This window comes from Sminthopsis crassicaudata, chromosome 3 (genome assembly GCF_048593235.1).
Source record: "Sminthopsis crassicaudata isolate SCR6 chromosome 3, ASM4859323v1, whole genome shotgun sequence".
NCBI lineage: Eukaryota > Metazoa > Chordata > Mammalia > Dasyuromorphia > Dasyuridae > Sminthopsis > Sminthopsis crassicaudata.
The window spans coordinates 353,856,228-353,928,316 of NC_133619.1; the positions used below are offsets into that span (position 1 = coordinate 353,856,228).

Consider the following 72,089-nt stretch of genomic DNA (forward strand, 5'->3'; position numbering starts at 1 on the left):
ATATAACAGAGCTTTTGAAATACTAATGTATATGATTCACCCAAGTTAAACAAGTCAAAAAGGTAAATTTGTCTTTTAAACTCTTAAAGCAGTTCCTCTCTCAATTTCATACTTTTGGTTGATGGCGCCACCATTTTCCTACTCATCTAAACTGGAAAATTTGGAGTCATTTCTGGCTCTTCCCTCTTCCTCATCTCCCACAGAAATGGATGGGTTGCCAAGGCACATTTAGTCTGCTTCCATATTCATGTGTCCTCTTTTCTTCTTTCATTAATATTACCATCATCCTAGTTCAGACTTTGATGTTTTCTTCTTGGACTATTGCCACAGTCACTTAACTAGTATCCCTTCCTTTAATCTCTCCTTCCTCCTCATCTGTTCTTTACTCAATTGTCACATTAATTTTTATAAGGTTCAGTGCCTGACATAATGTAGATTGATTGATAAAGCACAGTTCTGCTTGCAAACCTTTAGCTTCTTCCTATTGCATGCCTAGTGCAGTTGAGACAGTTCTGGACCTAGAGTCAGGAGCCTGCCTCTGCAATTTACTTGTATGATCTAGAATAAGTCACTTATTAACCTTTTCAGGTCTCAAGTTGTTCATTTGTAATATTAAGAGAGAGGATTTAAGGTTCTGTTGTGGCTCTAGGCCTTTGATTATATGATCTTACAGCTATCTTGAACAATTAGGTCCTTGAAAATAGTCATTGAATTGAATTTACCAAATAGTTTTTCCAAAACAATATAATTTTATTCTTTATGCATATGACTTCATTAATAATAATAATAATAAATCCATCTTAAGAACTACAATGTGCACATAAGTAGTTATGAAATGGCAGTAAAAGAACACATAAACTGAATAGCTTATTTTTAATTAATAAGAATTTTTTAAAACAGCTTTGTTCTTCTCACTACTCCTTAATCCCCATCAAGCAAAATTTTAAAAAGCAACTCCCTAAAATAAAACTATCAATTCATAGCTTCAGAATCTGGGGGGAAAATCATATATTAGCCATATCTGAAAATAAAAGTCTCTTTTTTTAATCTTAAGTTCATTGTTGTTTTGTTAGGAGGTAAGGGGGAATGTTTTATTTTCATTATTTTGGATTTGTTGTTTAACATGCTGTTGTTCAGCATTTTAAAGTCTTTTAAAGTTGTTTTTCTTTAAAACTTTATCATTATATAAATTGTTCTATTTTTGTTTATTTTGCATCTATTCATAGAAGTCTTCCAGGTTTCCTCTGAAATTGCCCATTTAATAATTTCTTATGGAACAATAACATTCCATTATGTTCATAAACCACAATTTATTTAGGTATTCACAGTTTCTATTTTTTTTTTTTGACTACCATAAAAAGAGCTGCTACAAATATATTTTTGCAACTATAGATCCTTTCATTTTTTATTTCTTTGGGGTTATAGGCCTAGGAATGTTATAACTAGATTAAAGGTGGTAGAGTGGATACAACACTGGGTTCAGCCAGAAAGAAGGAAGGAAGGAAGGAAGGAAGGAAGGAAGGAAGGAAGGAAGGAAGGAAGGAAGGAAGGAAGGAAGGAAGGAAGGAAGGAAGGAAGGAAGGAAGGAAGGAAGGAAGGAAGGAAGGAAGGAAGGAAGGAAGGAAGGAAGGAAGGAAGGAAGGAAGGAAGGAAGGAAGGGAAGGAAGGAAGATAGGGAAAGAGGGAGACAGAGAAGGAGGGAGGAAGAAAGTATGAAAGAAAGAAAAATGAAATAATGTATTGTTAACAAAAAACAATAATTTGCACTTGTATAATTATATCCTTGTATAATTTATATCCACTTTTACATATATCTTCTTTGATGCATAGTGTATTTTGATGTTCTTTCCCCAGGGCAGCTAGATGAAGCAGTGGATAGATACCAACCCTGGAGTCAGAAAGACTCATCTTTGAGAGTTCATATCTGATCTCAAACACTTACTAGAGTGACCTTGGACAAGTCACTTAACTGCCTCAATTTCCTCCTCTGGAAAAGGAAATAGTAAAGTGCTCCACTATCTTTGCTAAGAAAACCCCAAATGGGGTCATGAAGAGTTGGAATGGCTTAATAACAAAAACCTCTTATTTTCTATAAATTTCAAATAATATGAGGATTTTAAATATGTATATATGTTACCATGTTAATTTCCACCACAAAATCAAAATTTTCTTAAGAACAATAGTTTGTGCTTATAATTTTTGAAAAATTACCCAGATGCATGAATACAATTTGCATCTTCACTATTCTTTTCAGGCTTCAAAAGAACAGACTTTCTTATGTATCTAGCTTTTCCTTCTCTGAAAATAACGACACTTGCTGCCAATATTAACTCTCTTTGTGGGAGATCTCCTTCCAACTGGGCACTGGCATCTGAACCCAGTGTGGTCAAAACACACCCTCAGTGAGAACTCTGCACGTCTTTAACTGTTGTGCAACAATGTTTCAATACTTTTAAGATGCTTGAGAGTTAAAGCCAACTGTTCAGGGAAGCCAACTATCTTCTACCTTCATCTCACTGACCCAAATTAGCTAAAACATGTAGGAATTCAGGATCAATCAAGGGTTCATCAGAGCACCTAGGCTGTATTTTAAGTGCATGAGTTGTTTCTACCGAAAACCTAATCTCTTGTTTTGAAAAAAAGGTTAAACCCAAAAAATTTAACTAGATTATACCATAATCAACGCTAATTTTAATGAAGTAAATAATTGCTATTTTTAAATTGTGTGCGTGTATATGCCAAGGCAGGGGTGTGTGTAGCATGGACAAAAGTTTGTGGTTAGAGAAATTGCATAATTGGTAAATTGATCTGTTCTGAATAAAAATAATAATAGATACATTCTATTCTGGTCTCATCACAGACCACCCCCCCTTTTCCAGCCTTAGGGGAGGGAGCCTTTAATAATGGTCTGTGTAAACTGATGCCCATGCAGTAAGAGTTTGAAGAAGAGCTGCTTGTACAAGTTAAAACCGAGGAAACCGCAACCTAAAAGAGAACAGCCCCTGAAACAAAACAAAACAACAAAAACTTTTAAAAAGTGGAAATTCTAGAAATGGCTCTCTTTACCACGATCCTGAAAGCCCTTTACAAGCCGGCGTTAGTGTCTGAATGCGGTGGGATTTTTGTCGGCAGGTTTCACCAGCTGCCCAAACTTTCTGGCAGCCAGAACTTGGAGGTACAGAGTAATGCGGCAGCCACCGGAGCCGAGGACAAAGAAGAGGAGATGGTGGCGGCGGGGCTGGGGGAGGTCCCGACGGCCACCCCGCAGCAGCAGCAGCATCTAAAGGTGAAGACCCTGGAGGAAATGCCAGGGCCCAAAACCCTGGCCAACCTGGTGGAATTTTTCTGGAAGGATGGCTTTAGCCGCATCCACGAAATCCAGGTAGCTATATTTTTCTATTCACCCAACCCCCCCGTTGCTTTTGCTTGCTTTGCGTTGTAAACTAGCCTAGAAGTGAATTGTTCTGTGACACCGGCCTGGGCTGGATGTCACTGCTGGTACCCTAGCTGGGTCTGCCCGGAGTACATTTGCTCCCGAAATCTTGTTTCTAGACTAGAGAGTTCGAAGGGCTGGAAGTGGGGAGGGGACCCCGCAACTCCTCAGCATCCGCACGAATAGCGGGGTCCCTGCTTACGTAAGGCGGGAAAGGAGAAGTGTTGCGGTTTGTGGTTTTTTGTTTTGAGTCGGGGGAAGTAGTGGGATTCCGCGGGGGCTCTTTTTGCCACATGATTCGTGAGTCCGAGCAAACCAAACCGGAGGGAGCGAGGACTTGTGCCCACCTACTGGCTTTAAGCAAAACGCAAAACTGCCGAGAGGAAAGGAGAGGGGGAATTTGGGTTCGAAAAAGCGGGATTTGGAGATGAGGGAGGATATGTGGGGTGTAAGGAAGGATGCATGGGTAACGATTCTAGAACCGCAACTGCGGTCTGGCCGAAGTGGGTGGCTCTTTGCCCAAGGCGACGACATGGATCGTCTGTCGCGACAGCGACTTGCAAGGTCCTGGGCGGTGAAAAGGGCCGAGAATCATGTTTTCGTGATGAAGAGACTGGTTTCTCTATGATAGCTACCTCATGGGCGAGTAAAGAGACGGGGTGGAGGGAATGGGCTGATGGGGGTGAGAGCAGAGACGAGGCAGATTATCATTAGTAGAAGGACGGAAAATAACGTCGATGGAAGGAATTCTCAGCACTGGTTTCTCCTGCCTTCCTTTTTTTAAATCGGCGGGACCACAGAAAGCAAGAGAAAATGAGAGAAGGGAGAGACTGCGCTGTGCGGTGCAAACTCGCGCTCCTCACCGAGGGCGGTTTTAAAACGCCAAACGTCACCCTCCCTCCTAGCTTCCACCCCCTCCGTCCCCCTCCCAGCACACAACGGCGCGCGCTTCGGTCTCGAGCCCTTCCTTCCAACGCCTCCAAGATAAGGGGCGGGGTTCACGGGCTTTGATCCCGCCACCACGCGCTCCCAGACACAGACCTCCGAGCTCTCGTCGGCTAGGCGCATGCGCAAAGAGAGACTCATTTGGTCCTGTAGGGTCCGGAGAGTTGGGGAGGGTTCAAGATTCAGTTAGGGCACGGTGAATCTGCTAGGATGTGTCAAGAGAGTCTTGTACTGAGAGAAAAGGAAAAGCTTTCTAGCCCCTAATCCAATGACGCGTCTTTTCTTACCCAGCTCTCCCCTGTTTGGAAGTTCTCGATATCCTAAAATCTCTTTATTGAAATTCCTTCCCCCCCCAGTCTAAAATAAGCAAGCCCAAGCCAATGGTTGCTTAGGAGACCCGGGGGGGGGGCCACGTGGAACTCGGGGGAGAACAGGGAGGAGCGCGAGCAGAGCGAGAGTGCTTTTCGGATTGGTGAAATGGCATGTAGTGGGCGGGGAAAGGTCCTGACAGATTTCTGGGAGCAGTCCTTATGCAACTGCCCTAGTTCTGGCGGAGGCGGGGCCGCCTCGGTTCTAGCGGTCCTTTCTGTCAGCCTCGGGAGCTGGGTCCAAGTGTGATTGTTCCTGCTATTAGGAATGCCAGGATGACAAATGGAACCCTCTTTCATGAGGTTGTTAGTCCAACGTGGTTTTAGCGTTGTGTTCTGAGCGCTCCAAATGCCCACACCCCTTAGAAATCAAGGGGAATTCGACGTTCTCTGAGGATCAAGAAATCAAGGGGAACGTGATCTGATTTACCGTACAGAAATAGGTTTTAAAGACATCGCCAGAAACCTATTTTGCAAATCATAAAATTCTAGTGACCTCCCGACGTGTTCTGTGATAATTCCTTAGTGCTTTGATGTCACTATCCTTTCATTAGATTATTAAAATTTTTCTAGTATGTGTGTGTTTTTAAAAAAAAAAATTATACCGGATGTCCATTAGTGTACCTCTAATGAAATAAAGTAGCGAAAGGCCTTCGCGATTATTCAATAGAAAAATTCTCATTGAGCAGCTATTTTATACATAGTACTGTATTTGCAGCTACAAAAATCACTTGAAGAAAACTCAAGAAAGTTAACAATCTAATTGGTCAGATAAGATAGGCATGAACAATCAAATAACGGTGCAAGGCATTATAGAAGCACAGAAATGACCTACCTATCAGTAGGCCTTCATAAGTCAAGTACAAGGTGCCCAGTCGAGAAACAAATCATAGGACAGGGATGGTCAAGAAGTGGAGTTTGAGCTGTGCTCTATCTATCCTCTTGCTTCTCCACCAGTTTTCATTCTATTAAATTTTTTAAAAATTTCTTTAGCACCTAGTTCAATCTTTCTTGCTGTCTCATCCCCTATCATTATTCTTTTAAACTTCAACATTCACATTACCAACAGTTACCATCCTAATCACACAAGCCTACTCTTTTCTTATCTCAGAGGAAGAGTCAATCCTATCCTATATGATTCCTTTACCCATGTTCTTCTCCTATCTTCTTTGCTCTGACTCTTCTCCTTTGTTACTCTTAAATCTCTTCATTTTCATTTATTCCTTCCCATCTGTTCTAAAAATCTGACCTCTTTCATCTTCCCGAGAAAAACTTCTCTTGTTACTTCTTACCTGTCAAGCCTTTATCATTCCTTTCTCCTCCCATTCATAGACATACCACTTGAAAGGAGTTTCTATATTATATACCTTTATTTTCTCACCACCATTTCATTTCTCTAGCCCTCCCTATCTCAGATCACTTCTCACTCTTTCTTCACTTTTCTACTCTATAAAGGTTATCAATGATCTATTTACCAAATCCATTGCCTTCTATTCATATTTATCTTAACCTTTCTTCAAAACTTGATTGTGAAACATCCCTTCCATTTGGATACTCTTTTTTTTTTTCATTTCAAGATGCTACACTGTTCCAATCAGCACCCCCTCAAATAAACTAAATTGCTTTCTGGCAAAGGTCATGTGGTATTGTTCATAAACAACAACAACAAAAAAAAAACCAAAACACTTCTATGCTTACAATAAACTGGTGGGTCTGGAGATTACACTTACTTCCAAATACATGCTAATCAATTTCACAATTATGTCATTTTACCAATTTCTCATAGTTTATTGCTTGTCTTAGTGCATGTCCTTTCTGGATCCAAGGCCAATAGAGAAGGGGAAAAGAAAATCAAACCATCATGATCATAATGAAAGTCTAATCTCTGTAGAGCTCTGAAGTCACTAGGTTCTCCTTACAAGCTTTAGGTGACCTGGGATTGACTGGAAATTATTCCTTCACATTTTGTGTGAGAAACTGAACTGGGTCCCTGAATTGCATAGGATACATGAAATTTCTCTAGAGACCCTTTAAACACATATGTCAATTCAGTTGAAAGTTGAGACAAGAAAAAATAATCTGGAACCTTGCCGTTTGTAAAGGTTCCCAAAATTTTTACAGTGGACCTATGAAATTCATAGGGCAGTCTAAATAGAAGTATAAAGTCATTTCTCACTAATAAGCAGACTAACATAAAAAGAAAATTAAATCAAACATACTTAGAAATGCCAAAGAGATATGTGGCCTTCCCTAAAAGGAATTAAGCACTTGAAATTCCCAAGACATAAGAAAACCTTAGTCTATGAACCTATAGTCCATAAGAATTTCATACAAAATGCCTGAATTCAAGTCACAAAAATGTAAGCAATCCAAATATGCTTAAGTTTAAAAAAAAAAAAAAGAAAAAAGATATAAGCTCCCATGATATGTGTTGAGTTAAATTGCTAATCAGTAGTATTTTAGGGATGCAAACTCTGGACTGCTCATATTGGATATAATATACTCACAAATGGATATAACAACAGATAACAAAATATAAGTGTTTGCCCAAGCAAAACCTATATCAAAAGACCTAAAAAAATACAGGATACAAAACTGACTTCTAAAAAGAAGAAAATGATAATTTTCTTTATTGTATCTCCTCTGGGGCATCCAATAAGGAGAGTACCAGTGGAAAATTATTTTGGCTCCTTCAAATGTGTAGGACACCCATATAATCTAGTTGAAGCTCTCACAGTGATACACTTCCTTCAATATACTTCCCTCAATCTGCACAAGCAGCTTTGCTCATCTGAGGATAGATTCTAAGGATAAAACTTTTAAGTAGCTTTTCCTAATAAAACTACTTTATTAGAGCTCATGGATTTGTATTGTTAGGCTTTCCATCAATAGTCATCCAGTATCATTTAAGTCAAAGCAAAGAAACTAAGATGATAATCACAAAATAAAACTACAAACCAGTCTCTCCATACAATCAGGTGTACTCACGAACAAATACTTGGGAAGACAGAAATCAAACAAATATAATAGACTCCTAGTCTTTCTTCTCATCATTCTCTCTCTCTCTCTCTCTCTCTCTCTCTCTCTCTCTCTCTCTCTCTCTCTCTCTCTCTCTCTCTCTCTCTCTCTTTTCCTTCTTCCCTCCTTCCTTCCCTCTCTCCTCCCCTCCCTCTTTTTCTCTTTCCCTTTCTTCCTCTCCCCACTTTAACTACTTATAGAGATCTCCTGAAACTCCCTTTTGCGAGAAGATTTCTCAATTGGGCTTCAATTCTCTTCTTTGCTTCCACAGTCCCTAATTCTCAAAACTGCTTCTGCCTTCAAGAGACTGTCTTTTCTGTATTTATAGTTATCTGAAGTGTGTATGTTAATCTGCCTATTCATTTGTGTTTTCAGCTCTCTTAAACTGATGGATTCTAGAACTCAGGGACTGAATGCCTTCTGCTTTGCTATTAAACAACATGGCCAATCATGGGGAAAGGAGAAGAAAGAGAAAAGAAGAGAGAACTCTCTTCCGCTTTGCAAGAATCTTAACTATAGAGAGCTGTCTTAGAATTCTCTATACTTTGGAACTTGTGTGGGGGGGGGTTAGCTGTTTAAAGCTCATAGAAGTATAGTTAATTTGTTTGCTCAGCTAATCCCATTGCTCTCTTCTAGACTCAGAAACGTTTTTTTAATTTGATTTTTTAAAAATTTAGTATAGCTTTTTATTTGCAAGATATATGCATGTATAATTTTTCAGCATTGACAGTTGCAAAACCTTTTGTTCCAACTTTTCCCCTCCTTCTCCCTCCCCTCCTCCCCCAGATGGCAGGTAGACCAATACATGTTAAATATGTTAAAGTATATATTAAATACAATATATGTATACATGTCCATACAGTTATTTTGCTGCACAAGAAGAATTGGACTTTGAAATAGTGTGCAATTAACCTGTGAAAGAAATAAAAAATGCAGGCAGACAAAAATAGAGGAAATGGGAATTCTATGTAGTGGTTCACACTAATTTCCCTGAATTCTTTCGCTGGGTGTAGCTGGTTCAGTTCATTATTGTTCTATTGGAACTGATTTGGTTGAAGAGAGCTACGTCCATCAGAATTGATCATCATATAGTTTTGTTGTTGAAGTATATAATGATCTCCTGGTCCTATACATTTCACTCAGCATCGGTTCATGTAAGTCTCTCCAGGTCTTTCTGAAATCCTCCTGCTGGTCATTTCTTACAGAAAAATAATATTCCATAACATTCATATACCACAATTTACCCAACCATTCTCCAATTTAGCAAGGGCATCCACTGAGTTTCCAGTTTTGACTCAGAAACTCTTATAAAGGGATGTTTCAAAGTAACAAGATGCAAGATGCTAATTAAAAAAAATTGGGGTAAAAGTACTTGCCCAGAATTACACAGCTAGTTTAATATTAAGTGTCTGAGGCTAGATTTGAACTCAGGCCCTTCTGATTCCAGGATCTATGCTCTATCCACTGCACCATTTAGCTGTTATAAGATGCTACTTTTCAAAAAAAATCATTATTAAAATTTAATATTGGGTGACTATCTCTGTGACTATCCACTGAGCCAGGAAGGGTGAAAAGGATTATATTTCCCATTCTTTTATTGTGTATTTGTTTTCCCAAAAAAGTATTTAGACTCCTTGAGTACAGGAACTAATTTTTTGTGTGTTGGCAGTGCCTATCACATAGTAGGTATTTAATAAATGTTTGCTTATTTATTTGAGAGCCTTGATTTGGCACCTTTTTGTTGGTGCTCCTCCTTATCCCTGGTATATTTTCCCTCCCCTTTCCTTTAAAGCTCAACTTAAATTCTAACTCTACCATGAAGTCTTCCTTGTTGCCTCTACTTGATAATTACTTTTAAATCCTTAGACATTAAACCTAATACAGAACTTTGTTTGCAACTTTTTATGCATTTAACAATTTTTTATTATAGCTCATTTTGTGTAACCATTCCCTTTCTAGATAATAATGCCCTAAGGCAGAGACTATGTCTTATTTCAATTTTAAATCACAGAGTCTATCATAGTGCTCTGCACAATTTTGGGGGTGGGCCTATAACTGTGTTTTATGGATGTAGGAAATCTTAGTGTGGAGGCTTCCCTCTACCAATCCAGATCAATAATTCTATTATTTATAGACAATTAAAGAGTAGCCTCAGAATAATCCTGAAGTAGATAGTGATAGAAGTGTTAAGTCTCACAATATCAATAAGGAAATAAAGATTCAAAAAGTTTAAGTTAGCATTTAAGCAGTAGAACCAAGACTTGAATCATGATTTTCAGATTCCAAATCCAGTGTAATTTTCAGTATACCATTCTATAAAATAGACTTTAATTTGTGACATATATTTTGCCAAAGTCAGGAAAAAATTCTTTTGTAAAAGTGTATCTGTGTAGAATATTTTCCTTAATATGTATTTTTTTATCTTTTCTGATTTCTCCATGATATTGCAGCAAAAACACACACTGGAATATGGGAAAATCTTCAAGTCTCACTTTGGTCCTCAATTTGTAGTATCTATTGCAGACAGAGACATGGTGGCTCAGGTTCTCCGGGCTGAGGGAACCACTCCCCAGAGAGCCAATATGGAGTCCTGGCAGGAATATAGGGACTTACGAGGGAGATCTACTGGGCTTATTTCTGCGTAAGTACGTACATGTGTTTAGACTGTGTCAGTAATTAATGAATTTCATACATAACTTTGTTTAACTGCTCAGGTTTACCCCATTCTTAAAAAATCCTTCCTTTGGATCTTCCAGCTCATCCATTTCCTGTTCTACACCTTAAGTTTCTATCTCACATCAATCCGTTTCAATCATGCTTTTCCCATCATGAATTCATTGAAAATGATCTTTCTAAAATTATTACTGACCTCCAATTTGCTAACTTCAATGACTTTTCAGCTTTTCTTCAACATTAATACTTCTGATCTACTAGATAGTCTTTTCTTCCCTTGACTTAAAAAATGCCACATTCTTCTAGCTCTTCATCTAACTATAGCCTCCTTTGGCTTCTTCATGGGTTTCTCATTTTCTTTCTAGCCTCTTAGGATTTTTCTCCAAGGTATTCATTTGTAGCTTCAAATAGTACATTGCAATTTTCAATATTCATATGTAGCCATTGATAATTACTATAATTTTTAAAAAGGCTATTACCTTGATCCTTTTCTTTATTCTATAATCTTTCTCATGGTACTCATACATATTTTCACAGCTTCAACTTCTGTGTCTATCATCTGTAACTACAGCTCTAAGCTCTTCACTAATCTCAGCTTTAGATCCACATTTTCACCTGTCTTAGGTTTCCACCTGAATATCCCACTGGCACTATTAAACTCTGCTCCAAAATGAGATCATGTTCATATCTCATAAAGTTATTTTCTTTATAGATTATGAATTCTATTTGTAGTCTATTTATTTATGTGGTCCAACATATTAGTAACCTTTAACTTTTCCTTCATCCTCATCCTCACCTCAAATTTATATATATATATATATATATATATATATATATATATATATATATATATATATATATATATATATATATATATATATATGTATATATATATGTATATATATACATATACACATATATATATATATGTATATATATACATATATATATATGTTCTTTATTGATCCTGCTACTCTAGTATAGCCTCTTTAACATCCACCCATAAGAATGCAGCAGCTTCCCTATAGGTTTTTGCACCTCTAATCTCTTCTTCATATTTCTCTCAGAATAATCTTCCTTATTCATAGATTCCTCTGCTCAGAAATCTATAGGTGGCTTCCTGTTGTCTACAAAATCATATTCAAATTCTTTTGCCTGGTATTCTAAATCCTCCACAACCTGGCACAAACGAGACAACAAAATGCCACTGTCCTCACCCAAGCATATATTGCATTTTCTGTGCTTCTGGGAGTTCACATTGCACCTTATGCCTGAAATGTCTTCTTGCCCTCTTTTCATCTATTGAATTCCTACTCATTCTTCAAAGTTCAATTTAGATTTTACCAACTTATCTCCTTAAACATTTCTTCCCTCAAGATTCACACAACACTTTATTTTGTATCTGTAATGTGATTTTCTTTGCATATTGCATATAACTGTTAATCCAATTAGAATGAATGTGTAAGCTCTTTGAAGGTGCTGTGGCTTTTGTAGATTTTTTATTTATCTCAGTGCTTAGCACAGGGATCTTCAAAAAATCTCCTTAAAAATACACACAAACACACATACATATATTTGTTCTATTGTATTTTATCTTTATTTTAAAAACTATAGTAAAGGGTTATTATTCAAAATAGTTTCAAAATTTTTTTTATTTGTGTATTATCTTAACTGCAATAAAGAGAAGCTAAAAATACAATCTCAGGAAGGTGAATTGTGTGCATTGTGTGCTACAGTAGATCAGTAGCATTAATTCATGTGGAAGTTCTTTGCCAACCAGATCTCAGTTATCCATCTTTCTACAAAAAGGAGATATTTCTTTAAAAGCATGTTGCAATTTTAGGTATTCACATATCCAATGAAAACCATCATAATTTTTAAAAATCTTCAAACAGCAGACATGGAAGGTCTGTTATGATTTTAGTGGCATATAAATTTCTAAACCAGAGCTGACCAATCAGATCATAATTTTGAACTAAAATTCAGCAGTATTATTAACAAAGGGCTAAAATAATCTTTAAAAATGTTCATAAATTTATTTGAGTATGTTAATTGATTTTCAACACTTTTATGTATAATTATATTATAATTTCGGTCTTTCAAAGGACAAAATAGTACTTTTAGTGACAGTATCAATACAATTTATATCAGCAGCTAATTTTTTCCACATTTTAAAAGTGTAGACATAAAGCTCTGAATAGACATAGGCTCAAAGGTGGGATATAGATGGTTGTCTGTTCTTCTCTTAATGATCTTCAGGGACAAAGATTCCTTAATTATTCTAGCATGTTATTACTTTCAAAGTCAAGGAGTGTTATCTTATATCCATCTCAAGTTTCTCCTTTAAATTTCATTTCTTTTATTGTTTAGTCTTCATATCTGAATCATTGACAATTCTAGTAATTACTTCACTATCTTTGAGAAAGTTTTACAAGTTCCTTTTAATTTCTCACCTGTGCACACTTGTATAAAATGATTAGAAATTAAATTATTATTTTTTTCTTTAGGGAAGGCGAGCAGTGGCTAAAGATGAGAAGCATATTGAGACAAAGAATCTTAAAACCTAAAGATGTAGCTATTTTTTCTGGAGAAGTCAACCAAGTTGTTGCTGACTTGATTAAGAGAATCTACATCCTCAAGAGTCAGGAAGCAGATGGAGAAACTGTGACTAATGTTAATAATCTTTTCTTCAAATACTCTATGGAAGGTGAGGCATTTACCATATAAGATCAGGAAGATGAATGAACATTTCACAGAGGTTCATGTTTTTGTTTTATAAAACCAGGGATTTTTTTTTCTCTGAGAGGGAAAGGAGAAGGTCTTACTATAAGATGGGTCAGCTGGTACCATACAATGTATTGTGAAAGCATATGATTGTTTTCTCAATCTCTACTTTTCTATTGCCTATTCTTCCTTGAATGCAACAGAAAATTAAACAGTTGGAGAGGGATTGGTAGACATAAAGAAACTGACAAAATCTTAAAATGCCACCGTAAGACTTAGTTTTGAAAGAAAAGAAAAAAATTTAAAGCAGATACAAGAATTTGAAAATTATGGAAAACAGTTTAAGGCTATTTTTGTTGTTCAGTCAAGTCCAACTCTTTGTGATCTAATTTAAGGTTTTCTTAGCAATAATACTGCATTCCTTTGCCATTTCCTTCTTCAGCTCACTTTACATATGACGAAACTGAGGCAAAAAGGGTTAATAAGTCTGGAGTAAAATTTGAACTCAAGTCTTCCTAATTCTAGGCTTTCTATCCACTATGCCACCTAGCTACCCCTGAGGTGATTTAGTATAAGGTGAATTAGTTCTATAAACCTAAGTAGCCAGTAATGAATATAGAAAGTCATTAGAGTTAAAAGACTCAGAAGGCCAAGGTTGGAGTCACAGCTTGGCTACCTGTTAGCTATATGATCACCTTAGAAAAGTCATCTCATCTTGGGGGCCTCTGATTATTTATCACCAAAAGGTGATAGGAAGGTAGATTAGAACATCCTTAATAGTCTGTTATCCCAGAAAAGTTCAGTAATTAATATGTGTAATGGAGACCTTGATCATTGAGTTTAAATTAATATTTATATTATAAATAATAATATAAATTAATTAATTAATAATATTAATAATTGAGTTGACTATACTCTTTAAGGAGATAAAGAAGGATGGTAATACATTTTGGAGAGATTTCCATCAAGAATGCTGATCATTCTTTTTTTAATATTTTAATAGTTTTTATTTACCAGATATATGCATGGGTAATTTTACAACATTGACAATTGCCAAACCTTTTGTTCTAATTTTTCCCCTCCTTCTCCCCGCCCCCCCCCAGATGGCAGGTTGACCAATACATGTTAAATATGGCTAACCATTCTTTAAAGCTTTTTTGGTTTGTTTGTTTTTGTATTTTGTTTAAAGAGATAGGCTTCAGTTGTATGGAAAACTCACTTATGTTAGAATGTCTTAAATATGGAGAAAATAAGGTTTTGTTGCATTTTATTCAGAATTGATTCAAATTTCCTTGTCAGTGGCATTAGGAGGAGAGTTGTAAGGATGTCTTCTCATTTGATTTTTTTGTTTTCTACCTTATTGAATCTGAGCACAATAATATTTTCTGCAAAAAGACTTCTGGCAATGAATAAACAGTAGTATATTTGAATCATTCCCCATGGCTATTATTATTATTATTATTATTTTACAGATTTATAGGCATCAAGAAATAGAGAAGGATTCATTTTGTACTAATGAACCCATATCAAAAGCAAAGTCCCCAGAATGTTCCTTTAACAAGGCTGGCAGTATAACACTGGAAAAGTCACAGCTTTTCCATTAGTATATACTATTAATTAATCCAAACATAGTCATATAATAGGAAAAGATTTTATTATTACAACTTTTTATTGACAGAACATATGCATGGGTAATTTTTACATTATCCCTTGCACTACTCACTTCTGTTCCGACTTTTCCCTTCCCTCCCTCCACCCCCTCCCCTAGATGGCAGGCAATCTTATACATGTTAAATATGTTATATAACTTAGATACAATATATATGTGTGTATTCGTATAGTTCTCTTTTTGCACAAGAAGAATTGGATTCAGAAGGTAAAAATAACCTGGGAAGAAAAACAAAAATGCAAACAGTTCACACTCATTTCCCAGTGTTCCTTCTTTGGGTGTAGCTGGTTCTATCCATTATTGATCAATTAGATTGAATTAGATTCAAATAATTAGACTGAATTAGATCTTCTCTTTGTCAAAGATATCCCATTCCATTAGAATACATCCTTATACAGTATTGATGTTGAAGTGTATAATGATTTCCTTGGTTCTGTTCATTTCACTCAGCATCAGTTCATGCAAGTCTCTCCAAGCCTCTCTGTATTCATCTTGTTGGTCGTTTCTTATAGAACAATAATTTTCCATAACATTCATATATCATAATTTGTTCATCCATTCTCCAACTGATGGGCATCCATTCATTTTCCAGTTTCTGGCCACTATAAAAAGGGCTGCCGCAAACATTTTGACACATACAGGTCCCTTTCCCTTCTTTAAGATCTCTTTGGGATATAAGCTCAGTAGTAATACTACTAGATCAAAGGGTATGCACAGTTTGATAACTTTTTTGGGCATAATTAGGAAAAGATTTTAAATAGAATATTAGTCTAATATCTTTTTACTATCCTTTTAAGGGAAAAAGAACTTTTGGTAATAGTCTTTTAAACATATAACTCTTCAAATATATTTATGGGTGTTATATATATGTATATATCAGTTGATTTCAGAAGGATATTAGAACAACTTTATCTGACCTGCACATTTTAATTATTTTATTTAATTTGTACAAGTTAAAATGAGAGAGACTAAATAATAATTTGTGCTTCTCAGGAAGTCTTTCTTATAATGCACAGATTTGCCCTATGAGCTAGAGGAAGGACTCTTAAAATTTTCCTCTTTTAGCTTTAGTGCAATTATATTTGCACTGCCTACCTTACATATAGTTGCAACAGTTCTATAGGGGAGGGTGATGCAGGGTGAATTGTACTTATGTTTAAATGGCAGAAAGATCCTGGAAAGTAGAACAAGAAGCAATAACATGACAGGAAGCAAGTAGTGAGTATTGGACTGGAAAAGAGATGGAGAAGGGAAGGAGAATTATTGAACTAGAAGAGTAATTGAGAAAGTGCTGATGTAGAGCATCTAACTGGAATTGTGTGCTTTGGGAGAATGAGTATGGGGGTATGGGAGTGAAAGCATGAAAACCTTTCTTGGTTCTAAAATTAGAGATTGCTTATTCCTTCACAAAATAAGGAGATGAATTGAAATATAGGTATAAAATGTATTCTTTGTTGTGGTAAATTAGCTTCAGGTATCTATGTAAAAGGACCATGTTGCTTGTTGGTTGCTCACTTCGACACATTCTAATCTCTTCCCTTTTCCAGCTCATTTTAATTTAGTTCAACATAACATTTATTAAGTGTCTACCTATGATGTATGTGTAAGGTACTGTGCCAGGACCTGGGAATACAGAAAGAAAGAAAAAACAATTCCTACTTTTAAGGACTTTGTATTCCCAGGCCTGTCTTTCTTATTTTTTTCCAAGCCCATCTCATTGTTTTTTTCCTACTGAGTCAGTTTTCAACTATGTCACCTTAGAAAATAATTTATTAAGCTAGTTCACCCTAAAATGCTAATTAATAATAGTTGTTATGGCTTTATATACCATTCCTTGTAGTGTTATTTCCATTTTAATAGGTTTCTTTTTTTTTCCCCTTGAACCAGAGGAATCTCTATTGGTAGAATTTCGAACTGTGGCAGTATGATGGGAAAAATACTTTGGGATAGGAATTAGGATTCCTGATAATTCCTTAATTTACACAATATATATAATCACTTATTTCATTTGCTAGTAAAGCTAGTCCTATCTAGTTGTGTCTGGCATTTAGACAGTTCATACTAGCCTTAGAAATACTCGTTAAACATTCCCTAAGGTCAGTGTCTGTCATCATGGTCCCCATTTTAAGCAAAGACGTGATTGCTGATAAGAAAAAAGGGATAAAATCTGAGAAAATAGCATGGATACACAGTAGATGTTTTTATATTTTTAAGTTGTAGGTTAAAAGAAATTAAAAACTGAAAAGGGTTGTGTATGCATAATAAAAGCCTAGATATGTTAGTATTGAAAAAAAACATTTTCTTTAAATGTGACAAAATGCATTATGTCACATGTATATTTCATCTCAGGATTAATTTGAAATGATTTATTGAAGTATATAGAAATGTATATAGATAGTCTGGTACTGATACTCAGATTCCACAAGAACTTTTTAATGAAATTAGCTATTTGGAATCTTAAAGATAATCTATTAGTGGTTCTTAACTTGAGATCTGTGAATTTAGTGTTTAAGAATATTATGATAATTATTTCAATATAACTGGTTTTCTTTGCAATCCTGTGTATTTTATTTTATGTATTTAGAAAAATTATTCTCAAAAGGATTTCATAGATTTCACCAGAATGTCAAAGGAATCCATGACATAAAAAAAAAAAAGGTTGAGTGTCTGATCTACACTCATCCTTTTATTTTTATCGGTTGAAGAGACTGATTCATAACTACTTAAAGCCTTACTGACTTGTAGAATCACTGTTTTAAAATTCTGAACACTTAGAAACCACCATAAGCTAATGAAGATAGCAATATAATAAACTGTATAACTAGATTACTTTTACATATCTTTGTCTCTTTGTTTCTATCTCTCTTTCTGTTCATTCTTCAACAATCCATTGAGACAGAGTTCCCAAAGACCCTCCAAGTTCTTAAGTGTAAAGGGTCAGAGATAATTTTTTAAAAAGTCATGTTCTTTTAGGAAGAAATGGAGTAGAAAGAAATGTTTATTATTACTCTGCTACAAGAAATGAGCTCATTGATTTTAGAAAATCCCGGAGAGATCTTCATGAAATAATGAAGAAAAATAATGAAGAATAATAAGAGCAGAATGAAGAGAACATTGTATAAAGTAACAGCAGTATTATTTCAAGAACAACTTTGAATGATCAAGTCATTCTGATGATTATAAACTCCCAAACTAATTGCAAAGAACCTATTAAGGAAGATGCTGTTTGCATCCAGAAAAGTAACTTTTGTATATATGTATGTGTGTATATACATACACACACAGAGTATAAATTTATGTTTAATGGGTAGCCATCTTGAAGTTTGGAGAGGGAGAAGGAAAAGTTACGTGACAACTTCATTATATATTTGAAAGAAATTGCAAGTTTTACATAATGGATCTGTAATTTCTGGGTTTTTTATATTCCATTTTGTTATGAAAATGCTTGTTTTATTTCTAAGATTCAGAATAAAACAAAATTTTTTAAATGAAACTTGATTTGTCAATTTCTATGGACAAGTCTCCTAAGCTTTTGAAACTTAGTTTTATTATGATAACTTATATCTTGATAATGTCATCATTTCAGAAGAGAACTTTTAAACTCTTAAACTTTTTCCCATCTAGGAGTGGCTACTATACTTTATGAATGTCGTTTGGGCTGCCTGGAAAACAGTGTCCCCCCGCTGACTGTGGAATACATCGAAGCATTGAAATTGATGTTTAGTATGTTTAAGACCACCATGTATGCAGGAGCTATTCCCAAATGGCTTCGTCCATTTATCCCTAAACCCTGGAAAGAATTCTGCAGATCCTGGGATGGACTCTTCAAATTTAGTAAGAAAAGAATTGAAGGGTCACTTTATAAAACTCTGACTCTACTGCCTGTCAACTAATTTTCATCTAAGACAGTGAGTTATTTATGGCAGAGATTGACTTGATGTGTGCAGTATATTTATAGTAAATGTTATCTGAATTAACATGAAATATGAATAATGTGACTGAATAAAATTCTTATATATACCAGAACTTATACATCCAAATGAATATTCACTTGTTCCAATAATACAATAAATTGACTAAATTTTTTAATTTTAAATTTCTCTTTTGGATTTGATTTTACAGCTTATGGTATATTCTTTTAATTATTCTCAATGGTAGCAAATATTCATGTTTTGGGGATAGAAATGATTTTTCAGAAACAGCAGAAGTCATTTGGAACAAAAGCTATTGAATGGAGAATGTGATCAGTCTTGGTAATAACATATTAAGGGAATGACAAGGTGTGACATTCTTCTTGTTGATAGAGGAATGAGGGATTACAGCTACAGAATGTTGCAGAAGCTACCAGATATAGTTAATTTCTTGGTCATATATGTGTAAGTGTTTTTCTTTGTTATAGAGATTAAAACTAAGCATTCAGGAGTCAGAGTACATATTGGTAAATTACTCAGTTTTTTTAAAACAATAACAATAGGAATCAATTCATAAAAATTAAAAATGATACAGAAATAGATATGAAAGTAGAGAATCCCAGTTTTGAATCCCACATTTTATACCACAAAAGTTTAACTCATAATTCAACTGAAATACTATACATTTCTGTGAAAAATAGTATTGGCAGTATTTATAATAAACACAAAAGTAATCAAATTTAATGAGAATTTTTTTAAAAAATTCAAATGCAGCTATAAATTATATTAATTTTCATATGACTAATAAACTATCTCAAAAATTAATTTGAAAAGAAGTTCCAAATAATGCTAAAGAAATCTTAACCATTTGAATAGTAACCTCACAGTGGGCTCCTTTGAAGAACACTATTTGGATGTGTAAATTCTGGTATATTGGTTTAAAATTTTCTCATTCCTCACAAGGAAATTCTTTTGAAGAAGAACACTATTTAGATGTATAAATTCTGATATGTTTGCTTTAAATTTTCTCACTGCATAGTCAACTGAATTTCTTGACTAATAACTTGTCAGGCTTTTTCTCCTTAGCCTGATCTTCTATTGGGATGCACACAGTGAAAGAGATTAAATCAACAATATATGACTCACCCTATAAATTTTTTCTTCACTTGAATTTTCAGTTTAAGTGATTTTGCAAGTTCTTATTAAATTATTTTAAATGGAAGAAATGTTTCAAATATTTTGTGTCATTTTCTGTCCTACTGAATTTTTCTTAAACATATTCAGGACCTGCTTTGGCTCTGTTTACAGATATTATGTGTGTGTGTGTGTGTGTGTGTGTGTGTGTTTGTGTGTATGTATGAGAAAAATACACTATAGTGGAGGAGAAAAGGGGCACTAGCATCTGGGTAGATAGGAACAGATCTCAAGTAGAAAATGGTTTTTGAGTTTAGTCTCAAAAGGAAACCAGGAATTTTAAGAGGCAGAGAAACACTGAGAGTATATTTCAGACTTGGAGAATCATCACTGAAAGATATGAAAATGGGAAATTAATTTTTATTTTGTGATCTATATTGGCTGGACTATGGAGTCCATGAAGAGAATAATATGTAATAAGGTTATATAGGTAGATTGGGGACAAGTTGTGAAGGGCTTTAAGAGCAAGAGGAGTATGTGATAACTCTCAGAGGATATTAATTGGGAATTAGTAGAGTAAAATAGTCAGACCTGCACTGAGGGGAAAATCATTTTGTCAGCCATTGTGGAAGTTGGTTAGGAGTGGGATGAAGCTTGAGTTAAATTAAAAGTCTGTTTTGATAGTCCAGGAAAGTGCTAATGAAGGCTTAAAGTAAGGTTATAACTATATGGAGTGTGTAAGTAGAGAAAGGGATGGATGTGAGAGATGTTATAGAGGAAGAAACTACAAGATTTGCCAAGAGATTTTATATATGGGGTGAGTGAAAGTAAGGAAACCCAGATGATATCAAGTTATGAACTTGGAACTCTGGGAAGGATAGTGGTGCTGTTGACAGTAACAGAAAAGTTGCGAAAAGGGGAGGGTTTTGAAGTAAAGATGAATTCTATTTTCAACATGTTGAGCTTGAAATACGTAGGAAATATCTGTTTCAACATGTCTAATACATAGTTGATGATAAGGGAGTGGACTTAGGAGAGACTAGGGCTAAGTAGGAATGAGGACTGAATTTTGTTGATATCAGAATTTTTCATAGGAAAAAATATAGGGGATGGGTTTTTTGAGAAAGTTTTGACTTACTCCAGGCCCAAGTAACCAAGTTTTGCTGTTGATGAAGACTGTGGAGAAGCTACCCCAGCAGTGCTGGCTTTCTATAAAATAGACCATTTGTGGAGAGCTGCAATGTGGCCGGGCAAGAAAGAAGGGAGGCATATTTCTTAGTTCTGTTTAAAAACAAACAAACAAACAAAAAACTTTATAAGTAAATACAATGGAATCCATTACTGACTTTTTTTAACTCCTGGAAATCCCCTTGTGTCCTAGAATGATTGTTCCTGATTCAGCAAGGTGCAGTCATTGAAACTGTATTTGTGGATATTTTAAAAAGATAATGCTGGTTTTTCTATATCAAAAAAAGTTATTGCAATTCTATTACTATAAAAGCTTACATACAGCTATATATTGGGTATACTTTTTTTTTCAGGATATGCTATTTCATTACCCTAGGGAGCTCCCACTGTAGAACTTTCTCTGTTGATAACCATCAGGCACCCTTTATGTAACTTGTAGTTGAGACAATTGCCCAAGTAACTAGAGGTTTGATGGTTCTCAAGGAAACACCAGCCAGTCTATGTCAGAGCAGGACTTGGACCCAGGACTTCCTAACTCTGAGGCTAGTGCACTGTCCATCCTGGTGAAAATTCTTAATTTTTTTATGCCATGGACCCCATTGGCAGTATATGGAAGTCTCCTTTCTCAGAAAGGATATAGTAAAATACATAGGGTTACAAAGGAATACAGTTACATTGAAATTAATTTTTTAAAAAAATTCATAGATGGGTTAGTAGCCACTACTTTAATTCATGTTACTTTTCCATTTACATAGTAAAGATTCCTGCCAAGCAAAAGTGGGTTTTTCATATTTTCCGTAGAAGGTGAAGTCATTGACTTTTAGCTTTGTGTGAAACTGCCTTATTCTGAATGTAGTTCATATTTATTCAAATAAATAATTAAGATATAAGTGGAATATATATGCCTACATATTCATCTTTATGTAAAAGTGATCGTTTGAATGTAGCTTCTGTTCCAAGGTCCAAAATTATGTTATTTTCAGACTAATAATAACCTCAAAATGGAGTTGTTTCTGAGATTGTCAGGACTAAGGTAGGATGACATCCAAACTAGAGTGTTTTCAACTAAGCTTTTTTTTTTTTTTTAAAAAAGAACTTTATTTTTAAACAGGCCAGATTCATGTTGACAATAAGCTGAAGGACATTCAGTCCCAACTGGATAGAGGGGAAAACATCCAAGGAGGATTGCTTACCTACCTCTTAATTAGCAAAGAGCTAACTTTAGAGGAAATCTACGCCAATATGACTGAAATGCTCCTGGCAGGGGTTGACACAGTAAGTTCTTTGGGTTTGTTTTGTTTTCTTAAAAGTTAAAGCAAATTTTCAGCCTCATGAGACCCCATTTATAAATTTTAAATTAAGTATTTGATTTATTAAATTTTAAGGACATTGCATAGTTTAATGCTGCCTAAATCTCTGGTTTTATTTAACCAGCTTTTTGGGTTGGTAAAAATTTCCAAAAGAAAATGACATTTTTCTTAGAAATTATAAAGTGAAAGTACACAAAGGGATTGTGAAACATTTTGTATAGTATTTTGTAAGATCTCTTTTTATTGGCTTCTAAGTTTTTTGCTAATGAGGGTGTAATGCTGGGAGTGAGAGAAGAAGAAGATGCTGAGAACTTAAGAGGGTATAATTTCTACAGAAAAAAACTATTGTGTAATCACATTTTCTCCTCCACTGTTGGGAAGACTAAAGCTATGAGCTCTGGTGAGTAGTTCGAAGTTATTTCAACATTAAGAAAATGAGGTGTGTCATTTGTAAAAATTCCACATATTTTGCAAGTGATTTTCCATGCCTATGTGGAACTTGTCTTTTTGAAATAATGCCAATTAAGAAAACATCATATAGAATAGGGTAAGTTAGAAGCAATGTGAGTCTCAGTCTTAGTTAATTGTTTTGCATGCATCTGGCAGAAAAGATGTGTTTTGTTTATATAATGAAATAATCCCTTTTGTTATTGTTGTATCTTGGTTTTATGTTTGTATATACATATGCATATATATACACACATATATACGAATATGTTTATATAGATATGTATATATCTACTACCTATGTGAAATTTAAATGGCTAACATGTGCTTGTTTTTATTTCTTGAAATCTAAAAAAAAAAGACAAAGCTTGCCAAACTGGAGTACGGAATAGGGAGAACAGGAAACTCTTGGACTAGATATAAGTTGGGGAAATTTTCTGGCAGGAAACTATAAAATAAATGAAGCTCTTAGATGCAGTAGGTCATTGCTCAAGGCTTCTAAATAGAAGCAGGTTTTCTGAAAAAAATGGAAAGCTGCTTCTGGTAGCATTCAAAAAAAGATCTGTTGAACTATGAGAAAGCAAGGACAAAAAACAAACAAACAAACAAAAAAAACTGTCTCTGCCCTGAGAGAGCTTACATGTTATATATAAGAGGATGCCAGTAGAAGAGAATTTCATTTTAATTATATATTTGTTTTTTAATTCTATATACCATTTATTTATGATTTAATTTTACATAATATTCAGTTTATAGAACATCTTAAACAGCCATTTAAAAAACAAAACAAAACACTGAATTAGGATCTTTTATCATAATTGCCAATGTCTAAGAATTGACAAGTGACTCAGATGTAATTTCCTCCTGCCATCTAGTGGTAGGTTCAGATATTATAGAGAGAAGAATAGAGAAGAGAAAAATTTCCAAGTTACCAAGCTAGTGCTTCAATTTGGATTTATAACTTGACAAACTGTGACAGTCCTCCTAGTCACTTTCATATTGCCATTTTTTCTATGAACATTTATTTAGCTTTTAAAATTCTGTGTTTCAAAGATCAGTGGGTTTATCTATTTAATTTGTTTTGATCAAGATAAGTACTCCCTCTGCTGATGCAAATCACAGCCTCTGTATGACTTCCTTTTCCCTGGAGCCAGTCTGATAATGAAGCTCTCAGAATTTAGCTGTACTGGGACTGAGTCTTTATTAAAATAAAAGTCCTCAAAAAACCTTGAAATGCCTAAAACAAAACCATGATTCAGAGAAAAATATGATATGGGATATATAACTAAAATTTTAGATACTGGTGAAGAGAGAACCCCAAAACTCTGAAAAATCCTTAAAGGAGAAAACCCCCTTGGACTCTGCCTCAGTGAGGGGACTCCACCCCAAGCACAAACAGTTTCATCTTTGTTATCTGGGTGAGGAGGGCTCAAACCCAAAACCCCTTGAATTCAATTCAAATTCTAATCCTAGCTGAAACCCATAGAGGGGCCAACCTGGGACTCCAGCCACGAGCTCCCTTCAACTTGTAGCCAAAACCCCCTATTATAAAAGAACCAAACTAAAACCCTCTTTGCAGAGGTTCCAACCCCAAGGTTCTCTGCCCACTGGAATATTGTTGCCAGTGCCCTCTTCTCTTTACTTAACACCTTTTGTTAACTAGACTTTAACCTTACTTCTAAACCCCATAATAAATCTCTTTTATCAATCTAGGTTTTCGGGTCTGTAAATTCCTTTACAGGGAACTCTTGCATCGCCAGAAAGGAATCCCAGAACTCTCTACCCTTGTGCCACCACTAGACCTCATTTAGACCTTATTTAACTCCCTGACCAAAAAAACACTAATTTCATTTGGGTACCCCCAAATCTAAACCTCATCATTGGGAAAAGCAATTTTATTGTGGAATATATCATGTGGAACTCATAAGAAAATAACAATTATGGAAATGATAAAAATTAATATTAGTTTAAACTTTGAGGTTAAATACAAGTAGTTAGAAATATTGGCACTGAATTTGAGAACTATGTCGCTATTCTTCCTCCCAAAGAATGATATGAGTAGTTCTAGAATAGTTCCATCCTGAATCTAGGGACCAATGTAAGTCCCAACCAGTTAAGTATTCTGTATTTACTGAGATAAAAAAATATATTCAGAAATAAAATCACTTGCTCTTTATTAAAAATAGCATTAGTAATATTAGATGATTTTGTTTTAAAGAATATTTAGGCTGTAGTTTTTTTCTGTGATGGATTTAGAAAGAGGTATATTTGTTTAGGCAAAGTAAAAAGTATTATAGAGAAATAGAATGTAATGTAATCTAACTCCATTTGACCTAGATGTTCCTTATAATTCAATTGTGTTATACCTATATATGTAGAAAATGGTATGTCTTATCTAAAAATGTCCTCATTTTTAAAGCATTAATGTTTGGTTGTTTTGTAACCTGCTTTAATTGTGCATACATGTATGTTTTTTATTTGTTTTTTTAAAATTAGACTTCTTTCACTCTGTCTTGGGCTGCATACCTATTGGCAAAGCATCCTGAAGTTCAGCAATCAGTGTATCATGAGATCATTGAGAACTTGGGAAAGAAACATATTCCAACAGCAGAGGATATCCCCAAAGTACCATTGATCAGAGCTCTGCTCAAGGAAACCTTAAGGTAGAAAGATTTCAAAAGTCATTTAAATAAATACACCTTTAAAGCCTCAATTCCTTTTCCAAGGTAATTATAATGAAAAACTTAGAAAGCCAGTTCAGTTAAATCTTGCATCTATTTTTAAGAGCTTAAACCTTTTATCTATGCCCAATAAGATCACCATTTATTATTCAAGCTTCTGGATTATTCAATAAGGAAAAAATTCATGACAGAATGTGCATTGCTTAATATACATCAAGGGCAAGTTTTTCATGTCTGATTTATTAGCTTTATTTGCATAGCATCTGACAATGCTTGCCTATTGTACAATTTATCACTTAATTTCTACAAAGAATGTAACTCTTTAGTCTACTAGTATTCATTAATCAAAAGAATTTTTTCTATTCCAGGTATATTGGGAGCTATTTATTTAATAGAATTGTGGTTCTAAAATATGCAGTTATTTGAGATATAAATTGTTTATCTTTGCAATAGTTAAAACTATTCCATGTTTTATATCTCTCTAGGTTATTTCCAGTTTTACCAGGAAATGGTAGAGTAACCCAAGAAGATTTGATTATCGGAGGATATCTAATTCCAAAAGGAGTGAGTTTGGCATGTAGTTAGGGGAGATGGTTGGAATTGTAATCCTTTCTCTAGTTACTTAGGTAAAACTTCAAAAACCCCCCCCCCTTTTTTTTTAGCAGATACTTTGTTGTAAAAAGGGAGCTAAATAAACTATGAGTTAAAATATGTATCGATAATGTTTTGTCAGAAAGGAACCTTGTCATTGCTGAAGCCTAAATTATAATTTCCCCCAGTGATATACTTTAGGAAATTCCAATATCCCTCAGAACATTGCCTTTAAAAAAAAAAAAAAAAAAGGAGGAGAAAAACTAAAAGTAATTTAAACTAAGAACAGTGCTTAATATATTCTCCACTCCTTTTTTACCTTCCCCTTCAACCTAATCCTGTATTTTTGGTTACTTCGGTTTTAAATCTTTTTAAGACAATGGTGAATGTTTATTGAGTATTATGTACAAGATTTTGGGAAGGATGGGGAACCTGGGATACAAAAGAAGATAAATAATGGTTCCATTCCTAATTAAAGAATTAATGAGTTTTGAAGGACAAGATATAAATGGATGAAAAGTTTTTATAAAACATGAGAGCTAGGAACCTAGAAATCATCTGAACCAGAGAGACAATGAGTGCCAGAGAAGTGAAATAAATTTCCTATGGTCACATCAGGAGTCAGGAGCAGAGCTACAATTTGAACCTACACACTTGAACTCCAAATCCAACACATTTATTTTTTTAAAGTTTTTATTATAGCTTTTTATTTACAAGATATAGGCATGGGTAATTTTTCAGCATTGACAATTGCAAAACCTTTTGCTCCAATTTTTCTTCTTCGTCCCCCCATCCCCTTCCCCAGATGGCAGGTAGAATAATACATATTAAATATGTTAAAGTATACGTTAAATACAATTTATGTATACATGTCCATACAGTTATTTTGCTGCACAAGATGAATCGGACTTTGAAATAGTGTACAATTAACCTGTGAAGGAAATCAAAAATGCAGGCGGACAAAAATAGAGGGATTGGGAATTCTATGTAGAGGTTCATAGTCATCTCCCAGAGTTTTAGTTTTCTTTTGCTGGGTGTAGCTGGTTCAATTCATTACTGCTCTATTGGAACTGATTTAGTTCATCTCATTGTTGAAGAGGGCCACATCCTCTTACAGTATTTTTATTGAAGTATATAATGATCTCCTGGTCCTGCTCATTTCACTCAGCATCAGTTCATGTAAGTCTCTCCAGGCCTTTCTGAAATCATCCTGCTGGTCATTTCCTACAAAACAATAATATTCCATAACATTCATATACCACAATTTATTCAGCCATTCTCCAATTGAGGGGCATCCACTCAATTTCCAGTTTCTGGGCACTACAAAGAGGGCTACTACAAACATTCTTCCACATACTTTCCCTTCTTTAAGATCTCTTTGGGATATAAGCCTAGCAGAAACACTGCTGGATCAAAGGGTATGCACAGCTTGATAATTTTTTGAGCATAGTTTCAAATTGCTCTCCAGAATGGCTGGATGTAATCACAATTCCACCAACAATCAAATCTAACACATTTCTATACTGCATTGCTTAAAAGAGAGGTTATTACTCAGGAAAAATTTATAAGCAAATGAGTAAATGCTTATTGATGTAAATTGAGGTGAAATGGATTATAGTCTATTTGAATCTGGAGTGTCAAGTAAGTAAGTCACTATGTAGTGAAATTTAAATAGGTATATGATAAATTGAGTAGTGATTAAGCACTTTTTATGTGCTAAGCATTGTACTGAGGAAAAGGGATAGTCTACAAAAAGTTTGCATTCTGCTGGAGGGAGACACCAGCCATAGAGGTGACAGCATAGTGTGGAGATGGCTAGGGATGTCAGGGGTTGGTTCTAGGCACAATGAGGTAGAAGCTCATCCATTAGAGTTTGTCAACCCAAGGACAGGGTTCCAAGTTCCAGTGGGAGGAGATAAAGGTGATGGCTGCAGTGTATGTTGCATGGTATAGAGTTGGCTATAAAGGACAGATCATATCACAGTGTTTGTCCTTATTTTAATCTAAAACTTGTTTTCTGTTGATTTCCTGCCAATAGTCCTAGTTCTGTCCATTGGAGGGCCCACACGGGATAAGTCTGAGATCGTCCTTCAAACAGTCCACGTTTAACATGCTTAGATTTGAACTTAATAGTTCAGGGGATCTGAGCAGTGAAGAGTACAGTTCTTTTACCTTAAATTTTCTCTGCAGTATCCCCCATTTTCTCCTCCTTTCCTCAGTCAGAGGAAAAGGTGCCCCTTTTTCTGAGTTCCACCTCTTGCCTTGTACTATTGACTTTATACTCTCTGACTTGAAGGGAGTTTGCTTGGTTAGTCAGACCTCTCTCTAATCATCATTCTCTTTGGATTCCCCAAGACTGTTCCTACTGCTCAGAAATATTCTCAAGTCTTCTCCCTCTTAAGGAAAAACCCTTTGCATCCTACTATCTACTCAGACTAGCAGCCTATATTTATTGGTACAGTCTAAAGGGAACCAGGATTTGGAATTAGAAGACCTGGTTTCAGATCTTGTTCTGCTCCTTTTTTTCCTGTGTAGTGTGTTAGGCAAATTCTTTAATTTGTCTGGACCCAGATCTGATTCCTCATCAGTAAAATGAAGTGATTAGCTCTAAATCTATGACTCTGTGATCCAAATTCTTAGAAAAAACTACTATGCTCATTACTTCCTCACCTTCTACATACTTCTTAGTCCCTTGTACTCTGGTTCCCAATTCTACCCAATTCAATTTACTATCTTCAAAGTTTGCAAAATTTCTTTATAGCTAAGACTAATGGATTTTTCTCAGACCTCATCCTTCTTGACTTCTCCATAGTGTTTGACCCCTACAGCTAGTTAGTTTTTCTTCCAGAGCATTTGTGATGCTGCTTTCTCCTTAGGCTCTTTCTTCTTAAGTTACCATTTTCATTCTCCACTAATGTGGATCATCTTCATCAGGTTGTATCTCTCCCTTTGTCTGGCCTCTGTCTTCATTTTAGGTCTCTTCTCTCCTCGCTTATCCTAGACTTTTACTGAAGCTTCCTAACTAGTTTCCAATATCTTAGTCTCTCATCTCTTCAATCCATGCTCTATCCAATCAACAAGCATTTCTTAAATTTCTCCTATGTGCCAAGAACTATTTGAATCCTGGGAATACTAGTTCAAAGAATGAAATAATCTCTATACACAAGGAGCTTATATTTTAATGGAAGAGGCAAAAATAGAGGCATACAAATATATGCAGCAAATAAATAAAGTAAATACAAGCATATGCAAAAGGTAATTTGGAAGAGAATATACTAGCTATTGTATAGATCAGAAAATGTAGAAGATAATACTTGAACTTTCTTTTATTGTATTTATTTGTTACATTTGAGTTCTAGGTTGTTTCTTTCCCTCCCTTCTAACCCCATGCAAAAGAAAGCCATCATTTCTCTCTCTCTCTCTCTCTCTCTCTCTCTCTCTCTCTCTCTCTCTCTCTCTCTCTCTCTCTCTTTCTCTCTCTCTCTCTCTCTCTCTCTCTCTCTCTCTCTCACACACACACACACACACACACACACGTATATAATATGTGATATTGTACAGTATATAGTTCTACATATCATTTCTTTTTCTGGAAGTGAATAGCATTTTCCTTCACAGGTCCTTTCTTTGTTGAAGTATTCATATGTGTGTGTTTTTCTCTCAATATGTTTATTATTCACATCTACTCTTCCAATAGTATTGCTATTACTATATACAACATTCTTTTGTTTCTGTTTATCTCACTATTCATTATTTCATGCAGATCTTTCTATGTTTTTCAAAAATTAACCTACTCATCATTTCTACAGCATAGTATATTCCATCACAATCATATACTGCAGCTTATATAGCCATTCTTCAGTTGGTTGGCAACCTCTCAACTTCTATTTTTCTATCACAAAGAAAGTTGCTGTAAATATTTTAGAACATACAGGTTCTTTTCCTTTTTCCCTGTTCATTTTGGGAAACAGACTTAATAGTGGTATTAATATGATATATACAGTTTTATTTTGGCATAATTACTGATTGCTTTTTGAGCTGTTTTTTAAATAGGAGGGAAAAAGGACTCTATGAAGAAGGATTATCCATTTGTAGTATAGTTTGTCAAGGTTAGGAGTCTTGTGGTAATTTTGAGTTTCTAAATGCAGTTCTTGGTCACAGGATAAGGTAAAGAACCAGACATTTTCTCTTATCTCCTTAATCTTTCAAACTTCTGCAAAACAGAAGCCACACACATCAAAGAGAAATTTCATCTGTATCCATAATTTAGGACATCTAGAATCCAAAAGAAATGCTGTGGAGCTCCTGGTTCCATACTGTAGAGGTCTGCTTAGGCTAGAAATAGCCAGAGCATATTTACAATGCTCTAGACTATAACTAGACTGAAAAGAAAGCTCATTATCACATCCCATTCTCTTTTCCTTTTAGAGCCTCAGATACTCAAATTACAAAAATCAATCCCATAGCACCAGCAGAGCAGCTTTCTGAACTGCTGGTTTAAGGTCAGAGAACTGGGGAATAAAAGGAAAGGAACAAGTCACTTGGACAAGACACAGTATATGTAGGGGTTTTGTAGCATTGTATTAAACCTGAGGGAAGTACTCAGCATCTAGTTGGGGTCAGTTCTGTCCATCACTTGGGTACAGAGTACAAGTCACTTGGGGTAGAGTCCTAAAGTGCAGCATGGTAAATTGTCTAGTGTGGAGAGGAGACTGGGACACTTTAAGATGTTCCTCAAAGATACCACAAATCAGGGAGGAGGGGTCAGAAAATAACAGAGGAAAATAAGGAGGAGAGGAATTGAACTCATCAGCAGAAGAAAACTCAAAGGCCTTGAATATAAGTTGATAAATCAGTGGGGAAAACATTAATAGTAGAAAGAAATATGACTTTTAGATATAGTAAATAAGTTTATGCATCTGTGAATAAATGCTACAAAGCAAAGGAAAATGATCTAACATTTAATAATATAGAGGACTGGGGCAGCTAGGTGGGGCAAGTGGATAGAGCACCAGCCTGGAATTCAGGAGGACCCGAGTTCAAATGTGATCTCAGACACTTAACACTTCCTAGCTGTGTGACCCTGGGCAAGTCACTTAACCCCAGCCTCAAAAGAAAAAAAAAGAAAGAAAGAAAATAATAATAATATAGAGGACCCTATGGGGTTGAGAACAACAAAGTATTCTTGAGAGGATAAAAAAAGAAATGAGAATTTTAAGAGGAGAGTTTGTGGTCTGCACAGTAAAAATAATGAGCAAAATAAAAAAAGTAGAATTTACAACAGAAAACCTCACCAAAGAAAATAGAGAGCAATAGATTAGAAGTGAATATACATAGAAGTGAAAGATTACCTAGAAGAAAAGAAAAAAAGAATAACATTAAAACAAAATATATCCACTATGCAGGCAAAAACATACTGATATTTAAGACAGGATGCAGAGAGACAATCTGAGAATTATAAATCTCCAAGAACATGACAGGACAAAAAACCCTTAACACCATAATGCATGAATTAATATAAGAGAATTTCCTAGAATCTCTGAATGAAATAATGAAAAAAATTCTTAAATTGCCATCAGAAAAAAAAAAAAACCCAAGATGCAAACTCCAAAACACATAGAGGTTAAATTAAACAATTCACTTTAGTTCTGCAAGTAATCTGGAGAAAGACCTTCAAATACAAATGAAAAGAAATTTAAATAACACAAAACTATCCTGTAGCCACTGGAAAATAGAAAACACAGGAGGGAAAGGAATATGTTCTGAAGAACATGGGGCTCAAGATACAGATCCTACTCGACTTTGGAAATCTAATCTTATTTATAAATGATGGATGGTCAAAAATACAGTGGCTAAAGCATTCTTAGAGTTTTTAAATGTTTTTCCCACTAAAAAATAACTTTATTCATGTCATTTTTAAACCTCACCATATTTCCTTCCCTTAGTATCCTTACTTTCCCATTCTAAAAGAGCCTTGTTAATAATATGTAGTATTTTCAAGACACACAAAAAAGGGAAAAGAGTAGTAAATCAACATAAGTGATCAGTACATCAAAAAATGTTTGAAAATTTGTGCTGTATATAACCCTCCTGTATCTCCCACCACTGCAAAGGGAAGTTGGAAATATCTTCTTGAATCTCTTCTTTGAGCCATGCTTGTTCTTTATAATGCTATTGGGACTTTGTTCTTATCAATGACCTTCTTGGAGTAAGCCTTGTAGTAGGATCTCTGGGTCAAAGGGACATGAATATTTTAGTCACTTTATTTGCTCATTATTTTTACTGTGCAGACCAAATTGTTTTCCAAAGTGGTTGATTCAGAGTTACACCTGTCTTTCTATAACCCCTTTAACAGTGACTATTCTCATCTTTTTGTCATCCTTGACAATTTGAGGCATGTGAGGTCAAACATTGGGGTTGTTTAGAGTTATATTTATTGTGTTACTAGTGATTTGGAGCATTTTTTCATATGCTTGTTAATACTCTACGTTTTTCTTTTGAGAACCATTTGTTCACATCCTTTGACCTATTTCCCCTATTGGGGAATGACTTTTGGTGTTATATATATTCTACATGCTGTCTTGCTCTTTTTTCATAGATTGTTCATCATTGCATAGGTTAAGTCCTTAATTCCCAAAACCAAAAGTTGTTTCGGGAGCACTGCTTATATCAAGCTGTAAAACTATGTGGTATGGGCCCATTGACAGATCTGGCATCTGTCATGGGAAGACTAGATTAGCTGAATTAGAAGAGTCTCATTACTAGATTAGACACAAGGTGATGAATACTTTTTAGATATAGCAATTTGGGAAACCACCTACCAAAGCATAAAGGAGATGTAACTAGAATAGAGGCAGAAAAAATCTGCATTGATGAATTTACAAAGAAATGTTTCATTAATGTCTTTCATCTTTGTATCAGTTATTTATAGAGAGGAAATTCTTCCTTCTTCCTGCTGATTCCTCCCTTGTGACAAAGGAAAATAATTAAGCAAAAACATCAGTAACTGAATCCAACAGTCTATAAGATATTCTGTAATATTCTGTGTGAGTAGTGCCCCATTTCTCTCCTATGAGAATCAAGGCAGGTTTCATGATAAATGCTCCAACACCTTTATTGATTTTTTTCAATTACTCAAAGTCTCTTTTCCTTTTATGAATCTTTTTATTTACAGTTTTGTAATTATTGGATGACTGAGAAAGCAGTTTCCTCAACTGTGAAACAATAATGATAATAATAGCACTTACCTCTCAGAGTTGTTGTAGGATCAAATGAGATCATTTTTGTAGTGCTTAGTATACTCATAGTGCCTGGTATGTGGTAGATGTTTCCTTCCATTTCTCTTTTAACCCTTTTTTCTTTTTTTATTTCCAACTTAAATAACATTCTTCATAATATAAGAAATAGAAACGCAAAAGAAGTTGAATAATTCTGCTTTAGCTGTCATCCATTAACAATTATCCATCTTCTTTTAGCAGTGCTCCTCCTATTCATTATTTCTTCCTTATCTTCAACATAACTTGAAAAGCACAGTTCTTTGTTCTTAGCAATTTTTTGCAAGCCTTAACTCACTTGGTGATTTTTGTCTTCCTAATATAACTTTTAAAGGCATTTTATGTTTTTACTTTGTTACAGTTATTTTGAATGGAATTTCTTTTTCTAGGTCTTCTTGTTAGGTTTTGTTGGTAACAGGATGTTGTTGATTTATGTGGGTTTTTTTTTTTTGTTTATTCTGCAATTTTGCTGAAGTTATTGCTTTATTTTTTAATTATAGTTCTTTAAGGTTTTCCTCAATAAAACTCACATTTTTATATCCCTTCATATGCAAGTATCATAGCACCTAAATACTTAAAGGAAAAGTGACTTGGAAGAATAGATAGTAAAACTATAAAAGTAGGGACTCTCACTGTACCCTTTTGGACCTGATAAATCTAACCAAGGCATAAAAAAGGGGGGAAAGGATCTAAATAGAACTATAGGAAAATTAAAGATTGATAGAGCTCTGGCAGTTACTAAATAGGAATGGAAAATAGTTTACTTATTGCCAATATGTTTATAGCACCACTATAACTGATAAGTAGAATGTGATATAAATTTATTTCCCCTTGAAATGTTCATTGAACATGGTTCTCAGCTTTTACCTTGAATTAACTGACACCAGCTGTTTGCACACAGTTCTTTTACAAATATTGATCACATAATACAGCATAAAATATATCAAAAATATGGAAAATTAGAAATAATAAATACATTAGTAGTTTCAGTACAATAAAAGTTATATTCAATAAAATCTCCTTAAAGAAAAAATTAAAAAGTAATTGGAGACAATGTAGCAGCGTTCTAAAAACTGGCTAGTGAAAAAACAAATTATAGAAAAATTAAAAATTTTATCAAGAAAATGTATCCAACACTGTCTCTGTTTAATAGAAACATAAGCATAAAGCATAAAAATAAATAACAGGCTCTTCCATGAATTAGTAATATTTATTTTTAAAAAGAGTAAATATTATATGTAATAGAGAAAAGTTACAGGTCTTTCCAAAAAGTTCAGAGATTATTTCAGAGATAAATATCATCATTGTTATTAGAGGCATTCCTAGGAATGCTGCTATAGTAATAAAATAAGAAAAAGACATTGGGAGAGTAAGCATAAGCAGAAAAGAAACAAAATTATTGTTTTTTGCAAGTGACAAGATGATTTACTGGGAAAATCTTAAAGGACTATCCAAAAATTAATTGAAACAATAAATTCAGCAGAGTTGCAGGGCACAAAAATAAAATACACATAAATCATCAGCATTCTATATAATTACTGAGAAAACCAACAAGAAGATCTGGAAAGGAAACTCCCATTCAAAATAATTGTAGTAGTTGTAAGATATTTGAAAGTGTGTCTTATCTAGATATGCAAGAAATTATTTGCATATAAAAATAAAGTCCCTTTTGGCAAAGTTGACAAAAATGGAAAATGATAATTATTGGAGAGGTTATCAGAAAATGGGTGCATTGATAAACTGACATAAGTTGGTCCAGCGATTCTAGAAAGCATTTTGGAGCTCTTCCCCAAAAGTTACTAAATGGTACATATTGTTTGACTTAGCTATATTATTATTATTAGGCTGATATACCAAAAAGATCAAAGAAGGAGTAAAAGGAGCTTGTGTAGGAAACTATAACAGCTTTTTTGGGATAGTGGCCAAAAGTAGAAAATTAAGAAAGTGCCCTCCTATTGGGGAAGAACTAAACAAATTATAATGGGTGAATATAATGGAATTTTTGCAGCAGAGCAGTTTGAGTTTGTGTTCGTCTGATGAGCCACAGTCAGACATATTGTAGCTTTTATAACATAATTATATCATTTTGAACCTCTTTGAGAACAAAGGATAATAACACACACACACACACACATAACCATAATTATGTTGAAATGGACTATTTCAGAGAAAACTAGGAAGTCCTCTATGAACTGATGCAAAATGAGCATATGAGGAGAGTAAATTATACAATGATAACTGTTTTCATGGAGTAGTAGCTGTAAGATTTTAGACTTCATGGTAAGACATGAATTCAGAATACTAAAGATGAAACATGACACCATTCTCCTGCCAGAAAGGTGATAAAACATAGAATAAGGCATACATTTTTGTATATGGATAATGTAGGAATTTTTTTTTCTGGCCTATAAATATATTTTAAAAGATTTTTCTTTTCTAATTTTTTTCCATTTTTCAATTTGGAAGAGATAATGAGAAGGAGGGTTAGGGTTAGGGTTATAATAGGTGCTTTTAAAAATTACTATTTAAAAAAAAAGACACAAACATATCCTTGTTTAGGATTACAATATGATTTCATAGTTTACTTTCTGGGTAACATGTGTTTGTAGTGACTGTGTAATATTTTTCACTTAACTCTCCTTTTACATGCCACAATCCTTTTCTATTGTAAATGGTTTCTCAGACTCAATTGGCTTTATGTCATTATGCTACATCTTATGAAGAAGAAAATTTCCCAATGGCAAAGGACTTCAAACCTGAGCGCTGGCTGAGGAAAGGAAATATGGACAGAGTAGACAACTTTGGTTCCATCCCATTTGGTTATGGCCTCCGTAGCTGTATAGGAAGGAGAATCGCAGAGCTAGAAATTCATCTTGTAATGATACAGGTAAGCGATGCATATTCCAAGACTTTGTAATTTTATCCCTTTCACTCTGCTGAATTGAATTATGTTTTGTAAAAAGCATGTTTTAGGAAAAATAATTTTGAAAACTTGAAATTATTATTTTAAATGAGAAATTCTTAATCTTTTATGTGTGGACCCCTTTGGCAGAAGGGTCTCAGAATCGAGTCTGCATCATTTCTCAGAATAGTATAATATTTTAAAATATATAAAATAAAATATGGAGTATTATAGAAGAAACCAATTATATTGAAATATAATATCAAAATATTTGAAAAACAACTTCAAAAATAATAGTTTAACAAGTTCTCCTAAATCATCTTATGCTAAAAAACAAATCCCTATGCTATCTGCTGAGATGTAAAAGAAAATTTATATTTTATCTTTTCATTCTAAACTTCTCCCTCTCTTTTTTTTTCTCTTTTTTGGTTGAAATTTCAATTGCTCAATATAGGTGTTTAAAAACCAGGGACCTTGAATTTAGATATCACATACATTGTCTTCTATTTGTATATGCAAGAGTTTTAAATTAATAACATTTTTTGTTCTTTGGGCAAGGAAATATTGGTCGTATTTACAAGTTCACTTCTCAAATGAAGAACACAGTATACATTCTCTAAAATAAACATATATTAGCAGGAAGTTTCCATTTCTTACTTCCAATTTGAATTTCCAGTATGTTAGATACTGACCTAAAACTCCAAGTGGAAGGAACAAAACTAGAGCTTTCATAATGAATACTAAAATTTAAGCCTTTGGCTTTTCAGTTGTGACCTGTACTACTCTTGCTCATGAGATCATAGGAATATAGACTTAGAGTTGGAAAAGACCTTGGAGGTATGTGGATATCTCCTTCCCCCTGCATTTTATATGAGGAAACTGAGGCCCAGAATGCCCAGGTAACCTGCCCAAGATCACACAGGTGGGGAAGGAGAGCTGAGATCCAAGATCAAGTCCCCCAGATCCTTGTGTTCCTCATCTCTGCCTTAGGGCCAAGGCGTTGCACAATAAATGTGTATGGACTTATTGGTTCTTCCATGAATCATTTAGGCTAGTGTTCAGGAGTGAATGCTCTTTTTTCTAATGAGTAGGCTTAACAGATTTAGTATTTCTCCAGGAGGTAAAGTTAATTTTCTTCAAAATTATCATTACTTTGGCCCCCTGGAATTGACAACAATGGTAGAGATATTCATCCTGTAAGGAAACTGCATTTTTTTTACTTTAGAGCCTTAGAATGCTCATTATCTCTCTTTTTCTTTTTAGCTGCTTCAACATTTTGAGATCAAAACTTCTCCTCTAACTAAAACAGTTCATGCTAAAACACATGGGCTTCTGACACCTGGAGAATCCATCAATGTACGATTTGTTACCCGAAAATGAGACTTAATTTTTTTAGGTGGCTTTAGCAGACCCAGAATGGAAATTGGTTTATGTCTCCCTGATGGAAGCCAGGGGCTCTTTTTGTAACACTGATCAGTTGTGGAGAATAAGAAAAAGGATCCTTTCCAGAAGAGACTGCTTGATTATAGAAAGACCTACAACTTTCTATTCTTTGCACAAAAGAGAACTATGAGTGTTTATATGGCATGATGTAAAAGAAAATTAATATTTTACCTTTTCAATTAAGAAGTTCTTTTTTCCTTATTTGAAACATCTATTGCTGGCAATAGATGTTCAAGAACCAGTGGCATTAAATTGGGATGTCACCTATATTGTCTTCCTTTTGAGTATGTAAGAGTATTTAATTAACAGTAATTTTTGGTCAAAGAAATGTTGGTTGTATTTGTATTTGCATGTTCATTTCTCAAATGGAAAATGCAGAGTATATAAACTATAACACTGACCAAGACTATATATTATCAGGAAATTTCTATTTTTTTTCCAATTTGAAGTGGATGGGTTGGGTACTAATTTATAGTAATATAAGTTAGAGAAGAAAAAGTCAAATATTATCATTATCATTATATCTTCAAGTTCCAGTTTTGATATCTCTAAAATGAATTTGTAAAACTGAAAAAAAAACCCACTAGAATGTTATTCTCAGTTCTATTTTTATTGAACTTAGACATAAATCCTTACTAAAAAGAAAAAGAAAGACAAATATCATCTGGGCAAATATTAGAAACATGTTTTAAGAAATAGATATTTCTTATTGAATTTTAAGTCCTGACTTGGAAATTCATGAAAATTAAAAAGTGAATGTCAACAGTAAAATTGCTTTAAATTGAGGAAATGTCAACACAATGTAATCACAATGAAAAATTAGTTCTAGTATCTCTGGAATCTTTTCTGTTTACATTATAAACAGATCAGCTAATGAAATAAAAATTTCTAATTTAGAATTTTGAGCTGGAAATGCCCTTAAGAAATAGTTGGTTCAAATCCCTCATGCTAAGAAAACTGTAGGCCAAGAGAAGTTAAATATCAAGTCATTTTAAATGTAAGGACCTCAGAAGTTCCTCATTAGAGCTGAAACAAAAGCAATCTGTATGGCCTAGGCAGAGTTTACAAATTATGTCCCTTGTGTGTTATTATCTCCCAGAAATTTTGGGCCTGTATTCTAACACCTGTGTAATACCTCATGTTCTTGGAGCTGAAAGAACCTTAGAAAACAGGTAGTCAGATCTCTGTATTTTTCAGTTGAAGAGGCTGAGATCCAGAAAAGGGAGTGTCTTGCTCAGACAGAGCTCAGTAGCTTAAGAGCATGGACTAGAGCCAAATCTCCTTGCTCAATCAGGTGCTCTTACTTGTCAAAGACTGTAAAATTTCTTGCCATTGGCCTTTTAATTCAGCAACAATTCACAACTTGGAGCTGGACACAGTGATTGGCCTCAGTGGAATCGGTTTAAATAACTTGGGGCCAGCCCTCAAATAGCTTATGGTCTAATAGGAAGAGAAGACAAAAACCCAGACAAACAGTAATAAGATTTGTAGGGAAAGTACATTAGAGAGTTGTCGAACTAAGTGTTAACCTGATTTCCAAAGATAATCTTAGTTGTCAGCTCTAGGAGAAATCAGGAAAATTTTCATGGAGAAAAGTATACTGGAACTGGGTTTTAAAAAGATGAATAGGAACGTAACAAGAATGTTCATCAGCCCATCTCCCCTTCTCAGAGCATGTTCAGAAATTCCTTACTTTGTCCACTCCTCTCCCTGACTTTGCTGCTAATTATCTTTATTCATGCCTGTGTATTATGTCCCTTCAATAGAAAAGACTTGGATATCTATGAATGGGGAGCCTATGGTTATCTTCTGCCAAGTTGCCTGCCATGACTATCACTGATAGCTAGCAAAGAATCTCCTTCATACTAGAAGACTGATTTTTATAGTGGGTTCTTTAGTCTGTCATTAATTTCCAATTCCATTCATTTCAGTGTATTTTATAATGTTATTTTTGCTCAAAAATATCCTTTTAACTAACATACTGTGGACCTTTTTTCATCTTCATAAAGTTAGACTTCAAAATGATTCATGAATAAAACCAGCATTAACTTCCATTTCATACTGTTTTTGTTTTGCATATAGAATTGAAACCTAAACCTGACAATTACAAATTAGGTTTATGTGAACTCTATAAAAATGTATAAATGTGAAAGTATATCATATTAACTGATCAAGTACTGGAAAGCTTTTTGAAGCAGTGGTTTATGCATTATTGTTCATAAAATTCACAAAAATATTCTCTCAGAAAAAGAAATTAAAATATTAAGAATAACTATAAAACTGGAAATGGCTTCTTAATTCTTTACTGGAAATGGCTTCTTAATTCTTTGTTGTTATAGCATAGAACAAAGAGTGATCTTGATGAGGTTTAGATTTGGGGTACCCAAATGAACGGTTTCTGGTGGTCAGGGAGTTAAATAAGGCCTAGTGGCAGCACAAGATCCTCTGTAAAGGAATTTACTGACCCAAAAACCTAGATTGAGAAAAGAGATTTATTATGGGGATTGGAAGTAAGGTTAAAGTCTACTTAAGGAAATAGGTGAGGATAAAGAGAAGAGGGCACTGGAAACAATATTCCAGTGGGCAGAGAATCTTGGCATGCCAAGCATAGGGCTGTCATGTTTGGAACCTCTGCAAAGAGAGGGTTTTAGTTTGGCTGTTTTATAATAGGGGGGTTTGGCTACAAACTGAAGGGGGCTCATGGGTGGAGTTCCCAGGTTGGCTCCTCGCTAGAATTGGCTAGAATTTGAATTGAATTTAATGGGTTTTGGGATTGAGCCGACCCCACCTAGATAACAAAGATGAAACTGTGCTTGGGATGGAGTCTCCTCACTGAGACAGTCTAAGGAGGTTTTCTCCTTTAAGGATTTTCAGAGTTTTAGGGTTCCCTCATCAATCTGAATTTTGTAAATTGTGATTTTTGTGATTCAGCAGTATTATTTACAAACTAGCAAAATTGGTTACAAATGAACAGTATTTCATAAAATACCTTTATATGGCCACCATGGTGGAACCAGGAGCAGAAACCAAACTAGGTCTAGGATTTTGATAAGACAGATGGTAGAGCAAGTGAATTAAGATATATCCAAATTAAGAGATATCCAGAAATTTAAATAAAGACACGTAACACAGATGTCCAGACATGTAAGCAGAATCCAGAATTTAGAAGGCTAAGCAAAAAAGAATCAGGAGTCCAGACTAAGAGTGGAGAACATTAATTCTCCTTCCAAACATTCCTCCTGACAAGACCAAAGCTAGATAAAAATGTTGAAATATAAACAGAAATTAAGTGAAATAGAAAAAAAGGTAGCTACAAGTGAAAAATTAGAAGGTACTAAACAAGGATGAAGCGTTTATGTTCTAATAGGGGAAGATTATGCAAGTGTCTCTTTAAAATTCTAACATCAAAGTTATAGATGGGGGACAGGTAGGTGGTGCAGTGGATAGAGCGGCAGCCCTGAAGTCAAGAGGACCTGAGTTAAAATTTGATCTCTGACACTTAACACTTCCTAGCTGTGTGGCCCTGGGCAAGTTACTTAACCCCAAATGCCTCAGGAAAAAACAAATTAATTACTTAAAAAAGAGTTATAGAGGGAATAAATAAGACTGATTTATCCTGAATTGAATTTGTCATGTCATCTTAAAAGAAGAAAGGGAGGAGAAAAAGAATACACTAGGAGGAAAATGGATGAAGAATAAGGGAAATCACTTCACATAATCAGGAAGTACAAATAAAACATTCCAACAAGGAAGAGGGGTAGAGAGAATGTGTACCACTTGAACCTCTTTTTCATCTGAACTGCTCAAAAAAAGGAAGAATATACACATACAGTTGATTGCCAAAATACATTTAACTCAATAGGGAGACTAGGAGTAAAAGCAAAGAGGATAATAATAAAGAGGGCAGATTTTTGAAAGGATTTGTCATATGTAAAATATACTAACAGGAAGAATATATTTTGAAGTAGAGTTCAAAGGAAAAGAAAAAATAAGAAGCTGTTCTTGGGCTCTGATTAAGGGAAATAAAAGAGATTCAAGGGGGTAGAATCAGAATGGATTAAGCACAAGAATACTGATGCTAACCATACTCTGCAGTGTCCTCTTTATAATGACAAGATGAGAAAAAAAGTGAAAAATTATAGAAAAATAAGGTGGAAGTTCCAATTGTTCAGTAATGAAGAGAGAGAACCATGGGAAATGAGTGTGGACCACAAAAGAGCATCTCCACTCTCTCTCCTATTGTGTGCTTTCATTTTTTTTTCCTTCTCAGGTTTTTTTTAACTTTCTTTCTAGATCTGATTTTTCTTGTACAGCAAGATAAATGTATAAATATGTATACATATATTGTATTTAACATATACTTTAACATATTTAACATGTATTGGACTACCTGCCATCTAGGGGAGGGGGTGGAGGAGGGGAAAAGTTGAAACAAGGTTTTGCAAGGGTCAATGCTGAAAAATAACCCGTGCACCCATGCATATGTTTTGTAAATAAAAAGCTATAATAATAAAAAAATTATCTTAATTGATAAACAAAATAAAAAGTTATTATCAACTGACTGATTTTGCCTATAAAAAATGAATGCGCATAAAAAAAACCCTGAAAATAAATAAATAAATAAAATTTTACATTTCAGGGAAAAAAAGGAAAAAGAAAAATAAGGTGGAGGAAAAAACTAACTATTATAACTGCACATGTGAACAGGAAGAACTCATTCATAATATGGAAGAAAACAGTTAAATGGATGAGAAAATAGAATCCAACAATATGTTGTTTACAATAAATATGAAACAAAGACTCAGATTCAAAATTAGGGGACTAGAGCAAACTCTATTGTGAATTCAGTTGAGGTTAAAAAAAAAAAGGCAGAAATTTGGAACTATGTCCAGCAAGTTATCAAACTGTGCATACTCATTGATCCAGCAGTGCTACTACTGGGCTTATATCCCAAAGAAATACTAAAGAGGGGAAAGGGACCTGTATGTACCAAAATGTTTGTAGCAGCTCTTTTCGTAGTGGCTAGAAACTGGAAGATGAATGGATGTCCATCAATTGGAGAATGGCTGGATAAGTTGTGGTATATGAATGTTATGGAATATTATTGCTCTGTAAGAAATGACCAGCAGGATGAATTTAGAAAGGCTTGGAGAGACTTGCATGAACTGATGCTGAGTGAAATGATCAGTACCAGAAGATCACTATACACTTCAACAACAATACTGTATGAGGATGTATTCTAATGGAAGTGGATATCTTCCATATAAAGAAGATCCGACTCACTTCCAGCTGATCAATGATGGACAGAAACAACTACACCCAGAGAAGGAACATTGGGAATTGAATATAAAATATTAGCACTACTGTCTATCTACCCAGGTTACTTATAACTTCGGAATCCAATACTTGTGCAACAAGAAAATTGGATTTACACACATATATTGTGTCTAGGTTATACTGTAACACATGTAAAATGTATGGGATTGCCTGTCATCTAGGGGAGGGAGTAGAGGGAGGGAGGGGAAAATCTGGAAAAATGAATACAAGGGATAATGTTATTAAAAAAATTACTCATGCATATATACTGTCAAAAAAGTTTATAATTATGAAATTAATAAAAAAGAGATAATAATAATAATAAAGGCAGAGATAGTAAACATTATCTCAGACCATTAGCAAAAATAGGCTTGATTAAAAGAAACAATCTTTGTCTAACCTATATCAGCTCACTTGCTGATATATATATATTTTTTTTTTTTTTTTTTTTGAGGCTGGGGTTAAGTGACTTGCCCAGGGTCACACAGCTAGGGAGTGTTAAGTGTCTGAGATCAGATTTGAACTCGGGTCCTCCTGAATTCAAGGCTGGTGCTCTAGCCACTGTGCCACCTAGCTGCCCCAATCATCTTTATATTTAATTGGAAAAATAATTTATTATTAAAATAAAATTTAAAAAAGATAAGCAGAGAAACTGAATTGTACTGAACGATATTATAGAAAATGAATTCATAATAAAATAATTAAAAAATGTTATATGGAGAAAGTGCCATAAAATTATAAAATTAGTATACTCTTTCAGATCTAGGCAAATATAACTAAAAATTTAAAAAGTTAAGGACATGAATAGAATTTTTGAAAAGCTGGGCATGATAGATGGCTGATGTCTATTAAATGGAAATTGAGAGGACTATGCATATTTTTCAGCTATACATACTTTTCAATTTTATAAAAATTGACCATATATTGGGACCTAACAATCTCACAAACAAATGTAGAAAAGCAGAAAAATTAAATACATCTGAGTACCATGCAATAAAAAAATAATATTTTTAAAAAGCCACTGAGAAATGGTTAATATTTGTTGGAGATTAATTTAATCCTAAAGAAAGGATGCATCAAATACTAAGTCATAGAAACAATTAATAATTTCATTAAAGATAACAATAACACTGAGTCAACAATAACAATAACTATGAGACAACACATTAAAATTTGGGATGTCACCAAAGTGGTCCTAAGAGGCAAATTTATCTCTAAAAACTTCATCAATAAAAAATGGTAAGAAATTAACAAATTGAGTGTGAAATTAAAATCAAAAGATCCTGGAAGACAAAATTTAAAAAATGGAATGCCAAGATAGAAATCCTGAAGATCAGAAAAGAGATTAATAAAATTGAAAGAAAATAAAAACCACACTTAATAATAAAATTAAGAAATTAGTTTTGAAAATAAATCATTAGCTAATTTAATTTTTCAAAGTAAGAGGAAAATCAAATTACCAGTATCAAAATTTTTAAAGATAAATTCACAACAAATAAAGAAATAAAGGAAATTAGAAATAATTTTGCTTAATTACATATCAATAACAAAACTAAATTATTATTTACAAAAATATAAAGTGCTTCAGATAAACAAAATAAGAAATAGAATAATTAATTTCAGAAATAGAAACTTAAAAGTCACAAATGAGCTTGCAAAAGGGGAAAACAACCCAATATTTAATGAATTTACAAATTCTATTAAAAAAATCAAAGCCAATTATTTTCAACATAAGCTGTTTGAAAAAATAGAAAAAGCATTTTTTTTCCTTTTTGACCTGATTTTTCTTGTGCAGCATGACAATTGTAGAAATATGTATAGAAGAATTACACATTAGAAAGGTATTGGATTACTTGTCATCTAGGGAAGGAGGTGGAGGAAGGGAGGGAAAAAACTTGTAGCACAAAGTTTTGCAAGGGTGAATCTTGAAAACTGCATATGTTTTGAAAATAAAAAGCTTTTTTAAAAAATAGAAAATATTTCTATCAAATTCCTTCTATGATACAAACATGATCTTTTAAAAATTTTATTTTATTTACTTTGTTATATTTTGGACTTAAATTCTCTCTGTGCATCTGTTTGTCTCTATTCCTCTTCTTTCCTCGCTCTCCACCTCATGTTAGAGAAGACCAACATTTGACTATAAGTATATGTAAAATCACATTATTTATACTACTGTTTATCTATTTTATTTCCCTCTGTAGGTAGATAGCATCTTTCTTTTTAGGTCCTTTATAGTTGACTTGAATATCTATAGTAGTCAGAATAATTTGGTTGTTCATGATTGTTCTTCAAACAATATTCTTATATACAATGTTCTTTTGGTTCTTTCACTTTTTATATTCCATCCCAATTATATACTATAACTTGTTTAGCCATTCTTTAAATGTTAGTTATTCCTTAAATTGACTTTTCCTTAAAATAGTCAGGAGCATGTACTTAAAACCATTAGTAAGCATTATGTATAATGGGGATAAACTGGAACCTTTCCCAGTAAGATCAGGAGTGAAAGAAGGTTGCCAACTATCACTATTATTGTTCAATATTGTATTAGAAATGCTAGCCTTGGCAATAAGAGTCGAGAAAAAGATTAAAGGAATTAGAGTAAGTAATGAGGAAACCAAGTTATCACTCTTTGCAGATGATATGATGGTACACTTAGAGAAACCCAGAGATTCTACTAAAAAGCTATTAGAAATAATTCTTTAGCAAAACTTTAGCAAAGTTGCAGGATACAAAATAAATCCTCAGCATTTTTATACATCGCCAACAAAATCCAACAGCAAGAGATACAAAGAGAAATTCCGTTCAAAATAATTGTCAATAGCATAAAATATTTGGGAATCTATCTACCAAAGGAAAGTCAGGAAGTATATGAGCAAAATTACAAAACACTTTCCACACAAAGTCAGATTTAAATAATCTGAAAAATATTAAGTGCTTTTGGATAAATCGAGTGAATATAATAAGGATGACAATACTCCCTAAACTAAGGTATTTATTTAGTGCTATACCAATCAGACTCCCAAGAAACTATTTTAATGACCTAGAAAAAATAACAACAAAATTCATATGGAAGAACAAAAGGTCGAAAATTTCAAGAGAAATAATGAAAAAAAATCAAATGAAGGTGGCCTAGCTGTCCCTGATCTAAAACTATATTATAAAGCAGCAATCATCAAAACCATTTGGTATTGGCTAAGAAATAAGACTAGTTGATCAGTGGAATAAGTTAGATTCACAAAACAAAATAGTAATTATAGCAATCTAGTGTTTGACAAACTCAAAGATCCCAACTTTTGGGATAAGAATTCATTATTTGACAAAAACTTCTGGGAAAACTGGAAATTAGTATGGCAGAAATTAAGCATGGACCTACACTTAACACCGTACACCAAGATAACATCAACATGGGTCCATGATTTAGGCATACAGAATGAGATCATAAATAAATTAGAGGAACATAGGATAGTTTACCTCTCAGACTTGTGGAAGAGGAAGGAATTTGTGACCAAAGAAGAACTAGAGATCATTATTGATCACAAAATGGAAAATTTTGATTATATCAAATTGAAAAGCTTTTGTACAAACAAAACTAATGCTAAAACTAAAACTAAGATTAGAAGGGAAACAATAACCTGGGGAAACATTTTTACAGTCAAAGGTTCTGACATAGGCTTCATTTCCAAAATATATAGAGAATTGGCTCTAATTTATAAAAAATCAAGACATTCTCCAATTGATAAATGGTCAAAGGATATGAACAATTTTCAGATGATGAAATTGAAACTATTTCCACTCATATGAAAGAGTGTTCCAAATCACTATTGATCAGAGAAATGCAAATTAAGACAACTCTGACATACCACTACACATCTATCAGATTGGCTAAGGTGACAGAAAAAAATAATGATGAATGTTGGAGGGGATGTGGGAAAACTGGGATACTGATGCATTTTTGGTGAAGTTGTGAACGAATCCAATCATCCTGGAGAACAATTTGGAATTATGCCAAAAAAGTTATCAAACTGTACATTCCCTTTGATCTAGCAGTGCTACTACTACGCTTATATCCCAAAGAGATACTAAAGAAGGGAAAGAGACCTATATGTGCCAAAATGTTTGTGGCAGCCCTTTTGTAACGACTAGAAACTGGAAAAATTAATGGATGCCCGTCAATTGGAGAATGGCTGGATAAGTTGTGGTATATATATATATGTTATGGAATATTATTGTTCTGTAAGAAATGACCAGCAGGATGAATACAGAGAGGCTTGGAGAGACTTACATCAACTGAGGCTGAGTGAAATGAGCAGAACCAGGACATCATTATACACTTCAGCAACAATACTGTATGAGGATGTATTCTGATGGAAGTGGATATCTTCAACAAAGAGAAGATCTAATTCGGTTCCAATTGATCAATGATGGACAAAATCAGCTACACCCAGAGAAGGAACACTGGGAAATGAGTGTAAACTATTTGCATTTTTGTTTTTCTTCCCAGGTTATTTTTACTTTATGAATCCAATTCTTCCTGTGCAACAAGAGTTCAGTTCTGCACACATATATTGTATCTAGGTTATACTATAATATATTTAACATGTATAAGACTGCTTGCCATCTAGGGGGAGGGGTGGAGGGAGGGAAGGGAAAAGTCGGAACAGAAGTGAGTAGTGCAAGGGATAATGTTGTAAAAAATTACCCATGCATATGTTCTGTCAATAAAAAGTTGTAATAAAAAAAAGAAAAAAATGGTAGTCATTCCTGCAATTTCCAATTCTTTGCCACCACAAAGAGGGCTGCTATAAAAATTTAGGATATATAGGTTTTTTTCCTTTTTTCTCTGATTACTTTGGGAAACACATCTAATTGTGATATTGCTGGGTCAGAGGGTATAAGCAATTTTAATTATTCTTGGGGGTATGATTCCAGATTGCTTTCCAAAATGGTTGGATCAGTTCATAGATTGCTTTATCAACAGTGTATTAATGTCCCATTGTTTCCATATCCCCTCCAATATTTGTTAGTTTTCCCCCTTTTATCATTTTAGCTAATTTGAAAGTGTAAAATAAATACAATCTTGATGTTATCTAGAGGAAGGGTTGGGGGAAAGGAAGGAAAAAAAATTTGGAACACAAGATTTTGCAAGGGTGAGTGTTGAAAGCTATGCATGTTTTGAAAATAAAAAGCTTTATAAAAATAAATTTTTAAAATTTGTATTTATTAACTATTCAGTGACAACTCAAATTTTCAAAAGATTACTTCATCATTTTATAGATCTAGGAAAGTAATAAAATCTTCTGGAGGAAGGAAAATCAAGAATCTCAAGGGAAGTAATGAAAAAGAAAAGGAGGGAAGACCCTAGCGGTATCAGATCTCAAATTATACTATGAAGCACTAATTTCCAAAATATTTTAATTCTGGTTAAGAAATAGAGGGTTAAAGTAGGTAACATTTACTTGGTTGTGAACGACTTCTAAAAATTATTTTGCTTTATCCTGCATATTTCATTTTTATCTTGATTTTTGGTGTTATTGATGAGTGGTGGCCTCCAAAGCAGAGGAGATAGAGCCTGAAGATCCCTGAGGCACAGAATAGGGCCCTGCTTGAGCAGGTATAAGGGAAGTACTGGGTCTTTTGCAACCTCTCAAATCAGGAAATATTTAAAGTTAGGCAGAATAATTTTTTTTTAAAGGAAGAAAAAAAAAGATAAAAAGTGAGCTTCTCACAGAAAGAAAATGAGCTTTCAGAACAAAGGAATTCTCCCAAAAGGGATAAGGGATTTAGAATTACTAGGAAGAAAAAGGCCTGTAAAGATTTACATGAATTGATGCTTAGTGAAGTAAGCAGAACCAAGAGAACTTTGTACATAGTAACAAAATTATATGATGATCAACTGTGACAGATTTGGCTCTTCTCAACAATGTAGTGAGTCAAGGCAATTCCAATGGATTTGGGATGGAAACAGTCATGTGCATCCAGAAAAAGAACTATGGAGACTGAATGTTGTTTAAAAGATAGTATTTTTACCTTTTGCTGTTGTTGTTTTTTTTTTTCCCTTCTGTTTTTGTTCTCTTTTGATCTGATTTTTCTTTTGCAGAATGACAGATATGGAAATATGTTTACAAAAATTGCACATGTTTAGCTTATATCAGAATGCTTGCTGTCTTGGGAATGGAGGAGGGGAGAGGAGGAGAAAATTTTGAAACACAGAGTTTTGCAAAGGTGAATGCTGAAAACTATCTTTGCATGTATTTGGAAAAATAATGTGCTATTAAAAATAGAATTATCTGGAATTCATCTTCTCTCCCTCTGATAAGAAAACAACATATTAGGTGAAAATTTCTCCCCTGCTTCTCCTCAGCACATAGAGAAGCCCATATATTTCCCGAATAGATTCCTTACCAATTCATAGGACAATTCAGATGGAAGACTGAATGAATTCTTATAACATACAGGGCACCCCAATTTTCTCTATTCGATTTCCACAAAACCATAGAGTTTACCTAATAAAAGAACTAAACTCACAATACGACAAATGTGCTAACCCAAGTGTCCCAAACAAATGTGGAACTTCCAAAAATTAGACACTGAATGGGACTGATTAGATGAAGTATTTCTCAGTATTGTCACATGATCCCTGTTTCCTGAACTGGGACCTTGGGGGAGATCATTTACTCTCTGGAGGAAAGAACTTTGAACCTGAGATATAAGAAGTTACAGGAAATGCCGTGACTTGTGGGAGGCAGCCAGCATTGGTTATGTCCTTTTAGTCTATCCTACGAGAAGACTCGAGTCTTTTGCTTTTAAACCCTGGACAAGCCGGAAGGAGGTCAGGTTCCAGGAGCAGATGGAGGAGTTGGGATGGCTCCCAGGTGTGTATCTGGGCCTCTCCCTGCAGGGATTAAATAAATGCTTTCTCTTTGTACCTGATGATGTCTCTGATTGGTTAATAGGATTGCACCTACCTCTCCCACACAGACACCATGTTTTGTTAAAATCAGTTCTTTAGGTCCCAGGCAAGTTACCCAACATGTTGATCCCCAGGGTAACATTATCATGAACTTCCACATATAGGCTCTTTAAAATTTTCCTCTCCCAAATTGAATTAATAAGGAAGAACTCCCTTTTTGAAATAATGGGGGTAGAATAGAGGATAAATGTAATAAAAATAGGATAAAGTTGAATGGGTAAGTAGAATCTGTTTTACTGAGTTTTGACTCTGAATGAACATATGATTTGATATGATCTATTATGTAATCTAAAACACACACATACACATTGTATTTCCCATTAAATGTAACATTCCTTGGGCAGCAACCAAGTAGCTGATGTGTTACATATGGGGTGATAACTGAAAATATATTTAAAAAAAAATCCCTTTTCCTTAGTAACTCATCAGAAATTGCTCCGCATATCAGTGAACTGACGAGTTTAGATGTGAAAATCTACTTTCTTTTAGGACTTATTATGTGTGATTTCCATCTCCTTTTCCTACTATTTTCCTAACAGAAAATCTCTAATGTGTTCCAGCAGCCTTCTCACTTTGGAATATCCCTCCACTCAGATATTTATTATCTAGCTCTCCGGGAGAAAAAAGTGTCACACTTTTATAAATTTAAGATTTTTTTTTATTACTTTCTTAAGTTTATCTAATTGATAAAAACCTTGATTTTCCTATTTCATGGTGTAAGTGCCCATGCTGAAAATTTAATAAGATCTCATAAACTGTTTCAAGCTCTGCCTCCACCTCTATGGCCCAATCCTCCAACTGGTGAATTCCTATTGGAAGCTCCATTTTGAGGAAACACTCAAGCCAGCCATATTCATTCCTTCCCTTCTGGCTTCATATCAGATCCTCATTTAGCTATGCCCCTGCCTATGTTCTTTTCTCCCTTCCCTTTTCAGCTCCCTTTTATACAGCATTACTTTCCTTGTTATAAGATGAGCTCCCTGTGTTCAAGAACTGTCTTTTTATTTGTATTTTCAGAGTTTAACACAGTATCTGATACATAGTAAGTACTTAATAAGTACTTGTCAACTTATTGATTTTTAAGGTTAATGGTAAGAATAGGCTTTTGGTAACAACTTATGAGTATTTTTAGTACCACCCTGGAGTATTTGCTTGAAGGAATTCCATATTAATGCTGAGAGAAGCACCTCTCTCTTTGTAGGCCTACATTCCCTCTCCCCTATTCTTTTCTAGAACATTCATATGTGCTGTTTTCCCCTGTGACAAAGGAAAGAACACCACCAGTTTTTCATAGGAGAGACCCTTTGAATAATGAACAAATTTTGACCAGGAGGCTTTGAAGGGAAAAATTCTAAAAGTTCCCTGTGCCATATGCCAATTAGCAATAAATCTTGCTTAATATAGTTTTAATACTTCATTTGGGTACATCTGAGTGTACATCCTGAAATCATATTTCTCATTCCTGGAGGGCACTTGAAAATAAAGTCTGGAATATTCCAACCATTGTATTGCATTGAAAATATTATTTGGATTTGTTTTATTAAAAAGGCTTTAATCTGATTGTTGCATAATGTATAAAACTAATCTTGGTTTTCATTTTCAAGTTCTCAGCTGAAAGGTTATTTCTGTCTTTGATGTACCACCTTGGTAGGTGTAGAAATGTTTTAGCAACTGTAATGAGTAGAAATCCTCATGGGAAAAATTTATACTTACATGGGTAAGTATTAGAAATAAATGCAAATATACAGAGCTCTAACTAGGAAATTTTGCATCTAGTATAAGGGGCACAAGGCTTGCCCTCATTTTGGGAGATGAAGTAGGGCACTGCCCTGTGATTGGGAAGCACAGACCCTGAATGGTGTACAGCAAGTACCTTCCTATTTTGATGAATCATTTCCATTAATGAGCTAAGCTTGGATATTTCTCCATTACTGTCTAGGAGCACTATCACTGAATGCTCAATTAAGTAGTTTGGGGCAAATCCCTCTTTGCCTAGCTCTGATTATGGTTCTGTAAATGCATTGCAATGCTAGAATGTTGGAGTAGAATGTTGGTATTCACTAAAGTTCGGCATTATATTGTTCTGAATAAATCTGGAGTTGAATCAATATTAGATGAACAAGTCCCATTTTATAGATTGGGGAAACTAAGGCTGCAGAGAGTTAGTGACTTGCTTAAGGTCTCTAAGTGTGACTCTGTCTCTTTCTCTCTCTGGGTCTCTCTCTTTGCTTCTCTGTCTGTCTCTCTCATGCCACAATTCTTAAGTGTACATTCAGATTAGGCATAGTCCGGCACAGGAAACTCCAAGATAAAAAAGTTCCTTCTACCAATGCACTGCTTTTGCAATTTATGCTCTTGGTTGCCTAAAAGTACTGGTCCTCAGGTTTTTTTAGTCTCAGAACATCTTTATACTTTTAAAAATTATTAAAGACCATCCTCCCCACCTCAAAGAGCTTTTGTTTATGTGGGTTATATCTGTTATTCTCTGAATTAAAAATTAAAATGGATAAATTTTTAAAATGTTATTAAAATATTTATTTTTGAAATATTGCAAATAAATCCAGTATGCTAACATGAATAACTTTTTTTTTTTTTTTTTTTTTTTTTTGCTGAGGCAATTGGGGTTAAATGACTTGCCCAGGATCACACAGCCAGGAAGTGTTACATGTCTGAGGTCAGATTCAAACTCAGGTCTTCCTGACTTCAGGGATAGTGCTCTATCCACTACACCAACTAGCTGCCCCTCCATGAATAACTTCTTTATGAAAAGTAACTATGTTTTCTAAAACAAATTATTTTTATAATGTTTTGTTTTTCTTACTTGCATTTAAAAACAATTTTAAACATTAAAAAAATTGTTTCAAATTTTTTCTCTCCCTTTCTTCCCTCCCCTACTATCTTGAGAGTAAGTAATTTGGTTAGATTTTGCTTGTACAATTATGCAAAATATAATTTCTGTATTGTCATATTGTGAAAAAACAGACAGAAAATGAAAAAAATAAAAATTTTTAAAATTTTATACTTCAATTTGCATTCAGATTTTATTAGTTCTTTCTCTGGAGGAAAATGCCATTGTATTCCTGAAAATAGCTAAATCATTCATAATTGATTGTCATAAAATATTATTATTAATTTGTACAATGTTTGCCTGATTCTGCTTACTTCACTTTGTATCAGTTCATGCAAGTCATTCCAGGTTTTTCTGAAATCATCATGCTTATTTTTTATAGCACAATAGTTTTCCATTATAATTATATACCACAATTTGTTCTGCCATATTCCACTGGATAATCATCCCCTCAACTTCCCATTTTTTGTCATCACAAAAAGATCAGCTATCAATATTTAACAGACAAATTATTTAGAAGATTTTCACTGTTTTGCAAACCTTTTGCAAATCTCTGTAATGTCAGAAGACAGCTGGATGCTCGTATCTGCTTCTGTATTTGATCTGTCATTATTTTAGTTGAAGTATTTAAAGAAAATCCAGTCTAATATAGATACAAAATTGGAAAAGGGGAGAAAAGCTTTAAAAAAAATAAGTTTTTAATGTTATTATGAAAGTCTTTATCTTACTCTCTAAGCAGATCTTGGATATGTCCAGGGGCCGGAACTGCTGGCCTAGAGCACTGAGAGCTTGTGACTTTCCTGGTGCCCCCCAATCAAAATGTGTCAAGGACAAGATTTGAACTCCCAAGTCTTCCTGGCTTCAAAAATGGTTTTCTATCTATTAAAATGTGTGCCATGTAAATGATGCTATCATATGTATTATCATTCCTATATATGCCAATGTTATTAAAAAATAACTTGGGATTACAATGACTCCTTCTGTCTCCTTACCTTTCCCTCACTATAACATGAGTCATTATTATCACTCAGTGAGATTATACAGACAGTAGAAGGTCTAGGTTGTAGTTGGGAAAGTTACCTAAAATATCAATGAACCCACATTGGCTCTAAAATTTTTGTTCAATGACCCATACTTTTTTAAAAAATTAAATTTTTTGTTCTCCTGAACTTGAATTTGAACATTTCCATACAAAAAAAACAGAAAAGGTAAATCTCAAGGTCAACAATTTTGTTTCAAAACTATCTACTTGTCTTTATCTAAACTTCCTTCTTTTCTATTTTGTGCATGACTTCTTTTTCCTCTATTTTTGGTATCTAAACTTTCTAACCCCCCTCACCCATATACCCCACTTCTCCCCTATAAAAATAAGCATTGTCAAATAAAACAAATTCACACCTTGGTCATGTCTGAAAATATGTCTTCAGGACTCGATCACTTCTCTGTCAAGAAATAAGAATATACTTCATTAATACTTTTGGGTCAGAATTCTTAAGACCTTTAAAATATTTTTTGTTAAACAACTGTTGAAGTTTTTATATGAATTGTTTACTCAATTCTATTTACTTCAGTTTGCATTAAATTGACTTCATTATTGATTTCATCAAAGTCTTCCCAAGTTGTTTCTGAATCCATCCCTTTAGTCATGTCTCTTTTTAACAAGAAATTAATCACTGGCTATGGTGACAAGAAAAGCTAATGATGAATATTGGAGGGAGTGTGGGAAAGCTAAGACACTAATACATTGTTGGTGGAATTGTGAAGAGCAATTTGGAACTATGCCCAAAGAGTTAGCAAACTGTGCATACCCTTTGATCCAGCAGTGGGCAAAGAGATCATAAAAAAGAGAAAGGGACCCGTATGTGCAAAAATGTTTGTGGCAGCCCTTTTTGTAGTGGCAAGAAACTAGAAACTGAATGGATGTCCATCAATTGGAGTATGGCTGAATAAATTGTGGTATATTCATTTTATGGAATATTATTATTGTTCTTTAAGAAACGACCAGCAGGATGAATACAGAGAGGCCTGGAGAGATTTACATGAAGTGATGCTAAGTGAAGTGAGCAGAACCAGGAGATCATTGTACATGGCAACAAGATTATACAGTGATAAATTCTGATGGACATGGCTCTCTTCAATAATGAGATGATTCAGACCAGTTCCAATGATTTTGTGATGCAGAAAGCCATCTATACCCAGCAAGAGAGAGGACTGTGGGAACTGAGTGTGCTTCACAACATAACATTTTCATTCTTTTTGTTGTTGTTTGCTTGTATTTTATTTTCTTTCTCATTTTTTTCTGTTTTGATTTGATTTTTTTGTGCACCAAAAGAACTGTATAAATATGCATGCATATATTGGATTTAACATATATTTCTATCATGTTTAACATATATTGAACTACTTGCCATTTAGGGGAGGGGGTGGAGGAAGTGGGGGGAATTTGGAACACAAGGTTTTGCAAGGGTTAATGTCAAAGAATTATCTATTCATGTGTTCTGAAAAATAAAAAAACTTTAATAAAAAAGGGCTTTTTCCAAAAAATAAGGATGAGAATCAAAAATGAACCCAAAAAATGAGAATCAATGCATAGGAAAGCATACAAATTCATTTGTATAAACACAAATCCACATTTGTCATAACACAGTTGGCAAAGGACAAAATAAAAACCAGAAAACTAAGTTGGCCACTACATACATTTGGACACAGTTGTATCATGCTTGATAAAATTCTTTTTTGAAATAATCAGGTGAATAGAGCAGTTTCCATTCAATGTCATAGGGTGCTGTAACATCTGTACTTGCTTTCTCCTTATTTTAAAAAAATATGGCTGGTAATTGTTTTGGTGATAACCAGCTCTTCAGGATGCTTTGTTGACCACTATAGTCTACAATATTCCTGACTATTTCCATGGTTCCTATAGTTAAATTTATCAGTAATATGTTTCCCATAGTCATGGTAGTTTTGATCCATGGTTATAATTTGCATATGATTGATCATAAAAGTTATTAAAATCCTGTGTTCACTTTTGACCCTGACCTTGACCATGATCCCTAGTATTACCTCATCAACTAGCTTCAATACCCAGTTGCTCTTTGGGTTGTGTAGCATTGATTTCATACTTCCCCCGAACCAATATGATATTTCTTTTCTAATAATGTCTTTGTTTTTCATCTGTATATATAATAAAATAGGTTCCTTTTCTTTCATTTGTTTTTGGTTCAGAAGAAATTTAATATTCTCATTCCCTCCAAATGCTCCAAAATATTCTTATGATTTGTTCTTCAGATTAAAAAATAAAAGTCCACCCACAAATGCTTTTTTGAAAGATTCCTTTCCTTTAAATGCTTTAGCTCTTTTGGGGTCAATTTACTATCCAGTTTGTGTTCTTTAAGTTCTAGGACATTATCAATACTAGAAGCATCTTTAAAAAGCATCCCTTTAAGTTATTGAATTTGTTTTAATAATGTAGTCTACAACCTCAAAATGATAAAGATTTTCATTCAGATTTCTCTCGTTTTGTCTTCCAGTTTATCCTTCCAAAAACATTTTGTCATTGTCCTATTAGTTTTATTTTTGTTGACTTTAGACCCCTGGAAAATTCCTCCATTTTGCTGTTGTTTTTACATTCTTTATGGCAGGGCAGCTGCCAGTCACCCAGGCTGAAGGAATCACAACAGTATTGCATTATATGATACTGGATTTAAAATGGCAGCAGAAGAATAGTCGTTTCTGATAGTCCGATATATTATAATTTACATATTCCTAAATTTATATCACCTTAGGTGTTAGGATTCTTACACAGTGCTAAGTCACTGGAATGGATCGAGACAATAATTATCTAATTTAGCATGGTTCAGTATGATTGATCTGATACTACTAGGAGATGTTATGGCCAGAACTTGAAATAAGGTACTGAGTGGAATTGAGAAGACAATGGTTAAATCTAATTTAGCATTGATTTAATCCTACAACAAATAATGGTTTCCTAGTGATATAATGATGGGTGTTCACTCAGTGTGCCGCATATAAGCAAGAAGCTCTCAGGGCCAAAGAGGATTTTGGGAGATTCAGGGTCAGGATTCAGTCAAGGAGATTCACAATCGGGCAAAACGAAGGAACACAGAGAAGTGGTGGCAGGCTGTCCTGTGGAGAACACTGAAAACGAGATCAGGAAGGCACCAAGTGAAGGCGATAAGATTTGGAAAGAGACAGTAAAGGATTTGGACTCCTGGCTGCATTTGGGATAATTGAACTGAACTGAAACTAAGTGCCTCCAGAAGCTCCCCAAGAAACCTGCCCCAAGAGAACGGTTACAATTTAGAGAAAAGAGCACTACACTTAGGTTCTAGTTCTATACCATAATAAAGCTGTAATTAATATCTTGTACCTGTGGGTCCTTTATCTCCTCTCATTTCTTTGGATATATATATTTCATTGTGGTATCATTTGGTCAAAAGATGTGCATATTTTAATGATTTGCTTTCTAGAACAACAGGACCAATTCACAGCCCCACCAATAGTGCAAAAGTGTGCCTATATTCCCACATTCTTTCAAATAACTCTTATTCATTCACATCTACCATTCTAATGGGTTTGAGGTCAAACTTTAGAGTTTCTTTTAATTTGGAGTTCTCTTATAATTAGTGATTTGGAGTATTTTTGATGTGATTATTAGTAGCTTAGATTACTTAAGGAGCTCTGAAATTGATTTTATTTTGGAAGATAACCAAGGTATACCATATTTCATTTAAAACATAGTTGTAAAGAGATAGACAAATTATGTTGTGGAGAATGGTGAAGTGGTGAAAAGAACTAGCTGTAGTCAGTGTATAAGCAATTTATATAAATAGATGACTCAATTGTAGCAAAGTGTTTACACAGCAAATTATTTCTATTTCTACTCCCTAGTGAGGGTCAGGAAGAGGAAAATACCAGAAACATTTTGTTATTCTCACCACCTTTTGGCAGGCATATGGCTCTGCTATCTGATTCAAACGGTCTCATGCCTTTCCATTACATTCTAAACATTGTTCTCAAAGGATCTTAGGATCTTTGGAGCAATATTTTAAGCCATAGTTTAGGTTCTTTTTCATTGTACCATGGGATCTCCCAACAATAATAAATAAATAAATAAGCAGACTAGAGAAGTATTATGTATGATGTATTCATTTTGTTCATTGATGAGAACCGCTACCTACAAAAATGACAGCATCTTTTGGAAAAATTCATAATTAACTGGAATGAGGTCAAAATTAGGATAAAAAGAATGCTACCCCCAAACCCACAACTATCTTTTACCACATTCATTCATGTATTTATTATTTATTGAATTTACACATGCAAAAACTGTGTTAGGTGCTCTAGGGTGAAGCAAATTAAAATCATGAAGACAAAATTAATGCCTTCCAGTTGTCATATTTGAAAGGTTTTCACAGTCTGTGCAATTCTAACTATTAAACTTTAATAAATGAGAGTGATATGAATAATTGACACTTGGCATAAGGTGAATTCTTCTCATAACTGGTGTGAACTTTGGGTTTACTCATGGTAGGCCACAATTGATCATTTTGTTTATAGAAGCCATTTTTCATTTGTTATAAGAAATGAAATAATTATCTATTGTGTAGAAATATGTGATGTGCTTCCATTGACCTCAGAAAATTCACCTCTAAATACCATTTGCAGATTTTTGAAATATCTGTACTCAACATTAAACTTTAAAAGCACAAGGACTATTTATTAATTTTAGCATGATTTTTAATCATATCTTTCTCATTTTTTTTTTGGTGTCTTTAGGAAATTGAGTAGGAAAACTCTTGGCTAAAGTTTTTTTATTCAGCTGGAAGGATCAAGGTATGCAATATCAATCATGTGTTTACCTCATCTGTCACATATACCAATGGTGTCAAACTCAGAAAGAGGCCCACTAATCTGTACATACGAGTTTTTCATTTTGACATATTTTTAAAATGTAATATTATCTATGTTTTATTGTATTTTTATTTTGTTAAATATTTACCAATTATATATATATTTAAGACACTTGGAGTTAAGTGACTTATCCAGGTTCACACTGTTAAGTGCCTGAGGTTGAATTTGAACTGAGATCCTCCTGAATTCAGGACCTGTGCTCTATCCACTGCACCATCTAAATGCCCATTTATATTTTAATTTTGTTGGGGTCACTCTTGGGAGTATTGCGAATTGTATACAGCACACAGGTAATGTGCTGGACCCCTCTGATACACAGCATCCAGGGCCAGTGATATCATTCCAGCTCCTTGTGAGAGATCAGCCTCTCCAAAAGTCAGGTAACACTTAACTTTTAGCTCTATCCTTTTGTGAGTCGTGCTGCTTTTATTTCTTAGTCTAGGGTTTGGTGTATATTATCCAGTGATATTATGCTTTAGCTTCCATGCTACTTTAGGATAATTTCCTCCCCTCATCAGGTTCCTGGTAGGTTTCTCTTAAAGTCTATATATAGGTATGCTTGTATGTAAATTTTTAATCAGACTTTTAGAATGAAAAACAAAAAACAAGCAGAGTACCTATCATAGGCTCCCCAGTGTACATGACCATCTTTACATCAAGAATCAGCCTGCGCTAGCAACAGGTGTGCTGCAAAGTTTAGTTCTTTCTATCTATTTATAGTGGGGACCTAGTGAGGTTATTTGCCCATGGGTTTTGATTTGTTTTATTTAAGTCATGGAAAAACTTCAGCAGTCAACTATTATGTGCATTATGCACAGAAGCCCCAAGTATAATAGGTAGTTATGCATATTCAGCTGTGTCTCTGTCCCTTTAATGTTGAATAGTCTGCCACAAAGTATAAATTGCATGAATATCTCCGGAAATATTTCTGAGCTTTTGTCTAAGGATATCTCAGTTCTGCCCAGGTAGCCAATTTGGCAAACTCCAGTAGCAGGATTCCACTTGGCCTTCTCTTTCTCACATTTAAAAACAAATCCTCTTTGAATCTACTGCATAAATTATCTTCATCTGTCATCTAGCCATACAGCTGGGCACATTTTCAGCTCTGCCATTGTCAGAGGATCTATGAGAGGCTCTGTGAAAACTTAAGTAAATAAGTATCTGAGCCACATAAGCAACAACATGGAGGACTAGATATTTTTTCTGATTCTCACAATCTCTCATACCTCTCCAAAATGAAGATTCTGTATCACAAAAAAGCAAATTCACCTGTCAATATGGTCTAAAATACCCAGAATTCAGAAGAAGGCTAAAAAAGGAAAAATAAATATATTTATTCATAAATATATTATAAATTTTTTTTTAAAAATAGTACCCTATGAACTAACATTTGCTGAATCCAAGATCACTCAGCATCTATCCCTTATTTCCCATTCACTGGCATGTGACGCCCCACCAGCAGACCCTAGAACATGACACAAGTTTACAACAAAACTCACCCCTAGCCCTCAGTCCTGCCTCTCTCTTTCAAGTGTCATAAATACCCATTTTTAGGCTTTGTAAGTTTGCTTGGGTCTTAAAAATCAACTTGGTCATAGCCCTTTAAGAGTAAAAAGCCTTTTGTAAGCTATAGACTAGAAGTACCAGCACTGCCAAGCTCTAAACTGTTGGTGTCAGGAAAAGCTGGCTATGAACTTTGATACTGTATCAGAGAATTGAGGAACAGGGAGTGGGACAAGACAGGACACCAGGAGTGTGGGGAGCTGTGCAGCACTCCACCAAGCTTAAGGAAAAAGAGCATTGCTCTTAGCTGGGGCCTCTTCTGACCATCTGATGTCAGGTGGGACAGAGTCCTAAGTGATAAACCATGAATTGCCTCATGTGGAAGAAGTTTGAGATGCGTTGAGCTCTAGCTCCCAAGGAAATCAAAGAGGGAAAGGAATCAAGAAGTAAATGATACAGAAAATAAAAGGACAAGAAAAATACAATTACTAAAGATCACAAGAAGAATAAAGCTCAAAGACTGACCATACACACATCAATCAACAGGAAAAACATTAACAGAAGGAATTATGGCTTCTAGATAAAATAGAGTGCAAAAATTTATGAATAAATCCTATAAAATAAAGACAAATGATCCATGATAAGACAAAAGACCCTATGGAATTTGAGAAGAACATGGAACCACAATACACTATTGCTGAGTGGTCTAAAAAAGAAAGGAGAATGACAGTTCCAATAGACTTGTGATAGAAGGTACCATCTGCATTCAGAGAGAGAACTACGAAGACTGAACATGGATCAAAGCATAGTATTTTTACCTTTTTCTTATGATTGTTGTTTGCTTGTTTTTTCTCTTTCTCTTGTTTTTTGTTCCTTTTGATCTGATTTTTTCTTGTGCAACATAATGAATATGGAAATTTAAAAGAATTGCACATGTTTAACCTATATTGAATGCTTGCTGTCTTGTGGAGAAGAAAAGAGCAAGACACAGAAAAAATTTGGAACACAAGATTTTGCAAAAGTGCATGTTGAAAACTATCTTTGCATGTATTTAGATTAATAAAATACTATTTTAAAAAAGAATCGTGAGAACAGAATTTATAGCCTATATAGCAAAAGTAAAGGGAAAAAAACTGATCTGCAAAGGCAAACTGCACAAAAGAAATAAAAGAAAGAATGATAGATTAGGAAAACAGATATACAGAAGTGAAGGAAAACCTAGAAGAAAAGAAGCAAGAAACAATAATATTTAAAGAAATATACTTACTAAAGCAAACAAAACACATTGACCTCAAAGACTAGATAAAAAGAAAAATTGAGGATCTTGGGTCTATCAGAAGAGCAAATACCTTAACACTGTAATAAAGGAAATAACAGAAGGAGGCTGTCCAGAACTTGTGAACATAGGAAGTAAATTATCAGTTGAAACAATTTACAGATAGACTCTAGGAAAAAAAAATACAAGACTACAAATTCTAAGACACATAGTGGTTACATTTAACAATTCAATTCAGAAACAGAAGACTTTTGCAAGTTATCAAGAGATATACCTTCAAATACAAAGGAAAGGACAGTTGAATAATGCAAGACTATTCTGCACCTACTAGAAAAAAAGAAAAAGGGAATACAATCATGTGTCCTAAACAGCAATGGAGTTGAGAATGTAACCTAAAGTGAACTATCCTGTAAATCTGAGTTTATCTACATAGAAGTAATATAGACATTCAATAATAAGAAAAAATATGACAAATCACTATTGATCACAGAAATGCAAATTAAGACAACTTTGAGATGCCACTACCATACCTGTCAGATTGGCTAAGATGACAGGAAATGATGATGACAAATGTTGGAGGGGATGTAGGAAAACTGGGACACTGATACATTGTTGGTGGAATTGTGAATGGATCCAGCCATTCTGGAGAGCAATTTGGAACTATGCTCAAAAAGTTATCAAACTGTGCATACCCTTTGTTCCAGCAGTGCTACTACTGGGCTCATATCCCAAAGAAATACTAAAGAAGGGAAAAGGACCCGTATGTGCAAGAATGTCTGTGGCAGCCCTTTTTGTAGTGGCTAGAAACTGGAAACTGAGTGGATGCCCATCAATTGGAGAATGGCTGAATAAATTGTGGTATATGAATATTATGGAATATTATTGTTCTATAAGAAATGACCAACAGGATGATTTCAGAGAAACCTTGAGAGACTTACATGAACTGATGCTGAGTGAAATGAGCAGAACCAGGAGATCATTATACACAGCAACAAGGGTATATGACGATCAATTCTGATGGATGTCTATTCAACAATGAAATGATTCAAATCAATTCCAATTGTTCAGTGATGAAGAGAGCCATCTATACCCAAAGAGAGAACCGTGAGAGCTGAGTGTGAACCACAACATAGCATTCTCACTTTTTCTGTTGTTGTTTGCTTGCATTTTGTTTTCTTTCCCAGTTTTTTCCCTTCTTGATCCAAATTTTCTTGTGCAGCAAGATAACTGTATAAATATGTATATATATGCGCCATATATATATATGATTTAACATATATTTAGCATATTTAACATGTATTGGACTACCTGCCATCTAGGGAAGGGGGTAGGGGGAAAGAAGGGATAATTTGGAGCAGAAGGCTTTTCAAGGATCATTGTTGAAAAATTACCCATGCATATGTTTTGTAAATAAAAAACTTTAATAACAAAAAAAAAAAGAAAAAAAGTGAAACTTTTTTTCAGAAAAAAAAACCATAACTGAAAGCAATTATTTGCTTTTTGAACACCCCCAAACAATAGAAATATAGAAAGAATGAATAAATACATCAGGTAAGGGCAGCAATAGCAACAACAGAATGACAAGAAAGAAACCATTAAGAGACTTCTTTCTAAATATATACAAGGAAAAAGTAGTAAAGGCAGAAATCTGGTAGAGGTAACAGCAAACACATGAACAAATGGAAATTATGGTTATACATTGCCTGTAGATAAATGAATGCTTTTTTTTTTTTTTTTTTTTTTTTTTTTTGGTAGGACTACATTACAACATAGTGGATAAATAAAAAGTATAGGAGAGAAAGAAGATAGAAAGGACTATATGATGCACTAGGGTTAAATCAAGGGCTAACAATAAGAGGAATATGACCTCTGTAGTCTCAGAAAGACATTGGTGAATCAAGAAACTTGATGAAAGTAGGAGGAAAAAAAGAGACAAAAGATTGGAAAAGACAGAGAAGGAAAGAGACCTTATTTTGGAGATAGAAAGAACTTCCTCTGATGAACACTCCTATGGATGAAGAGAAATAGTCAGTGAAGGGAGAAGAAGCCTTGTACTTGATTAGACCCAATTTTGTATGATGATTAACTGTGAATGACTTGGCTATTCTAATCAGTACAATGATCTAAGACAAGATCTTATGGTTACAAATGCTATCCATCTTCAGAGAGAGAACTGATGGAGCTCTATGTATAAACTGAGCTTTAGTTCTTTTTTCCCCACTTAACTTTTCTGGCTTTTTTTTTCTTTGAAACATGACTAATATGGAAATATGTTTTGCATGATTTCACATTTATATTTGATATGACATTTCTTCCCTGCTCAATGAATGGGGGAGAAATAGGAAGAAGGGACAGAATTTGGAAATCAAAATTTTTAAGAAATGAATGTTAAAAAGAAATAAAATTTTGTAAAAAGAAAGAAGCAAAAAAGGACAGTAATACAATAGTGACAGATTTTAATATCCTTCTATCCTTTTTGAATAAATCTAACAAAAATAAATAAAAGAAGAAATATTACACTGAACAAATTTCAGAAAAAAAATAGTTAAAAATCTTATCTTTTAAATGGAACAACAAAAGAACATACAAATTTCTCTATACCATATGGAACTTTTACAAAAATTGATCATATATTAGGGTACAGAGATACTGTAAACAAATATGAAAAGGCAGAAATAGTATCTCTTTTATAGATTATAATTATAATATATATGATATAATTATAATAATAAAAATTAAAATTGATTCAGGGACCACAAATACAAGATACAGATCCAAATGGAGACAACAATGAAATACTAAGTATTGAGTGGAACAAATTAAAAACATGTCAGAGAATCAACATGTTAAAAATTTCTGGGATGCAACTAAAGCAGTCTTCAGGGATAAATCATAACCCTGTAATTATACATTATTAAAATAGGAAAAGATAAGATTTAAAAAATTGTATATGATTTTTTTTCAAATTTACAAAACCAATAAATAAATGTAAAATAAGCACACAAAAAATCATTAAAAATTAGAAAAGGAAATAGATTAATTGGAAACAAAAATCATAGAAATTAAAAATAAGATTAAAAGCTGGAACTGTGAAAAGACTGGTAAACTTGATAAAAACTTAGATAATCTGATTTTTTTTTAAAAGGGCAGAAAATAAAATCAATAAAATAATCAAATGATCAAGGTGAAATCACAGCAGAACCAAAAGAAATAAAAAGAATAATCAAAACATCATATGAGGAATTACATTGCTAACAAAACTAAAAGCACAAAAGAAATAGAGTACCTTCGAAAGTATAAAATACTCAAAGTATTAGAAGATTAGATAGACATCTTAAATAATCTGATTTTGGAAAGGGAAATAGATTCAGTAATAATGGAACTGCTACAGGGAGGAAAAAACACCCAACTACCCTAACTCCCACTCCTGATGTATTCATAGGAGAATTTTATCAAGCTTTTAAATAAGTTAGTACCCAAATTTAACAAATTATTCTCAAAAATTGAGAAAGTACCTCACTAGAATCTTTTAATGAGAGAAATGCCTTAAATGGCATTATTTAATTCCTAGACTAGGAGAAAAAAATACAGAAGGAAAACTTTAGGCCAATATCATTAATGTACATTGAATAAAAAATATTAAACCAAATTCTATCAAACAAACTAAAAGGATTTATCCAAGAAACCATTCATTATGGTGAAGTGGGATTCATTTAGGAATGCTAGGATGGCTCAACATTAGGAAAACAATCAACATAATTAATCATATTAAAATCCAAATCATCTAAAACCATATGATTGTCTCAATAGATGCAGAAAAGAAAAACCTTTGACAAATTACAACACTTAGATGCTAAAAATCCTGCAAAAGCATAGGTATAAAGGGAATCTTTTTTTTCTAATATCATAAAAAGTATCACTAAAAAATAAACATCATGTTCAATGCAATCTTTTGCAATTTAAGCTTTTCAAATAAATATGGGAGTGAAGCAAGGGTGCTCACTGTCTGATTTAGACCTAAAAATGCTTGTAATTGCAATAAAACAAGAGAAATAAAGGGATGAAAATAGGTTAAGATGAAATAAAGCCATGCTTATTTGCTGATGATATGATGGTTTACTTAGAAAACCCTAAGGAATTTGCAAAGATACTGAGACAAAATAGATTTAACAAAGTTTTAGATTACAAAATAAATCCTTTAAAATTAACAGCATTTCTATGTAATAATAACAACAAAAAAAGAAGCAATAATTGATAAGAAAATCCTATCCCAAATTTCTACAAAATACATAAAAATAACTGAGGGGTCAACATCCCAAAGTCCACAAAAGACTTGTATAGATTCAATAACAAATTAAAAAAACAAAAACAAATGGTTGAAAGACTATTCAGTGCTCATGGCTAGTTCATGCAAATATATAAAAAAAAAATAATAACAATACTTCCAAAATTAATTTACATTTTAAATGTTATATCAATCAAATTACTGAGTAGATACTTTACAGAGTTTGACAAAATAATGACAAAATTCATTTGAAAAAACAAAAAATTCAGAATGTTAAGGAAAATAATGAAAAGAAGTAAGGTTAAAGAATGACTAGCATTTCCAGATCTCAAACTACATTACAAAACAGTCATCAAAATCCTCTTGCATTAACAAGAGAACTGTTCGGTTCTACACGCATATATTGTATCTAGGATATACTATAACATATTTAGCATGTATAAGACTGCTTGCCATCTAGGGGAGGGGGTAGAGGAAGGGAAGGGAAAAGTTGGAACAGAAATGAGTGCAAGGGATAATGTTGTAAAAAATTACCCAGGCATATGTTCTGTCAATAAAAAGTTATAATAAAAAAATTTTTAAATCCTCTTGCATTAGTGAAAAGGTAGATAAATGAAAGCAAAAAAGATAGAGAAAAGAATCAATGGAACAGATTAGACAAAGGAGATTCAGAAGCAATAGAACTCATTTTTTTAGTATATGTGCTGCCGAAGCAAGCACAGCAATAGAACTCAATGACTCATATTTGATAGAATGAAAAACACAAGTTACCTGGGGAGGAGGGAATAAAATAAAATACTATGAAAACAGGAAAACACTTTGAAAGAAAACAAGCTTAAATTAATGCTTTACCCCATATTCCACAATATATTCTAAATGGATATGTGATCTTAATATTAAAGATCATACTATAAAAAAATTAGAAGAGAAACATCAATATCAGCCATTAGAAGATATAATCTTGAATAGAGGCAATTACAAAAAATAAAACATATAACTGATTATTTGAAAGAGCTTTTGTGTGAGCAACAGTATTGTACCTGGGATAAGAAGGAAAGTGACTAAATGGGAAAAAAATCTCTGTATCAAATTTCTCTGACAAGGGCTTGTTATCCAAGATTTATAAATAATTAATAAACATATATGAGATGAATAGCCACTATCTAATAGATAAATGGTCAAAGGATACAAACAACAGTAATCAAAAAAGAATTGTAAAATATTCACAAGCACATGAAAAAATGCTCCAGATTATAAATAATTTTAAAAATATGAATTAAAACACTTTAAAATTTGTCAAAAATGACAAAAAAAAGTGGCAGCGATTAATGTTGGAGGAATTGCTGTGGAAAAGATAGACATTTTAACACGTTGGTGGAATTGTAAAATCATACTACCATTTTGGAAAGCAATTTGGAATTATGCAAATATATGGACTAAAATGTTCATGTTCTTTGAGCCAGAGATGCTAATGCTAGGTTTATATCCTCAAAAAAGTCATGTTAATAAGAAAAAAAACTTTATATACTTCAAAATATTTATAGCAATACTTTTTTGATAGCTAAAAATTGGAAGCAAAGTAGATGCTCATCAATTGGGGAATGATGAACAAATTGGGGTGCATGAATGTAATGGAATGTAAGAAATGATTCATGTAATGAATACAGAGAAACATGGAAAAATCTGGATGAATTGATGCTGAGTAAACTAAATAGAGCCAAGAAAATAATAAGTACAGTAACTAAAACTATGTAAATGGAAAGAAGACCATACTGAAAACCAAAAGTAAATGTAACAAAATTAAAACGATCAAACAGATCTTGAATGATAAGATATAAAAATATTCTCAACTTACCCCTTCAAAGAAGTGGGCAGTCTATAAACGTTATTACACATTATACATATTTTTGGATGTTTTCAATGTATTGGACAATTGTGCTGATTTTTTGTTCTCTCTTAAAAAGTACTTTTTTGCAATATAGAATGGCTCTCTGGATCTCTCTGAGAGGGATACAATGGTCATGAAAGAAACAGAAGATACCAATTAAAGTTTATTTAAAAAAAAAAAAAAAAAGGAGAAAAAGGAGAAAGAAAGCATCCCCACACGCAAAAAAAAGAGAATTTCTATTAACGTAGCAGAACACAAAAAGAGGATTTTTTATGAAGCTGTGAATCACTATTGTTTGCTTAAAAAGTTATGTAATAAACTCTATATTATTTTCAAAACTGTCCTGCATGACTGTACTTCCCTGAACTTTCTTCTGTTCATTTATGAACTTTTTTTCCCCTGAGGCAATTGGAATCAAATGACTTGCCCAGGATCACGCAGCTAGAAAGTGGTAATTGTCTGAGACCAAATTTGAACTCAGGTCCTCCTGACTTCAGGGCTGGTGCTCTATCCACTGCGCCACCTAGTTACCCCTTATTTATGAACTTTTAAAAAATATTACAATGATTCTCTTTTTTAATGACATAACTATAGCTAACTTTCCATCCTATCTCTCCCTTAACTAGAGAAAGGAGGAAAAAAACAAAACAAAACATCTTTGAAACAAATTAGCATAGTCAATCCAAATAAATCCACACATTGATGAGGTCTAAAAGTGTATGTCTATGTACCTTGTGTCCATCACCCTTCTGTCAGGAGATATATAATGTGTTTTATCTTAAGTTTCTGCAGAGTTGGTCATTAATTCATTTGAGTTCTTAAGTCTATCAATGTGTTTTGTTTTGTTTTTAATAATATTGTTGTCCTCTAATACATTGTTGGTGGAGTTGTGAAAGAATCTGGCCATTCTGGAGAGCAATTTGAAACTATGCCCAAAAAGTTATCAAGCTGTGCATACCCTTTGATCCAGCAGTGGTACTACTGGGCTTATATCCCAAAGAAATACTAAAGAGGAGAAAGGGACCTGTGTGTGCCAAAATGTTTGTGGCAGCCCTTTACGTAGTGGCTAGAAACTGAAAAATGAATGGATGCCCATCAATTGGAGAATGGTTGGGTAAATTATGGTATATGAAGGTTATGGAATAGTATTGCTCTGTAAGAAATGACCAGCAGGAGGAATACAGAGAGGCTTGGAGAGACTTAAATCAACTGATGCTGGGTGAAATGAGCAGAACCAGAAGATCGCTGTACACTCTAACAATGCTGTATGAAGATGTATTCTGATGGAAGTGGATATCTTCAATATAAAGAAGATCCAACTCACTTCCATTTGATCAATGATGGACAGAAACAACTACACTCAGAGAAGGAACACTGGGAAGTGAATGTAAATTGTTAGCATTATGGTCTATCTACCCAGGTTACTTATACCTTCGGAATCTAATACTTAACGTGCAACAAGAAAATTTGGATTATATTGTATCTAGGTTATACTGTAACACATGTAAAATGTATGGATTGCCTGTCATCTAGGGGAGGGAGTGGAGGGAGGGAGGGGAAAATTTGGAAAAATGAATACAAGGGATAATGTTATTTTAAAAAATTACTCATGCATATATATATATTGTCAAAAAACATTTTATAATTATAAAATTAAATAATAATAATAATAATATTGTTGTCCTTATATAAATTGTTCTCAAAGTTTTTCTCACTTCACTTTGAATCAGTTTATGGTATCCAGAATTCTCTGAAATATCATTTGTCATTTCTTATACTGCAATATTCCTTATATTTCTATACCACAATTTGTTCAACCAATTCCAGGTGTCTAAGGCACAGTTTAAAGGAAAACTTAGGTCCCAGTTTTTTTTTTCTCTTTTTTCCTTTTTACAACCTCCCTCTTTTCCCCTCTCTCCATTTGAGGATCAGGAAGTTTGCTCTAGTTGTAACTGTTGCTTTCCTGGTATTATTTCCCTTACTCCTCAGGTATAAAGCTGAAATTCTTCAAATTCTAATATTTAAAGTAATAATTTCACAGAGAGTGTTTTTTGTTGTTCAGTTACTTCGGTTGTGTCAGATTCTTCATAACTCTATTTGGGATTTTCCTGGCAAATTACTGGAATTTGCCATTTCCTTCTCCAATTCATTTTAAGATGAGGAAACTGAGGCAAACAGTGCTAAATGACTGCCCTAGGGTCACAAGCTAGTATCTCAGGCTAGATTTGAACTCAGTAAAATGAGTCTTCCAGACTCCAGGCCCAGCACTCTATCTACTGCTCCACTTAGCTGTCCCCATAGGAGAGTATAGTATGAGTTATGGGTTCTATTTCATGTAATTCTCTTGAGTCTTTTTGTATTTTGAGCATTGCTTTTGTGTGTGGAGGAAACAGTTTATTATTCTATATCACCTGTTCTAAACTGTACACTATGTATTTGTTAAAGCTCTTTATTTTTAAAATATATGCATAGCTTTCAATATTCACCCTTGCAAAACCTTGTGTTTCAATTTTTTTCTTCCTCACTTCCCCTCATCCCTCTCTTAGATGGCAAGTAATCCAATATATGTTAAACACGTGCAATTCTTCTATACATATTTCCACAGTTATCATGCTGTACAAGAAAAATCAGATCAAAAAGGAAAAAAAAATGAGAAAGAAAGCAAGCAAACAACAAAAAAAGGTGAAAATCGCTATTTTTTATTCTTTTGAAGAGATTCTAGAAATGAACCAAACCTAAACTTTATTTTGTCACAGGGCCTGCAGAGTTGGGGTAGTTGGTTTTTAATGGACAATGAGAAAAGAGCCTCTTTATAAGTCAGGCTCTCCAAGGATCAAACTTAATCTAAGCATGGCCCATTAGAAGGAGAGCACATCCTCAGCTCATTGGGCCAACACTGGTCTGCTGTTACACCTGCAAATAACTTTGTAAATTTTAAAATGTTGTATAATGTCAGCTATTATCACTATTATGATGAGCCCTGACGCTCCTTCAGATGCCTGGTGCTATCTTGCCATTTTTTCCCTAAAAAACTTGTTCTCAATCATTTGCATAGTGTTCTATGCATTTTAAGTGTTATCCCTAATTGCGCAGCAAAAATCCTGGGGAATTTATGTTTAGAGAATCAATTGAGATTTCTTGGCAGGAAGGTGGGAGGATTGAGGAGGCAATAGGGGAACTTAAGCTCCTTGAAATCATACTGCACTGGATGAATACATAGAGGCTTGGAGAGACCTACATGAACTGATGCTAAGTGAAATGAGCAGAACCAGGAGATCATTATACACTTCAACAACAATACTAGATAAGGATCAATTCTGATGGACATAGTTCTCTTCAACAATGAGATGAACCAAATCAGTTCCATTTAATCTGTAATGAACAGAACCAATTACACCCAGAGAAAGAACACGGGGAAAATGTATGTGGAGCACAACATAACATTTCCACTCTGTAATTGTTTGGTTGCATTTTTGTTTTTCTTCCCAGGTTATTTTTACCTTCTTTCTAAATCCAGTTTTTCTTGTTCAACAAGATAACTGTATAAATATGCATACATATATTGTACTTAACATATACTTTAACATGTTTAACATGTATGGAACTACCTGCCATCTAGGGGAGGGAGTGGAGAAGGGGAAAAGTTGAAACAAGGTTTTGCAAGGGTCAATGTTGGAAAATTACCCATGCATATGTTTTGTATATTAAAAAAAACTATAATAATAATAATAATAAAAAGAAATCATACTGCACAACAGGGGAAGGTCTTGCCTATTTCAACTCAATTCAATAGGTATTTAGAAAATGCCTACTATGTGCCAGAACAATGTTAGGTGTGGAGGGAAATGAGCCTTTAAGAAATGTACATTCCTGCCAAAATGTTTGTGGCAGCTCTATTTGTTGTAGCTAGAAACTGGAAGATGAATGGATGTCCATCAGTTGGAGAATGGTTGGGTAAATTGTGGTATATGAAGGTTATGGAATATTATTGCTCTGTAAGAAATGACCAGCAGGAGGAATACAGAGAGGCCTGGAGAGACTTAAATCAACTGATGCTGAGTGAAATGAGCAGAACCAGAAGATCACTGTACACTTCAACAACAATACTGTATGAGGATGTATTCTGATGGAAGTGGAAATCTTCAACATAAAGAAGATCCAACTCACTTCCAGTTGATCAATGATGGACAGAGGTAGCTACACCCAGAGAAGAAACACTGGGAAGTGAATGTAAATTGTTAGCACTAATATCTGTCTGCCCAGGTTGCATGTACCTTCGGATTCTAATGTTTATTGTGTAACAAGAAAATGATATTCACACACATGTATTGTACCTAGACTATATTGTAACA

At 33.9% G+C, this 72,089-nt stretch overlaps 1 protein-coding gene across 2 annotated transcripts; it reads left to right on the plus strand.

Moving 5' to 3' along the window:
• The first annotated feature begins 2,855 nt into the window (after nt 1–2,855).
• On the plus strand, nt 2,856–42,237 carry CYP27C1 (cytochrome P450 family 27 subfamily C member 1). 2 transcript variants are annotated; one of them, XM_074301731.1, is made up of 9 exons: nt 2,856–3,382; nt 10,215–10,405; nt 12,945–13,144; nt 18,455–18,664; nt 22,175–22,338; nt 25,317–25,483; nt 25,987–26,065; nt 36,050–36,253; nt 37,532–42,235. In XM_074301731.1, exons 1-9 carry the CDS (start codon nt 3,053–3,055, stop codon nt 37,646–37,648), a joined length of 1,662 nt encoding a protein of 553 aa, XP_074157832.1. In that variant the 5' UTR covers nt 2,856–3,052; the 3' UTR covers nt 37,649–42,235. The 2 variants fall into 2 exon arrangements, with proteins under 2 accessions (XP_074157832.1, XP_074157833.1); XM_074301732.1 differs by lacking the exon at nt 2,856–3,382 and having other exon boundaries at nt 10,328–10,409; nt 37,532–42,237.
• The last annotated feature ends 29,852 nt before the right edge of the window (nt 42,238–72,089 follow it).

Bases quoted from the DNA above. Each gene is read 5' to 3' on its own strand.
- CYP27C1 (XM_074301731.1), top strand. From the start codon at position 3,053: ATGGCTCTCTTTACCACGATCCTGAAAGCCCTTTACAAGCCGGCGTTA. The intron at 25,484-25,986 runs GTAGAAAGATTT...ATATCTCTCTAG, and splicing joins CTGCTCAAGGAAACCTTAAG to GTTATTTCCAGTTTTACCAG. The intron at 26,066-36,049 runs GTGAGTTTGGCA...ATGGTTTCTCAG, and splicing joins GATATCTAATTCCAAAAGGA to ACTCAATTGGCTTTATGTCA.